The sequence below is a fragment of the Stegostoma tigrinum genome, chromosome 33 (assembly GCF_030684315.1).
Source record: "Stegostoma tigrinum isolate sSteTig4 chromosome 33, sSteTig4.hap1, whole genome shotgun sequence".
Taxonomy (NCBI): domain Eukaryota; kingdom Metazoa; phylum Chordata; class Chondrichthyes; order Orectolobiformes; family Stegostomatidae; genus Stegostoma; species Stegostoma tigrinum.
Window position 1 is genome coordinate 25,919,089 of NC_081386.1, and position 72,089 is coordinate 25,991,177.

General features: G+C 41.9%; 2 protein-coding genes across 6 annotated transcripts in view; one reads left to right on the plus strand and one right to left on the minus strand.

The window, feature by feature from the left end:
- Positions 1 to 9,409: 9,409 nt before the first annotated feature.
- On the plus strand, positions 9,410 to 29,251 carry LOC125467281 (hyaluronan and proteoglycan link protein 3-like). The gene is made up of 5 exons (XM_048562919.2): positions 9,410 to 9,655; positions 19,634 to 19,763; positions 21,498 to 21,863; positions 23,994 to 24,296; positions 25,623 to 29,251. The coding sequence occupies exons 2-5, from the start codon at positions 19,658 to 19,660 to the stop codon at positions 25,907 to 25,909; spliced, it is 1,062 nt and encodes a 353-aa protein (XP_048418876.1). The 5' UTR covers positions 9,410 to 9,655; positions 19,634 to 19,657; the 3' UTR covers positions 25,910 to 29,251.
- Positions 29,252 to 48,399: 19,148 nt separating this feature from the next.
- The window catches only part of LOC125467257 (aggrecan core protein-like), a 99,654-nt gene continuing 75,964 nt past the window's right edge, over positions 48,400 to 72,089 (minus strand). For 3 of the 5 annotated variants that reach the window (XM_048562852.2, XM_048562850.2, XM_048562848.2), the window contains 6 exons: positions 66,212 to 66,325; positions 62,469 to 62,627; positions 59,401 to 59,483; positions 57,401 to 57,545; positions 55,100 to 55,282; positions 48,400 to 51,817 (listed from right to left, as the gene is read on the minus strand). In XM_048562852.2, coding sequence (XP_048418809.1) covers positions 51,729 to 51,817; positions 55,100 to 55,282; positions 57,401 to 57,545; positions 59,401 to 59,483; positions 62,469 to 62,627; positions 66,212 to 66,325 — 773 coding nt within the window. In that variant the 3' untranslated portion in view covers positions 48,400 to 51,728. The remainder of the gene's footprint in view (positions 51,818 to 55,099; positions 55,283 to 57,400; positions 57,546 to 59,400; positions 59,484 to 62,468; positions 62,628 to 66,211; positions 66,326 to 72,089) is intronic. The other 2 variants (XM_048562849.2, XM_048562851.2) reach the window with 1 other exon arrangement.

Genomic DNA, 72,089 nt, shown 5'->3' on the forward strand with positions numbered 1-72,089 from the left:
TGTGTGTGATAATCACTCACTGTGTGCTATAATCTCTCACTGTGTGTGATAATCACTCACTCTGTGCGATAATCTCTCACTGTGTGTGATAATCACTCACTCTGTGCTATAATCTCTCACTGTGTGTGATAATCACTCACTCTGTGCTATAATCTCTCACTGTGTGAGATAATCTCTCACTCTGTGCTATAATCTCTCACTGTGTGTGATAATCACTCACTCTGTGCTATAATCTCTCACTGTGTGTGATAATCACTCACTCTGTGCTATAATCTCTCACTGTGTGTGATAATCACTCACTCTGTGCTATAATCTCTCACTGTGTGTGATAATCACTCACTCTGTGCTATAATCTCTCACTGTGTGTGATAATCACTCACTCTGTGCTATAATCTCTCACTGTGTGTGATAATCTCTCACTCTGTGCTATAATCTCTCACTGTGTGTGATAATCACTCACTGTGTGCTATAATCTCTCACTGTGTGTGATAATCACTCACTCTGTGCGATAATCTCTCACTGTGTGTGATAATCTCTCACTCTGTGCTATAATCTCTCACTGTGTGTGATAATCACTCACTGTGTGCTATAATCTCTCACTGTGTGTGATAATCACTCACTCTGTGCGATAATCTCTCACTGTGTGTGATAATCACTCACTCTGTGCTATAATCTCTCACTGTGTGTGATAATCACTCACTCTGTGCTATAATCTCTCACTGTGTGAGATAATCTCTCACTCTGTGCTATAATCTCTCACTGTGTGTGATAATCACTCACTCTGTGCTATAATCTCTCACTGTGTGTGATAATCACTCACTCTGTGCTATAATCTCTCACTGTGTGTGATAATCACTCACTCTGTGCTATAATCTCTCACTGTGTGTGATAATCACTCACTGTGTGCTATAATCTCTCACTGTGTGTGATAATCACTCACTCTGTGCTATAATCTCTCACTGTGTGTGATAATCACTCACTCTGTGCTATAATCTCTCACTGTGTGTGATAATCACTCACTCTGTGCTATAATCTCTCACTGTGTGTGATAATCACTCACTCTGTGCTATAATCTCTCACTGTGTGTGATAATCACTCACTCTGTGCTATAATCTCTCACTGTGTGTGATAATCACTCACTCTGTGCTATAATCTCTCACTGTGTGTGATAATCACTCACTCTGTGCTATAATCTCTCACTGTGTGTGATAATCTCTCACTCTGTGCTATAATCTCTCACTGTGTGTGATAATCACTCACTCTGTGCTATAATCTCTCACTGTGTGAGATAATCTCTCACTCTGTGCTATAATCTCTCACTGTGTGTGATAATCACTCACTCTGTGCTATAATCTCTCACTGTGTGTGATAATCACTCACTCTGTGCTATAATCTCTCACTGTGTGTGATAATCACTCACTCTGTGCTATAATCTCTCACTGTGTGTGATAATCTCTCACTCTGTGCTATAATCTCTCACTGTGTGTGATAATCACTCACTCTGTGCTATAATCTCTCACTGTGTGTGATAATCACTCACTGTGTGCTATAATCTCTCACTGTGTGTGATAATCACTCACTCTGTGCTATAATCTCTCACTGTGTGAGATAATCTCTCACTCTGTGCTATAATCTCTCACTGTGTGTGATAATCACTCACTCTGTGCTATAATCTCTCACTGTGAGCAATAATCTCGCACTGTGTGAGATAATCTCTCACTGTGTGCGATACTCACTCACTGTTTGTGATAATCTCTCACTGCGTGCGATAGTCACACTGCGTGGTCTAATCTGTCGCTGTGAGCGATATCACTCACTGTGTGGTCTCATCTCTCACGGTGTGTGATAATCACTCACTTTGTGGTCTAATCTTTCACTGTGTGTGATAATCACTCATTGCGTGTGATAATCTCTCACTGTGTGCGATAATCTCTCACTGTGTGTGATAATCTCTCACTGTGTGCGATAATCTCTCACTGTGTGCCATAATCTCTCACGGTGTGTGATAATCACTCACTTTGTGGTCTAATCTTTCACTGTGTCTGATAATCTCTCACTGTGTGTGATAATCACTCACTGTGTGGGATATTCTCTCACTGTGTGGGATAATCACTCACTGTGCGATAATCACTCACTGTGTGGGATAATCACTCACTGTGTGTGATAATCTCTCACTGTGCGGGGTAATCACTCACTGTGTGGGTTGATCTCTCACTGTGTGGGTTGATCTCTCACTGTGCGGGATAATATCTGACTGTGTGGTTAATCTCTCACTGTGGGGGGGTTAATCTGTCACTGTGTGGGTTAATCCCACACTGCTGGTTCCCATTCACTGGGTTGCTGCTGCTCCTAAAGCAAAATAAAGTTTTTAATGTTTCCCATTTTATTCATCTTTAGTGGTTTGCATGAAACTTGGCCTTGATCCATCTTCTAGAGCAAAACGTAGGGTATGTTGACCCTCAGATCCTGGTTGTTCATGTACACTCATATGCTGCTGTAACTGGAAACACACACACACATGCTTTGAATCCACAGTTACAGGCTTATATAAACATAGTTACACTCTCGCTCTCTCTCACACACACGTATTGTTTAACTGCACACTCATCTGGTTTGTTACAGAGGGGTTCAGTCTGCCTCCCTCAGTATTTCAGGAGAACCATGTTTGTTTTCAATGTCAGTCGACATGAATACTGAGTCATGGCTATCCCGAACCAAGTCCTAATCACATCTACAGACATTCAGAAGGAATCATCAGTTCACTGACCTTGGAGGTGCCACTGAATAGGAGGGAACTATAAATAGATTGGAGAGAAATGACAAAGATGTTCTCCTGGAATCTCAAAGTTAAATAATGCAGAGTAAAAATAGTTATTCAATAACAAGGCCATTGTCTCATCAAATATTCTCAGGCCAGTTAAAGCACTGAGTAAAGACTCTCTCTGCACTGTTCAGTCAAACACAGCCCAGGTCAAACTAAGCATGTGTTCAATACAGGGACATCCTGCTTTGCCTTTTGAAACACTGCAGATGGTTAGCTTCAGAGTGTACTCCCTACAATCTCTCTTCCTCTTCTCCCCGTCTTTCCCTACTTTTGTTGCAGTTGCCTCAAAGAGTTATGCTTGTAAATTGTTGTTTTAATTACGAACATGGGTGATCGGGTGGTGGTAAAAATATCCAGAGGTGTTGACAGCATTTCTGGACAGCTAGAGAACAGAACTCCTTATTGTGGAACCTTTCATCAAGAACTTTGAGAGCAATATAGCAGAGGTAAAATAGAGGCAGTCTTAATCTTTAGCTTAACTCATTGACGGTCCATTATCCTTGATGTGACTTGCTGCCTGTCTGTTATCCTCAATGAAACTTACTGACTCTGTTACTTGAAGAAATTTCCTCTGATCAGATAATGAAGACTTATACATCTCATGCATGTTTTCTTGTTGAATCTCTTCTGTGAAGCTGCTGTTTTCAAGACTGACCTAGAGAATAGTGAATGAGCTCAGCATGTGACTCAGAGTGATGGCCAATATCTCTAAGCTGTTTTAAATGGAACTTAGTCCTTTATCGGGCCATATGGGAAGGTGAAGCTAGCTCCTACCTAATTTACTACCTTACAGAGCCAGTTACAGTCATAGTTTGTGGATTAAAACTAAGACGGCTTAGGCAGCTATAGGTGTCATGTTATGGGGCAGCAATAAAAGTCTCACAATTGTTAATGTTCCAGGGCTGATCCTAAGTCTTTTCTTGCTTTGCTGTTTCCAATCAATTAGTTACAAATTGTAAAATCTCTCAAAGAAATCTTACCTGGAAAGTGGAGAACAACCTGTTCGTTGTGAGACAGACTCCAGCAGAAATGTTATGATTATACGTTGTGTTCTGCAAGTCACCTATGAAAGCACTGCCAGGGTCTAAACGTTCACTCCTCATGCAATTCTGAGTAAGGGTCAAGAAGGAATCAGAAAATAGATTTGACTGTAAATTATTTCTTTTGGAATAATTATATAAATCAGCAATCCAACATTTAGGATCCAGATGTTCAAAAACTGAACTGAGGGAAGGTTTCTCTGATTATCTTGTCCAGTCTGAGACAAAAAAAAATTCTTGACTCTTGGATGCTGATCAGGAGCAGAAATCTGAGCTGATTTCTAAGCACCCCGCTATTCGAGGTGTGAGGGTTACTTGTGGCAACATTATCACACCTCAGCTGAGAAAAGTTAACTAAGATCAAATCTGAGGTTTTATTTGGGATTTGCACATCACATCAGGGCAGTACACAGATACATGCAGCAATGGGCTGAAAAGCAGAATACTGTGGAGGCTGGAAAACTCTGATAGAAACACAAAATGCTGGAAAAACTCAGCAAGGTCTGGCAGGATCTACGGAGAGAGATATGTTTCATCGATAAGCTTTCATCAGACTTGTGGAAAGGTGGAAGTGTAATTGGTTTTGAGCGAATGGTGAGTGAAAAGGAGAGGTCTGTGATCGGGTGGTAGAGAAATGAATGAAAGTTTCATAATCATTAACATAATAAATAGTTAAGTTGGTCATAGAGTCACAGAGTCACAGAGATATACAGAACAGAAACAGAACCTTCGGTCCAACTCATCTATGCAGGCGAGATATCCTAAAGTAATCTAGTCCTATTTGCCAGCATTTGGACCATATCCCTTTAAACCCTTCCTATTGAAATTCCTATTTCAAATGATGTACTTATACCAGCCTCCACCACTTCCTCTGGCAGCTTATTCCATACATGCTCCACCCTCTGCAGGAAAAAGTTGTCTCTTAGGTCCCTTTTAAATTTTTCCCCTCTCGCCCTAAATCTACGCCCTTAGAAAAGACCTTGGCTATTTACCCTATCCATGCCCCTCATGATTTTATAAACCTCTGTAAAGTCACCCTTCAGCCTTCGATGCTCCAGGGAAAATAGCACCAGCCTATTCAGCCTCTCCATATAGCCCAAACCCTTCACCCCTGGCAACATCCTCGAAAATCTTTTCTGAACCCTTTCAAGTTACACAACATTCTTGCTATAGCAGAGAGACCAGAATTGAATGCAGTATTCCAAAAGTGGCCTCATGAATGTCCTGTACAGCTGCAACATGAACTCCCAACTCCAATACTCAATGCACTGGCCAATAAAGGCAAGCACACAAATGCCTTCTTCACTGTCCTGTCTATCTGCAATTCCATTTTCAAGGAGCTATGAACCTGCAGTCCAAGGTCTTTCTGTTCAACATCACTCTCCAGGACGTTACTATTAAGTGTATAAGTCCTGCCCTGATTTGCCTTTTGCAAAATGCAGCACCTCACATTTATCTAAATTAAACTCCATCTACCACTCCTTGGCCTGTTGGCCTATCTGACCAAGGTACTTCTTCACTGTCCATTACCCCTCCAATTTTGCTGTCATCTACAAACTTACTAACCATATCTCCTATGTTCACATCCTGAACATTTATATAAATGACAAGAAACAGTGGACCAGCATCAATCCTTGCGGCACACCACTGGTCACAGGCCTCCAGTCTGAAAAGCAACATTCTACCACATTCTACCTCTCAGCCCAATAGCTAGTTCTCCCTGTATTCCATGTGACCTAACCTTGCTAACTAGGCTGTCATGAGGAACCTTGTCAAACAACCTTGTGACTGAATTTGATTGATAATTAATAAGTGGGTAGAATTGGGGCTTGTGTGGTACAATGGAAGTGTTGCGCCCTCTGGGCCAAGAGGCCTGGGTTCAAGTTGCATATTCCAGAGGTGTGTAATAACATGTCTGAACAAGTTGATACAGAAAATATCTGTTTGACTGAGTAGATAGAAATAGGAAAGCAAGAGGTTCCTGTGGTACAGTGGTAAAGTCCCTACCTCTTGGTCAGTAGGTCTGGGTGAGGTCCTAGCTGCTCCAGAGGTTGTTTCATTACTTTGTGAACAAGTTAATTAAAAATGCCTAAACAGGAAAGCAAATAGTCCTTGGGTACGATAGGCTGAACAGTTAATAAATTCAGAAGGCCAGAAAATGAGTTCTGAAAGTGGAAGTGGAAGTGAATATTGCCAAAGAAAAGCCGTGAATTTGTGAAAGAAATTCTGATCAAAGGAGGAGGAGATCTTCTAGCAATGATCGAGGACTAGATTGGAGGATGAATGCAGGTCATAATTTGACAACCACAAGGACTATGGAATAGGGTGGGCACACAACAAGAACAGGAAGACCTTAAATAGACACGTTAGAAGTTGGTAAAGAATGCAAAACAAAGGGCTGGACTGCTGGAAGGAATTTGATGTATACACTGAAAAACCAGAGAGAGAACAGTTGTTAGATCCACCAGTGACAAATGGAATATGAGCCTGAGAAACAGCATTTCATCTTTCAACTTTAGAATCTTCCAAACTCAACATTGATTCAACAATTGCAGACTATTTAAGGCAGCACAGTGGCTCAGTGGTTAGCACCGCAGCCTCACAGTGCCAGGGATCCTGTGGTTCAATTCCTGCCTCAGGCAACTGTCTGTGTGGAGTTTACACATTCTCCCCGTGTCTGCGTGGGTTTTCTCCCACAGTCCAAAGATGTGTAGCCTAGGTGGACTGGCAGTGCTAAATTGCCTATAGTGTTCAGGGATGTGTGGGTTATAGGGGGATGTTTCAAGGGGCGGTGTGGACTTGTTGGGCCGAAGGGCCTGTTTCCACACTGTGGGGAATCTTATTTTATCTCTGCCTCCATTTTGTTGCCCTTCCCTTGTTCCTGTGGTTTGTTCTGTAACTATTGTTTTCGGACAGCATCACTACCGCTTTCGATTCTTTTCATATCCCATCTCTATTCTCTTTTGCTCTGGAATAGTGACTTCTGCTTTGCAATTAAGGGCAGTCACTCTCACCTCACTCATCTCTGGAATTCATCTGTTTGGTCCTTGTTTGGACCAAGGCTGGAATGAGGTTAGAGATTCAGCGACCTTGTAGCGACCAAAGTGAACCTCACTGAGGAGGCTGCTGTGGAGCAGATGCTGCTTGATAGCACTGCTGGACACTCCTTAGCGATGACTGAGAAAAGCTGTGGGGTGCTAACTGATCAGTTTGGATTTGTCCTGCTTTCTGCCTACAGAACATACCTGGGTAACTTTGTACATTGTTGGGTGGATGTCAGTGTTATAATTTCCGGAATTTTTCCCAGTTCTAATGGAAGGTCAGTGACTTGGAAAGCTGCCTGTCTCTCTGCCAGACCTGCTGAGTATTTCCAGCATTTTCTGCTTATATCTGCAATGTGGACCAGGGGCTTTGAGTGCCATTGTTGGGGTATAAATTACTTTTGAGTGGGTAGATTGCTAGAGTAGGACAGTGTAAACTGAGCAAGTGTGATAAAGGTGTGGTGGGGGGATGAAAGGGTGGGATTATTTGTTTTGGGTGATCAGCTTGACCTGTGTAGAGTTGAGTTCCAGATGGAAATGATAGGCTGAACAATGCAACTGGGTGGTTTCTGGAATCTTGGAATGCTGTCTGGGCCAATGTGCAGAGGTGTGGGGGTGGTGAGGGTCTCAGTCTGGGGGTGTGTGTACTGAGGGTGAGGGGTCACTGTGGGACAGGGTGTGGAAGTGAGGGGTCACTGTGGGACAGGGTGTAGGAGTGAGGAGTCACTGTGGCACAAAGTTTGTAGGGTGAGGGTCACTGTGGGGCAGCGTGTGGGGTGAGGATCACTGTGGGGCAGAGTATGTGGGGTAAGGGAAACTGTGGGGAGAGGGTGTGGGGATGAGGGGTCAGTGTGGGACAGGGAGTGGGGGTGAGGGGTCACTGTGGGACAAGGAGTGGGTTGAGGGTCACTGTGGCACAGGGAATGGGGCTGAGGGTCACTGTGGGACAGTGTATGTGGGGGTGAGGGTCACTGTGGGACAGAGAATGGGATGAGGATCACTGTGGGACAGGGAGTGGGGGTGAGGGGTCACTGTGGGACAAGGAGTGGGGTGAGGGTCACTGTGGGACAGGGTGTAGGAGTGAGGGGTCACTGTGGCACAAAGTTTGTAGGGTGAGGGTCACTGTGGGGCAGCGTGTGGGGTGAGGGTCACTGTGGGGCAGAGTATGTGGGGTAAGGGAAACTGTGGGGAGAGGGTGTGGGGATGAGGGGTCAGTGTGGGACAGGGAGTGGGGGTGAGGGGTCACTGTGGGACAAGGAGTGGGTTGAGGGTCACTGTGGCACAGGGAATGGGGCTGAGGGTCACTGTGGGACAGTGTATGTGGGGGTGAGGGTCACTGTGGGACAGAGAATGGGATGAGGATCACTGTGGGACAGGGAGTGGGGGTGAGGGGTCACTGTGGGACAAGGAGTGGGGTGAGGGTCACTGTGGGACAGGGTGTGGGGATGTGGGTCACTGTGGGACAGGGAGTGGGCATGTGGGTCATTGTGGGACAGGGATTGGGGGGAGGATCACTGTGGGACAGGGAGTGGGTGTGAGGGGTCACTGTGGGACAGGGAATGGGGGTCATGGTCACTGTGGGACAGAATGTGGGGGGAGGGTCACTGTGGGACAGGGAATGGGTGTGAGGAGTCACTGTGGGACAGGGCGTGGGGGTAAGGGTCACTGGGGGGGCAGGATGTGGGGGGAGGGTCACTGTGGGACAGGGAGTGGGGGTAAGGGTCACTGGGGGGTAGGATGCGGGGGTGACGGTCACTGTAGGACGGAGCGTGGGGATGAGGGTCACTGTCGGACAGCATGTCAGGGTGAGGGTGCTGTGGGACATGGGGATGGCTGGGCTGGTGGGTTTGGGTGTCTGCCTGTGACAGTCTCTGGGTTTTATTGGGGAGGTGTCGTTGGTTCAAACAATGCACTCGCCTGCGGGACGTTTTGGGGGAATGTTGACTTTGGTGAATCGAGAGAGGCTATAATTTAATTTGCTTTTTTTAAACTGGGTGCGCTGATTATGAATCCGCGGGCTGCAAAATGAGCAAGATGAGAAACGACCAGATTGAATGAAAAAATGCGGTTTGTGTTCATTAAAGACAGAAAAAATAAATGAAATATAAATAGAGCCAAGTAGATGTATGGATAATTGCAGACAGAAAGCAACATAGAGAGCTTAAGTGAACAGCTCCCCTGTTTATTGATCTAATGCCAAACATTTTCCATACAAAGACCTTTTTTTTAAAAACAGAAAGAGCCTTGACTGCTCTTAAAATACACCAGGCTTTAGTTCCCGGTTCATTTCAGGCTCAGGTAGATTTTTGATGACTTGGAGGTGTTGAGGACTGCAGATTACTGTTGAATAGTCTGAATTCCATCGACCCTCACTCTCTTAGTACAGACTAACCCCCTACAGAGGACATGCAGACGTGCCTCATTCAATAGCAGCTCTCCTTTTACAAAAACATACCGTAAGGGGTGTGACGGCCTGTGTCCGGCTGGTCTGTAGGGGCTGGTGGGCTGCTTTAAGGACGAAGCGTCATTGAACTGGCTGCTGACGTTCTCTATCTGCACCCCCCACACAGCCCCGGGTTTTCTTATATAGTACAGTTATTAAGTGCCAAAGATTTATTACAGGCTTGTGATAGAAAGAGACAGCAGCGTCTAGCAACAGGGTAAACGTTATCTTGCAGGAAGTTAACCTGAAGCGAAGGGAAATTATTCCACTTTGTAAGCAACAAGAATCTCTGGATTTAAAGAGACAGGTTTGTGCGATATTGCAATGTATTTTTTTAAAAAGTGTAATGGTTCATGTTAATATGAATTCAGTTCTGTTCGGATTTTAAGGGGGGGGGGAGAAATTTGCAAATTTTCTTTCAAAGTTTGCTCCACAAATAAATGCAATATTTGTGTGGGGAGGGGGCTGAAATAATTATCCTTTTGTTGAGAAGATGAGAGAGGGTTGAGAAGAGAAACAGGGAATCTACGTGAGTTGGGATGGGTTTGGAGGGGGCCGGATGTGTGGGTGGGTGGTGTGAGACATTAAACAAGGAGCCAGGTCACAATTATAATGTGTTACCTGTACAAAAATACCAGCTGCAACCTCATTGTTTATAATGTGTAAACGAACAGGAAAATTAAAATATTTTCCAGTTGCTATTAAAAAAAACCCTTAAATTTACAAAAGAAATGTTCTTCTGGTAACATTCGTTATCGCGTCTTTGTCAAATAAGAAACAAAGAAGAAAATATATTTTTACACATTTCTGACAACCAAAACGATGCAGGGCAATGTGGATGCAGCACATTTTATTGCAATATTTCAATCCATTGCATTTTTCTTTTTGTTGGAAAAAAAGCGGATTTCTTTCTATTTCTTTTATTGTTTCTGTGAGAATTTATTATGATCTTGAAGTTGAAATGTAGATTCAACCATACTATCGACAAAATGCCCGTGTAATGGTTGGTTTGCGGTGCGGTCGAGAGTTTCGTGCGGAAGTGGAGTTCTGATGTTTTTGAAACTCGGGAAAATTTCCAAACTTTTTCCGAAGAAGTTTTGAGAAGGAAAAGGCTGCCTGTAGCGCACTCTGCTGGTCGTGTCTGTGGTCTGCAGCTGCATGGATGGCAGGCGCCTCTGAGACAACTGAGAGAGCAGGGATTGATCCAAGAAATAAAACCTCACAACACATTGGTTACCGCACCAAAAATTAGACACGCCCTCCAGATGCACTAAGGTGCAAGTTATTTTAATGCTTTTTTTTTGTCAGGGCTGGGGTTATTTTCGCTGGTTTAATTTTGATGCATATTTTGCTGTTTTCTCCCAACTGCAGTATTTGTGTTTGGTTCTGAACTTTTCAGTCAAATAAAGCTAAGAATCAGTGTAAATATTTTCACTGATATACTATGTTTGGTTGAAGTACAGATTGACAGCAGTTAGTATGATGATCACTTGAAGTAATTTTCTCATATTTGGAACAAGAAAATAAATAATAATTATTGCTTGAAAATAAACAGGCAAATTGTTGTGAAATAGCTTAATGTTTCACATAACTAAGCTAATACATAAAATGTAGAATAGTGTCTAGTGTAAATAAATACTAATTTCAAAATGTTATAACCCTGAGGTTATTGCTTTAATCTGAAAGCTGTTAGATTAATCTCTTTAGCATTTAGAGTTGTTCTGTGAGCTTGAGGTGTTTAAGGCTATAGTGACACTGAGGAGCTTCACAATCTCATGATAATGGCCTTAAGGGCCAAGCACACAGTCCACCCTTAGAGATAGTTATTGATGCTGGAGTCAGAGATAACAGTGTGGAGCTGGAGGAGCACAGCAGGCCAGGCAGCATCAGAGGAGCAGGAAAGCTGACGTTTAGAAAGCTGACCCAAGAAGCGTCCTGACCCGAAAAGTCAGCTTTCCTGCTCCTCTGATGCTGCTGGGCCTGCTGTGTTCATTCAGTTCCACACTGTGTCAATACATTCCAGCCTGACGTTCTGGTGAGGTGCTGAGGAAGCTCTACACTATCAGGGGTGATGCACTGTTAGGTTGAGGTGCAGCCTGCCCTGCTCACTGGGGATATTAAAGACACCTGGCCTTGTCAACATTTCTCCTTCAACTAATGCTGCAAGAAGTACAGATTATCTGGCCATTGATTCATGCAATCTTTGTGGGATCTTACTCTGCACAAAGGATGGTTTCCTACTTAACCTTGGTATCTGCCTGAGCTGCAGAATGCTTTCAGATTGGCCCATTGAGCTCAGATAGATCTGTTGCACTGTCCCAGTTGGACTTCCAAATGTTTCTCCTTCATCTGACAATCCAGTTTTCTTTTGAAACCACTGATGTTTTTGTTTGCATGCTCCTCATGGGCAGCAAACGCCAGGTCATTCCCACTCACTGCATAAAATAATTTCTCTTCATGCCCCACCTTCTAGCCTGACATCTTAAATCTGTGTTCCCTGGCCCTTGTACTTAAACCTTAAATTATGTTCTCTAGTCCCTGTGCTAAAACCTTTAAATCTGTGCTCCCTAGTCCCTTTACCTACACCTTAAACCTTAAACCTGAAATCTGTGTCCCCTCATCTTGCAGCAAAACCTGAAATCTGTGTCCCCTCGTCCTTGCAGCGAAACCTGAAATCTCTGTTCTCTAGTTCTTGCACCATGAAATATGGCATTAGCCTTTCCCTGGCTGCCTTATCTAACACTCATAATCTTGTATGCCTCAACTGAATCTCCGCTCATTCTCCCTCATTGAAAAGAAAACAGCTCCGAATTCACCATCTTAACTTTCATCCCTGGAACTGTTCTTTTAAATTAGCCTCTTATCAGCTGTCATGTGGCCAGAAATCAGCTGAGTTGGTGGTCCTGGTGACACAAAGGGATTGAGGGGAATAAAATACAGCAGCAATTGTTGCTCTCTGTTGTCACTTGCAGTGTTCTCTGCGGTGGGAGCAGACTCTGGGTGGCTCATTCATAGTACACCAGGCTGCATCCCTCCCTTGGTTGACAGGACTTGGGGTTCAGAGTCCAATCTGGAAAGATTTCTTGGCAAACAAAGATCAAAGTTTTCAGAAATGCAGATTTCAGCTCACGACATTTCCCAGGATGTTTCTTCTGGGCACACTTACACCTTCGCTATCTGTTTCAGAATGGGGATGGGGGCTACGGTGTAAATTCTACATTTAGCTGTCCCAAAGAATCGAGCTGTTAAGGTGGGACCCGCTTGAGGCACAGTGGTGAAGACAAGAACCTTCAAAAGGACACCAAAGCTGCTGACTCACAGTTACTGGGGAGGAAATTGGTGAAGCCACTTGTGAAATATCATCTGCAGAACAATATTCAAACACTCACCTTTTGCATTCAGAATGGAATTCAATTTATTCAGTGACCGAGAAACTTTGCAACAGTGTCCCAAAGATCTTCCCATCCCTTCCAAGAAATAAAGCTTTTGCAGTTATTGAGATGTCATGGAAAGTGCTGCCCCCTGGAGGTGCTGGAAGCAGAGACAGTGAATGGTTCCAAAATGAAATTGGTACTTGAGCAAAGTGGAGCGAATGGGCAGTAGCGTGTGAGTTGGTTTGAATGGGCTAGATGACCTCCAGATGCCATGATGAGCAAAGTGGTGGCCTGGTGATATTATTGATAGACTATTCATCCAGAAACTCCGGTGGCACATGTGGAATTTGAATTCATTTAAAAAAAAAAATTCCTGAATGAAAAATCTAATGGTGATCGTGTAACCATGGCCGAAAAACTGATCTGGTTCATTAATGTCCTTTTTAAAGAAGACAATCTGCCACCTTGATTAGTCCGCCCTATAATGTGACTCCAGACCCACAGCAATGTGCGCGACTTGTAAATGCTCTAAGGGCAATTAGTGATAGGCAATAAACACTAACCCAGCCAGTAACACCCACATCCCATTACCAGATTTTAAAAAAATGACTCCAACTCCATATGAGAGTGTCAATGGGCTAACACTGTCATACTGTAGGACCTTAAAGTGTTTAATCATTTGCGGCATGTGGGCATCTCTGGCTGCACCAGCGTTTATTGTCCATCCCCAGATGCCCTTGAGGAGGTGGTGGGGAAGCACCTTCTTGAACCGCTGCAGTCCATCTGCTATGGGTTGACCCACAATGCCCTTAGGGAGGGAATTCTGGGATTTTGACCCATCGACGATGCCTGAGCTGGTTATTGCTGAGCAGGTGTTGATTGCTGGCGCTGTTGGTGATACTTTCCATCACTTTACTGACGATGGAAAGTAGACTGATGGGGCGGTAATTGGCCGGGTTGGATTTGTCCTGTTTTTGTTTTATGTACAGCACTGTGGAATATGCTACGTCAGTCAGTCACTGTGCTTTTTAGTGGAGAAACTTTGTTTTTCAGTGCAGTAGACACAGCGCCAGCTTTGAGTGTTGACATCACCTTTGAGCAAGTCCAGCTACTGAGACCAAGCACACAATCTGAGCTGACTTTCCAGTGCAGCCCTGAGGGAGCACTGTGCTGCGGAGAGTTCTCAACTTTTGGATGAAACGTTAAATTCTCATGTCTCTGTCCTCATAAACTATAGTTTGTGTTTACTTCCAACAACTTTTCTTTTCACCCCTCCCACTTCCTAAAAGCAAAAGGGGTGGTTATGGGCACCCATATGGGCCCAAGCTATGCCTGCATCTTTGTAGGGTACGTAGAACAATCCCTCTTCCTCTGTTACACCAGCACCATCCCTCACCTCTTCCTCCGCTACATCGATGCATGTATTGGCGCTGCCTTGTGCTCTCATGAGGAGCTTGAACAGTTCATCAACTTTACTAACACTTTTCACCCCCAACCCTCAAATTCACCTGGACCATATCTGATACCTCCCTCCGCTTCCTGGGCCTCTCCGTCTCCATCTCTGGTAACCATCTCAGCACCGATATCTATTTCAAAACCACCACCTCTCATCGCTACATTGGCTACACCTCCTCTCACCCAACCTCCTGCAAGAATGTAATCTCCTACTCCCAATTTCTCCATCTCTGCTGCATCTGCTCCCAAGATGGAGTGGTCCACTCCCGACCATCTCAGATGTTCTCCTATTTCAAGGACTGCAACTTCCCCTCTTCGGTGATCAAAATTGCCCTCAAATACATCTTTTGCATTTCCCGCACTTCTGCCCTCACACCCCCCCCCCCAACAAAAATAAAGACCGAATTCCCCTGGTCCTCACATACCACTGCATCCAACATATTGTTCTCTGCCACTTCCACCACCTACAATCTGACCCCACAATCAAAGAGATACTTCCCTTCCCACCCCTATCTGACTTTCGTAGGGACCGCTCACTCTGTGACTTCCTTGTCCGCTCCACACTCCCCACCAACCCTACCACACCAGACACCTTTCCCTGCAACTGCAGGAGATTCTGCATCTGGCCCTTCACCTCTCCCCTCATCTCCATCCAAGGCTAAAGACAAACTTTCTATATCTGTTAGGGGTTCACCTGCACATCCTCCAACCTGGCCTGCAGCATTCACTGCTCCCAATTTGGCCTCCCCTACATTCTGTGAGACCAAACATAGACTCGGTGACAGATTTGCAGAGCACCTGTGCTCTGTACATGACAAAACAACAACACCTTTCAAAAGTTGCAATCTATTTTAATTCCCCCCCACCCACTCCTTGGGTGACATGTCCATCCTGGGCCTCCTCCAGTGTCACAATGACAACACCCGCAAACAGGAGGAGCAGCTCCTCATATTCCACCTTGGGAGCCTATAGTCCGACTGCCTCAACACAGAATTCACCAGTTTCAAAATCTCGGCCTCATCCCACGTCCAACCTCCCTTCTCATTCCCACCTCCTTGACCAGACACTACCTGTCCAGCTTCTCACCTACCTCTCTGCCCTAACCTTCCCACCAACCAATCCCCACCATCCCCTCCCTGCATCCAACCTATCCCCATCGCACCAGCCCCACCCCTCTTCCCTCCATCTGTTCACAGCTCCCTTCCCAACCCTGACTCCAGTATCTGCAGTTGTTGCTCTCTGTCTAGTTTGTGTTTCTCTTGCTGACTTCTGCTGCCATCTGCTGTCAGAGCCTAGACATGAAGCCTTCAGGTCAAAAAGACTGTGGAATTGAATTGTTTCTAGCTCAGGAGATTGGGACTGGAGACTTGTCAGTTCAAAATATTAAAACATTAATGAATTTCTTATTAGACTATTTAAAGCCAGGACCTCTTCTTGCCATATTTGGCAAGGCATTAAGTGATTTACACTTGGGAATATGTTAGCGTAGTTCATGCTCACCTCTGACTCATTTTGAGAACTAAAAGCTGAAATGGACAAGATATTTTTAGTTCTGAAATGATTAATTTTCTGGTTGTCTGTCACTAGTGATTGTGATGTTACAGCTGAGTATCGGCAATACAAATGATCACCAGTTGCAATTATCAACAACAGCAAGTTACATTTATATAGCTCCTTTAACACAATGGAACATTCCAAAGTGCTTCACGGGAACATTGTAAAAGAAGGTGTGATACTGATCTACACAGGGGGTTTTAGGTCAGTTGACCAAAACTCAGTCAAAGAAGCTGTTTTTTAGGATTGTCTAATGGAGGAAAATGCGGTAGGGATGTTTAGGAAGGATATTTCAGAGCAACCAAGGCACAGCCACCAAGGTGGAACAATAATTTTAAAAAGTAAAATAAAAGCAAAATGTTGCCATTGCTGGAGATCGGAAAGAAAAGCAGGTCTGACAGCATCTGAGCAGAGAGGAAAAATAAATAAACTTTGAATCAAATGTAATTTCTTGAGATTTCCAAAGAAGTGTTCTATTGGACTCAAGCTGTTAACTCTGTTTCCCTCTGCACAGATGCCACCAAGCATGCTGAGTTCTACCAGTATTTTCTATTTTTATTTCAATTATATGGGCAGCATGGTGGCTCAGTGGTTACGAGTGCTGCCTCACAGTGCTAGGGACCTGGGTTCGATTCCACCCTCCAGTGGCTGCCTGTGTGGAGTTTGCACATTCTCCCCGTGTCTGCGTCGGTTTCCTCCGGGTGCTCCAGTTTCCTCCCACAGTCCAAAGATGTGCAGGTTAGAGTGGATTGGCGGTGGGGAAATGCAGCGTTACGGGGATAGGGCCAGGCCTTTGGTTTGGGCATGATGTTCTTTAGAGGGTTGGAGTGGACTTGATGGGCCATATGCCCTGCTTCCATGCTGTAGGGCTTCTAGGAGCACAGATGAGGAGTACATATCCCTTAGATCATTGTGAGGTTTGAGATTACAGAGGTGGGAAGGCAAGGCTGTAGAGAGTTGAATGGCAGGATGAGAATTTTAAAATGAAAATGCATCTGGAATGTGTGGGTCAGTGAGCACAGCAGTGATTTGCTGCCGGCAGTGGAGATAGATGTGAGTACATATTTAGAGTGTAACGTGTAGGAGATCGACAGGAATGCATTGCAGGAGTCAAATCCTAGGTTTGTGGAGTTGTGTGAATGAGGGGCCCAGCAACACGTGAGCAACTTCAACCTAGCAACTGCTAACAATCTCCGCATTGAAAGAATATCTCAAGGAGCTTCTGTCAACCAGAAACAGAGAAACATCAGCATTGGGACCATGAAGGAACTATTAGATGAAGTGATTGAGAGCTCAGTAAAAAGGAGGATTGGGATATTGCTGTATCTGACTCCTTGTGTATGAACATTGCTAGCCTCACGTTGAGAGAGCGAGCAGGAAAATAGCTTCTCCCTGCCATGAAGGTGGACAGCTAATAAACATTTTCAAGGCAGCAGTTGGGGTGAGTTGATGACCTTCGAGAAGTTTTGGCCATGAAGCACAATGAACATGGCTTCTTGTGACTGCCCACTCTTTAGGTTACAATGTGTGTAAATGGGACCCACAATATTGGAAGAAGTAGTCCCCCTCCAGCCATGGGGACGTTCTGACTGGCATCCCTGTTTGCATGATGCCCATGCAGGTGACTCCATTTTGGTTTTCTCTCACAGGCGCTCTGATTGGCTCAGCTACACTGAGAGCCTGTGCTTACTTGGACAGTCAGCACACAGAGATGTGGTAAGGAGCCCCCTTCTGGGCAGATTGCTCTGCCAGTCATGTAGCCAGTGAATGTTGGCAAGAGACCTGCAACTGATGCAGGTGGTCAAACTCAGCCCCTGGTGTCAGCATTATAACAGCATAGACGGGTCAGCAGGTAACCCCACTCTTTCTGGTTCAAAAGTACACTTTCTTTGTAACAAATCTTTATATGCAAACATAGTCACTAAAGCACTTTGGTTCTGTACAGTAGCATATGGAGAAACAAACTAACATTGGAGTTAGTCTTTATCTAATAAACAAATCAAAGGCATTTCTTAGTTCTACAAGATTATGTTTACATGTATTTGAGACACAGGGAGGGTGACAGTAACTGAATGGACTGCCATTGTAGTTTGGCTGAAAGACCGTAGGCAATAATCTTTCTCCACTGTGCCTCGGCAGCAGCTGCTCCAATGTTAGTGCATCCCTCAGCACATAGTCCTGGACCTTGGAATGTGCCAGTCTGCAACACCTAGTCAAGGTCAGTCCTTACTCTGGAAGACAAATACATTTTGAGCAGCCAAAGGGTGTCTTTCACTGAGTTGATGGTCCTCCAGGCACAGTTGACATTTGTCTCAGTGTGCATCCCAGGAACATCCGGTAAAGCGCAGAGTCCCAATTCACAGCTGCTCAGGATGAACCTTGATTAAAAGCTACTGCATCTTTCTCCAGACTTCCTCTGCAAAGGTGTGGAGATGTTGGTGTTGGACGGGGGTGGACAAAGTCAGAAGTCACACAACACCATAGTCATAGTCCAACAGGATTATTTGAAATCACAAGCTTTCGGAGCGCTGTTCGTTCATCAGGTGATGGAAGGGCTGTAACCTGGTGTAGTGTGACTTCTGACTTTGTTCTTTGCAAAGGCACATTCTAGAAGGAGATGTATGACAGTGTCTATCCCCTCGTGGGTAGCCCCATGTCCTGTGTATAGTACTGACCACGCCAGAATTGAAAACCCAAGCCGCAGTACTGAGGAACAACCACGATGCCTCTTACGGTCCAGTAGCCTGTTCATGCTTGCTATTTAGACATGCACACCATTCAATGGCCAGGAACATCTATTTACAGTGATGAAATAGGTTTGTTGCTTTTAGCACAGGTTTTATAGAATTTTTATGTCAACTTTTTTTGAATTCAGAATCCTGATGATTATTTCTGGATTCTGGACACCAATAGCCGTAATTCCCGAGCTTGGCCACTGCGTGGAGCAAGCGAGGCCATCCCATCTCGTGGACTCCAGCGCCACTTAGTGGCTGGAGCTCGTTACTACAAGAACCCAACAGCGCCACCACGTGGCCCAGCGCTGGTCAATACCGCAATGTCAAATTTCTGAGATAATGGGAACTGCAGATGCTGGAGAATCCGAGATAACAAAGTGTGGAGCTGGATGAACACATGGAGCTGGATGAACACAGCAGGCCAAGCAGCATCTTAGGAGCACAAAAGCAGACGCTTCAGGCCTAGACCCTTCATCAGAGAGGGGAATGGGGAGACGGTTCTGGAATAAATAGGGAGAGAGGGGTAGGCGGAGCAAAGATGGAGAGAAAAGAAGATAGGTGGGGAGGGGATAGGTCAGTCCGCGGAGGACAGACAGGTCAAGGAGGTGGGATGAAGTTAGTAGGTGGGAAATGGAGGTGTGGCTTAAGGTGGGAGGAGGGGATAGGTGAGAGAAAGAACAGGTTAGGGAGGCAGGGACGAGCTGGGCTGGCTTTGGGATGCAGTGGGGGAAGGGGAGATTTTGAAGCTGGTGAAGTCCACATTGATACCATTGGGCAGCAGGGTTCCCAAGCGGAATATGAGTTGCTGTTCCTGCAACCTTCGGGTGGCATCATTGTGGCACTGCAGGAAGCCCATGATGGATATGTTGTCTAAGGGATAGGAGGGGGAGTTAAAATGGTTCACGACTGAGAGGTGCAGTTGTTTATTGCGAAATGAGTGGAGGTGTTCTGCAAAGCGGTCCCCAAGCCTCCGCTTGGTTTCCTCAATGTAGAGGACGCCACACCAGGTACAATGGATGCAGTATACCACATTGGCAGATATTTCAGATCTTCGGTCCGCCTCCCCCTCTCTCCCTATTTATTCCAGTTCCCTCTCCCCATCCCCCACTCTGATGAAGGGTCTGGGCCCAAAAGCACTAACTGCTTTTGCTTTTCTTTCTTTTGTAGGGCTTGTGGGTACAAGCTGCAATAATGTTTGCTCAAAGTGTGGTCCTCCTGCATCTGGCTTGTCTGCCCCTGTGCCTTGCGCAGAATGGTGCATTCTACATTAACGGCAATGGAAATGGCAATGGGAATGGTGAGCATTAAGTGTTTCCATTACGTCCCATCTTATCCTTCCGACTTCTCCATTTCAGCCCAGTGACTGTTGCCCCGTCATGTTGCTGGTTCCAGTGTATTGGGAACCCTTCCTGATACTACTCAAAAGGGCTGGTTCAGCACCTCCTGTCCTGGTTGCTATTTATCCTACTTTCTGTTGTGTTCTTTTGAACAAAGTTGTGTCATTTGTGATTAATTGCAGCTTGTGCACACGATCAGTTTCCAAAAAAAATCCCCAGCATTTATACAGAGATAGTAAGAACTGCCGATGGTGGAGTTGGAAATAACACCGAGTGGAGCTGGAGGAACACAGCTGAAGAAGGGTCCCGACCCGAAACGTCAGCTTTCCTGCCCCACTGATGCTGCCTGGCCTGCTGTGTTCCTCCAGCTCCACACTGTATTACCCCCATCATTTATACAGCATTTTTTTTCTCTTCTATCTGGAAGTGTATTCATGCACGACTGACTGGATTTGGTTTTTCTACCACCACGACATCTGTGTAACTTTTTTACCTTTTATGCAGCAACACTAAATCATCAATGATTCCACCTAATAATCAACTTGCATGCAAAGCTCTCTTGGTCCCTTTTTGGTACCTCCAAAATCTCGGAGCTTTACAGCCATGAAGTACGTTTTTTTTTAAGCATAGTCACTACAAAATTTTTAAAAATTTTAACGTTTTTATCCTAATCAACCAGTTCAGCAAGGTTATTACACGCCTTTGAAGCAGGTGGGACTTGAACCTAGGCCTTGTGGTCTGGGGCTAATACCTCTGCGCTACAAAAGGACTCTGGTCACTTTATACTGTAACGAAATTTGACAACCAATTTGTTTACAACAAGCTCCCACAAATCTCAATGTGATAATTTGCAGATCATCTGTTTTAATATTTGTTGATGAAGACACATTCAGCTAGTTTCTGTTTCAACGAGCTAGCAGGAAGCACATATGAAAGTATCAACCGATGACAGCCATTTTTAACTCATTAAACCCATTCCTTCCACAACCTATCAGAGACTTTATTCCACCTTCTGATACCCAGTCAGCTTACATAAAGATATTTTAAATTCATCTGTTCTGGCAATACATTCCTGGCCCAGATGTAGGGATACTATCTCTGTGTCACAAGTCTCTTTTATTATATCTGTTTAACTATTACATGCCTACCTATTATTCTTCAGCATGTTGGGTGGATAGACATTTCCATAGTCTAAGTGGCCAGGGAGGACCCTTTGATGTCCCTCCTCCCCTTTCCCTCCTAAAGATGGAGACTCATTGCTGAGGATCTCCTTGCACAGGCTCGAACCAGTGAAGCCCATTGTTGAACTGGCTCTTTTCCATGTAGAGGCCTAGACATTGGGGGGTTAGCTGGGGAATTCACCTTTTTTCTTCAATGTTCCTGCTAAACTGCACAGGAGCGCAGTCACTCTGAGGACCTGCACACACCAGCTGGCGTGCCGACGTCATTCCCATCATTGATTTCCCATCAACAGAACTGAGCCGTCATTCTTTCGCTATTTGAACAACTCAGGAGCAGCAATCCTGACTGATGGCGTCCCTCCCTTTCTCAACCAACCCAACATGGACTGGGCCAGCAAGACTCAACCTTTCTGTCTCTCTCATGATTCACTGCTCCAGCATTCTCTCTCTTGTTTTAAAATCTAGCTCAAGATGTTAGCATTAAACTGTTTTTCGCTTTTGTTTCCGTTTCAGATTACAACAGCATCAAGCTTCATATTGAAACCCAGAAGGACAGACTCTTTGCCTACCGAGGGGAGAATGTGACCCTGACTTGTCATTACCATTATGAACCAGCAGTGAACGTGACCCGAAAGGTCAGGGTTAAATGGTCCAAACTCAACATGGATTTCTCCAAAGAGAGCGATGTTATTGTGGCAATTGGACTGCGCCATCGCAGTTTTGGGGAGTTCAGGGGTCGTGTGTACCTGCAGCAGAATGATGAGCGTGAGGTGTCGCTGGTCATCACTGATGTCAGGCTGGAGGATTATGGGAAGTACAAATGTGAAGTGATTGACGGGCTGGAGGATGAAAGCAGCATTGTTGAGCTGGAGTTAAGAGGTAATCTCTGGAGCAGACATCTCGCAATGTAAAACGGGGATCTCAGTGAACTGCACAGCCTGTTATATTGCTAGTCATCCATTTATGGAAGGAGGACTCATTCTGTCCTTCACAACTACTTATTGCATTTCATAGTTCAATATAAACTCCAGTCTCCGCTCTCCTTCCTGACTGCCTCCACTTACAGGTGCAAAACCAGTCCTTTGTTTCACAAAATAAACTGAATTACAACTGACCATGTTCTTTGGGGAAGACAACAACTAACCCTAGCCTGGTCTTCCCTACTTTTAACTCCAGTTTGATAAAAATGTGATTGACTCTTAACTGCTCTCTGGACAATTAGGGATGGACAATAAATACTGGTCTAGCCAATGATGTCCATGACCTGTGAATGAACAAAACAATTTCCCGCTAGGGGATTGTAAGACCAAAAGAGCAGAAGTATGCCATTCAGCCCATCAGATCTGCTGTGCTATTCAATGAGACATGGCTGAACTGATAATTGTCTACTCCACCTTCCAGTCTTATCTTCATACTCCTTGATTCCTTCAATGATTAGAATTCTGTCCATCTCAGTCTCAAAATAATTAGCCTCCTGGCCTGAACAGCCCTCTGTGGTAAAGAATTCCAGATTCACTACCCCCTAAGAAAAAAGAAATCCTCCTTATCTCTGTCTTTACCGGACAACACCTTACTCTGAGATGGCGTGAGGTATTAACCACATTAACCAAAAGAGCTTTAATCAAAATCTCATGGGACTTCTGTCCCTGTGGTATCCCAAAGTGCTTCAAGGGCACCACTAGGAAAACCTCAAATTCATTAGTGGTGTTTTGGGGCGGCACGGTGGCTCAGTGGTTAGCACTGCAGCGTCACAGCGCCAGGGACCCGGGTTCGATTCCAACCTCAGGCGACTGTCTGTCTGTGCGGAGTTTGCACATTCTCCCTGTGTCTGTGTGGGTTTCCACCGGGTGCTCTGGTTTCCTCCCACAGTCCAAAGATGTGCAGGCTAGGTGGATTCGTCATGCTAAATTGCCTATAGTGTTCAGGGGTGGGTGGGTTATAGAGGATGGGTCTGGGTGGGATGCTCCAAGGGGCAGTGTGCACTCTTTGGGCCGAAGGGCCTGTTTCCACACTGTAGAGAATCTAATCTAATCTCTAATGAGCATCAACTGTTCTGTCTTGCTTCTGGAGTATCTTGTGCTTCAAATACTTACTTTCAAATCTGTTCAGGGATGTTATCATGGCACCTTTTTGGAGGTAGGTGACACATGAACCTGGGTCTTCTGGCTCAGAGGTTAGGACACTAACTCTGCACTACAATAGCCCCTGCTATCTCACGGCTCATTCGTAAAGGAACTGTCATGTAGAACATTGTCACAGTCCATTAGCAGCTGAATTTGGGAAGAGAGTCACCTGAGAATTGACCTTTCAACTGATGCCTGTGGCTGATTTCGGAGTAACCCTGCCAAAACATCTCCTCGGTCAAAGAAGAGTAGAAGTCTGGAACTCTCTCCCCAGAAGATCTGAGGGAGTTTCCACCAAAAATGTCAAAGTCAAGGTTGATAGGGTTTGTTCTTTGGCAGGAATATAATGCCTGTGAGAGCAAGGTGGGTAAATGGAGTTATATTCACATCAGTGGTGTTTTCATTGAATAGCTTAGTCAGATTGAGGGGCTGAAAGGCCAACACAGTTTCTACATTGGTAAAAACCTCTATTCGGGACAGGAGACCATTGAGGAGGGAACAGGTTTAGTGCATAAACCGTGCATGCATCAGGAGATGGACATGTCTGAGAAATTAATTGATCAAAGGGGCATTTCACCAGTAAATGGGATGTGACAGCTTCTGACGTGCGTACACGTGGGCTGAGGAAGCTGTCAGGACAGGGTACCTGAGCTGATTCTTCAGCTCCTTTCATTATAGGAAGGAGCTGAAACCAATTGTAGTAGCACCAACTGAGCGAGAGCAGAACAGTCCAGACTGAATGCTAGCTTGATAGCGCAGTTACCCTCTGAGCCACAGGTAGCTAGCTTTTCAATTGAAATTCCAGGGTGCTATGCTATGGAAGTCATCACCTTTTATGAGCGCCCGCTTTGCAGATACTTACTCTTGCTCACACCTTGTCTTCTAGGTGTGGTCTTCCCTTACCAACCACGCCATGGACGGTACCAGCTGAACTTCCACCATGCCAAGCAAGCCTGTGAGGAGCAGGATGCCATGATCGCCTCCTTTGAGCAGTTGTTCCAGGCCTGGGAGGAGGGGTTAGATTGGTGCAACGCTGGCTGGCTGATGGATGGCTCGGTGCAGTACCCCATCACAATGCCACGTGGCCCGTGCGGTGGCAAGCACAACTCTGCGGGTGTCCGCAATTACGGCCAGCGGCACAAAAACCTCTACCGATATGATGTGTTTTGTTTCGCCTCGACTTTGAAAGGTATGCATGGCAGAGAGTTTACAGCACACTTTAACGGGGCGGGGGGGTGTGGGTAGATGCAGAGACCCACCCAAGTAAGAAACGGAGCTTCAAGCTGTACAAGGGCAGAGAGAGTGCTCCCTGGTGGAAGAATAAGGTGTTGCACTTATGATCCTGTCCACATTGGATCGCCAATCGCAAAGGTACCCCCATGAAAGTTGGCGTGGAGCACAGATCCTTCCTGTAGGAAAGAAGGGCAGGCTGGAGGCTGATTCTCTCCTCCAGCATCAGCCACTTGCTGTGGCTTCTGCTTGTATTGACGTGGCCCAACATATGGGTCCCAGTTTATGGGTTATCTCCCAGTTGCATCAATGAAAGATGGCTTTTGTAAAGACTTGCAAAATCCGTTTGAAATAGAATAGACATGTTGGCAGCTATAATTTCAAATAGTTTCCTATCCAAAATGTTTAATTCATGTTTTGTGGACAGTCAGAATGAGGGAGATTTGCTGAGTGAATACCTCAGGAAGACTGTGCTCAGTATTCATTCTGGGGTATCCGGTTGGAAAGTCAATTCCATCTTCACCCAACATCCACAAGATTGGGTTTTCAAGGGTCACCAGAAAGCAGGTGACTTTGTGGGTTTACTTTTCGTTTCCTCTCTGTAACCTCCCCCCCCCCCAAAAAAAAAAGCTTTGACAGCAGTTGCCTTACCCCATCAGCACAGGGCAGGACCATTCAGGACTTTCCAATTTGAGATCCTCAATAAACACTCAGTCATTTGGGAGAAACACAAGTGACATATAGGAATGAGACCGATGATGGACCAGTGGGGTTATGTGGAAATGTGTCTAGTCGTTGGCACCTTTTGGACTCTTGGGTCATGAGTTCAGGGACTTGAGTGCAGGACTTAGGGTGAGACTGATGGAGAGCAGTGCCTCATAGATGCCACCTTCCAGAAGACACGTAAGACTACCTTCATTCTAAGATGAACTTTAAAAAAAACTTCAATGCCAGTGTGAAGAACAGCAGAGATGTTTGCTCTGGAGTCCTTACCCATATTTATCCTTCAAGCGATATTGTTAAATCCAGGGAACCAGTCACTGCGAGATCATGCTGTGCACAGATTAGCAATATTGATTCCTACATTGCAGTAGTTTGATAGCATGTTTGATTGTCCTGAGCTTGTGAAAGAAGTAAGTGTTTCTTTGTCATGTGTGTCTCTGGGACTGAAATCACTGTTGGGAGCACTTTTCATGTGGTATAACAGACGGTTCCTAGTTGGATTGCTTGCTTCGTGTCCCCTGACTCCATCCTCTTTGACCAACCTCCTTCTGTCCTTTTCCAGGTAAACTGTACTTTTTACGCCGTCCGCTGAAGTTCACCTTTGACGAAGCTGTGAAAGCCTGCCACGCCGATGGCGGCGAGATTGCTAAAGTGGGCCAGCTCTATGCCGCCTGGAAGTTCTTCAAGTTTGACCGCTGTGAGGCTGGCTGGGTCGCTGATGGCAGCGTTCGCTACCCCATCACCTTCCCACGGCCTAAGTGTGGCCCACCAGAGCCAGGGGTTCGCTCTTTTGGCTTCCCGAGGAAGGAGAATGCAAAGTTTGGTGTCTACTGCTTTAAGCTGAGCTAAACGCCAGGGTGTGTGGCTGTGTTGATCACAGGAGGACCTACACTTCAGTTGCCTTCATGGATTATAGCGGCGGTACTCATCTTTTAAAGGTGAAATCAGATTATTTAAGGAAAACCATTAGATTACTTTATGATCCTCAAATCTAATTGGAGAATCCTTTGCTAATTTGCATCAATTTGAAATTTCCCACATACATTTTGTTTTTGATTTCCATACCTCATTGACTTATATTCATTTCAGGAGGACCTTGGATGAAGAAAGTATTAAACGTGGCCTGTAAGAATTCACTAAGGCAGCTTTCGATAATTAAAATGGCTCGTTATATGCTAATATTCCATGCTGTCAATTTTGCATTCAGAATCTCTCTTTCCCCTGACTTCCACATGCTTCCCTCAACGCTCCTTCCTTTTTGTTTCTGCGCTGTTCTGTCTTCATTTAAGAGCCCAGAATAGTTCAAGCAGTGATCTCAGTCATTGCAACCAGGGGTCAAGTCAACTTATTTGGAGGCAGAAGACTTAAAGCAGCATTGTGAGGTACCCCTAGAACCATGAGTTTGGGGTTTAACAAATGAACCCAAGGTATCACCTCTGGAATATTTAAATTGAAATGTTATAATGCAGCGCATCATACTTTGTAAAGCATGACATTATATTAACAAACTGAGTTCAATCATTGATGCTTGGGGATGGCACGGTGTCTCAGTGGTTATCGCCTCAGCCTCACAACACCAGGGTCCTGGGCTCGATTCCACTCTCGGGTGACTGTCTGTATGGAGTTTGCACATTCTTCCTGTGTCTGTGTGGGTTTCTTCCAGGTGCTTTAATTCTTTTTCTCTTTCTTCCCCCCACCACAGTCCCAAAGCTGTGCGGGTTAGGGTGGACTGGCCATGCTGAATTGCTCCATAATGTCTGGGGATGTGCAAGCTACGTGGATTAGCCATGGGAAAATGCAAGGTTACAGGGATAGCGTAGGCATGCTGGGTCTAGGTGGGATGCTCTTTGGAGGGTCAATGTGCACTTGATAGGCTGAATGGCCTGCTTCCATACTGTAATGATTCTATGATTAACAACCAGTTTACATAATCATTGCGGTCCAGTGTTCAGCTCTGTAATATGACACAGCTCACCATGTTGGAAAAAGTGCTGTACACTAGATCCTGTCATTATGTGGCTAAGTTAGGTGAAGCAGCATCCCAAAACAAAATTGTATATTGCAAGATACAATTTGAAGAGCAAATTTTTTATCAGTAAGTTGACATTGATTTTGCATATTTTGGAATTAGGGTTGGTAAAACTTAAGCGTTTTGTGATAGACCAGAGATCAGAGAAGAAAGCCAAACAGAAATGGCTGAATGATATGTGAACCTCCTCCAACAGGAACTCCCCATATTGAGGAAGTTAAATTGCCTCATCCTAAAGTGGTCACAAGGACCAGACTCAGAGCATCTTCTTTTTTGCCCAACTTCACACAATTGCACCTGTGTCCTGAGAAAATTGATGCCACTCCATTTTGTACAGGAAACAAAGATGAGTAGTCACACATTTCCTCAGGAATAAAGTTGCACATCTCGAAAGCATAAGAACGTAAGAATTAGGAGCTGGAGTAGACAATTCAGCCCCTTGAGCCTGCTCTGCCATTTGATACAATCATGGCTGATCTTACTTTGGCCTTGACTCAACTCTCTATCCTACTCCCATAACCCTTCAAACCATTACTAATTAAAAATCTGCCTGTTTCCTTTTTAACCCAAGTTAGACCGCTGAGGATCAGCACCCTCACAATGAAGTGACACAATAAGGGCTGGGCCAGGGAAGACCCTCTTACAGAAGTGTGGATGGGTAAATTACAATCAGTAATGTACTGTTTATCTTGTGCTGCATCCTGCCAGATATGTCTTCTCCAGTCTGTCACTAATTTTTAACTGGGTCAGCTTAAGCTTTGGAATGACATGGGCCTGCAAGCTTTTACAACTTCAGAATAATTTCGAGTGGAGTCACCAGTGAATCTTAGGTTTACACCTGAGTTGTGACAGAATTTCTCTCCATGACCCCCATGCCCACTGAAGGTGCTGGTTGTCTGTAATGGGACAGTTCTACCAGCAGCCCAGTAGCGTCCATGTGGTGAACTGTTCGACCTTAGCAACACATTTGAACGCAACCTTGTCCTTATCCAATGTCCAGAGCAGTCACAAGGCAGACTTAAAGGCATGAATGCTGGCTAGTTCTTCCCTCAGGTTCAAGGGCACTGAGGTTTAGGGTACCATTCCCCACCCCTACTCTGTCTGCACAACAGACCAGCGTTTGAACCTCATGCCTTTTTTTATCTGTGATAATGGGAACTGCAGATGCTGGAGAATCCAAAATAACAGTGTGGAGCTGGATGAACACAGCAGGCCCAGCAACATCTTAGGAGCACAAAAGCTGACGTTTTGGGCCTAGACCCTTCCGAAGCTGCTTGGCCTGCTGTGTTCATCCAGCTCCACGCTTCGTTATTTTGCCTTTTTTAATCGGTGTTGTGAGTAGAGTCTAGTGCATTTTTTCTCACTGAGCCATCAGCAGAACTGAGGCTGGGTTATTGTTCCAGGTTCTGAAAAGTCTTGGGAGTCTACTGACCAGTTTAAATTCAATGAATGCAATTTATTTCACACTTGCTGTCTTAAAAGAGAATATCTGATTTTATCTTTAAAATTTGAGTACTCTGACCAACTGAGAAACCAATGATTATGTACTGTTTGCCCAGGAAGCAAAGGAGACCTTTTTAATGGTTAGAGTTTGATGTTTAATAAGACTGCGGATATCTGCAGCAACCTGCCACATTGCAGGAGAGAGGGAGATGGAGGAATTATGCTAATTTGCATTTTTAAAGGTTTTATGGATATGTTACAATGTTGTATTAGTTTGAAGAGGATGTCACTGTCACTCAGATTTTGGTTTAGATTGTGTAGGACACAATTGTGTAGTGCAGTTTTACATTACTGCTCTTTTTCACTGGAACCTCACATCCATGCACTTTCCAGCTGATTCATCTGCTCCTGATCCACTCTCCATTCCAAATCCATAGATTCTGAGACCAATTGTATTGCTCCTATCTGACAGAAATTGGGAAGCAGGAGTCTGCTAATTTAGCACAGGGGAGCAGCCTGTTTGGAGAATTAATTTTTCTACACCTACAATACCTGAACAAAGTTATCTGCAGACTGGGTTATGTACATTTGTATAAAAAATGGCCTGAAAATGCTTTAAACCTAAAGGTATAGACCCTGCATGTGGTATTTATTCAATTCAGAATGTTTATTCCAAACCAAATTTTCATTTAAAAGATAAATAAATGCTATAACAGAAAGGGATTGTGTTTGATGATATACATTGCTTGTGTCATAACATTTGATTTAAGTTTCTTTCTGATGCCTGGGGAGCCTTGGAGCAAAATAAGTTAAACTAACAAGGGTTGGGTCATTTGATTAACCCTGTATATGCCACAACATTCAAGATATAATCACAGACTGGTTGATACTAAAATTTTGACATCTCAAAAAATGAGTGGTGCACATATCTTGACTTTCAACTTACGACTGTGTCATCACTTTGCTGGTGGTGGGCTCGTAAATGAAATCGGCTTAAGCAGTCCTAACCCAGGACCTTATGGTTAGGGGCATGAACTATAAACTGCTGGTTATTACACACAAATTGGCTGTAAGCTAAGTGATCTCAGTCACTCGGGGAAGCCTCAAAAATGGCTTCTCACAATCAGAAAGCTGAAATTGACTCTCTGGTGAGAATTTTATTAATGCCCCACCATTACTAAGGCGGAGTGCCATTGCCTAAACCTTGCGTGCCTACAATATCCAGGGACAGTAACTGTTAAAGATTTCTTCCTGAATAAAATATAACTTTACTTCTGTTGTGCTTATTCCTCCACTTTATACTTGACAGATGTAGAACTAGTGGGCAGGCTAATGAGGCCCTTTGAAATTTTACCATCAGGATGAGTGTGGGGCTCATGTGGCCTTCTTGGTAATCATCCCTTGGCATCCGAATTTTCTCTTGGCAGAGATGTAGTATTAGCATATTGAATGACCATCCATTTAAATGGGGTTCTGCCTGACTGGGAGCAGATTGAATGTGTCTCTGATACGTAAGCAACGGGTAGGTGTCAGATGCATTTGAGCCATTTGGTACTTTGTCATATTTAACAAGCCCCTTGATCCAAAGGAAATATTTTATGTGCTTTTACTATAAAGGTCTGATAACTCTGTTCACTTTATGTTTTCAAACATGCAAACAATTGGGGGAGACACATTTAAACACAACATTTCTGTTAAGGGCTGGAATCCCAAGGTAGTGTATGGCTCTAGGGCCACTCTAAGGAATAAGGGGTTTTAGAGTGCTGGGACATAGCCCGTACTTTTGATTTCAGTAGTAGGGTGTGGATGATTTCCCTTTTTCACTTGATCTACAACTGAGAAACCATTACTCTAAATAGCATCCCATGTTTGTTTTTGTTGAAGGAGTCTGTAGAGAATAAGCAGCACTGATGCTCACTCTGGTGGCTTTTCCAAACAGACTGACTGTGAATAGAGATCCAGGGTACATGGAGCAGCAACCAACACAGATGGGATGAAGGGCAAGTGGTCAGTAAAATGGTTGGCAAATGTATTGTGTGCCCTAGTGTGAATTTGTGCCCAGGCTGCATCTTTTGAATACAAGTGTCTGCCGAGAAACCAAAATATCTTCAGACATAGCTAAAGCACCTATCCGTTAGATTTCTGAGCACTATCTGGAAGAAAGGCAAGTTTTGGATTTCAATTTAAGTCAGATTGAGCAAGAGAGGTCGCAATGCACTAAATAAAAAGGGATAAGTTCATTTTCAATTCACTAGCTGGTGGGAGATCTTTCCTTCCCAATATTCTTTGCCTCAGTACAGAAACACACAGTAGTCTATTTAGTCAAAGACTGGAAAATAGTCAATTAAAGGCAGGATGGCTCCCTCAAGCTAATGTTATGTATTATTTAGATTCTTAACTGTTTACTCTTCTGTTGACCTAAGAAGTTTGTATATTGTAATCAAAGACGTTTTTTATTGTTTAGACTATGAATACACGTTGATGACTTGTTCGTTACCAACATTTATTACTACTCTCATGAGAAGATTTTTCATAATTATGTAACCGAAAGACTCTTGACTGATTATCTTTGAGAGGCAAACTTTGATATTGGATAAACATGCTTTTGCTGTTGACTTTAGCCTATATTTACAATAAAATATGTCTAGACTGTATACACTTACAAAAGTACAGCCAAAGTCAAATCACAACTGTGAGTCAATGCAAGTATGTTCTGTTTATTTGATGCAGAATGCATGCCTTAATGGCTTCAACTTTAGACAAACTTGAATTTATTTTAAGAGTAACAGTTTCTTTTAACTTTTTATCTGGATGTGGGAACTAGTTCCTATATTGATATTGATTCCTAAAAGTTTGTAGCTGATTATCTTTCCAAAAAATACCACCATGATATTTGCAGTTAAGCTTGTGTTTGCTATATACTCCATGTCCTCTTAAACACATTGCTGGCAAGTTTTCTTTGTGAAAATGATCCTTTTGAATGAATGAAATGTCAACTTAACAGAACCTTTCAAATAAATAAATTGTAATATTCAAAAATAAGTTGAGTCTGTTTATACCAAAGAGAGGAGATTGGTTAAAAATCAAGTTTAATTACATGTGTGGACCAGATCCTATTACACAGAGGTTAAACGTATGACTGGGTAGAAGAGAATTAAATTAAAATGAAACATTGGGCTGAATAATTTGTTTATGACAGTGAATCTCAATTGTATCTGTGACACTTAAATAGACCAAACATTCACTACTTTTTTCTTGTAGGAGTACAGCAATGCTTAAAAGGTTACTACACCAGAGGGATAAACTCTTTTAATGAGACTTTTATAAACTAAGTGACCCAGTATGAAAAGCATTCACCACCAATAAACTGTACAAGGTTGTGTAAGTTTTAAGTTTCATTTTTTTTCTTAGTTTCCAGTCAATTTAAAATCCTTGACATTTAGTCTCTGCATAATCCAGATTATTTAAGTCATAATGAATAACCTGAATGTTGAAATACTAAACTTCTGGGCTGCTGAAGAGATGCAATATCTGGATGAGTATTAGTACAGGGAGGTTAGTCAATTGGGGAAGGTCTCTGCTGGCTCCAGGTGCCTTCAGTGAATAAGTTTTTAGTTTTGAGTGAATGCAGGCTATTTAGTTAAAGGGAAATTTGCCTCCCACACAGACAAACACATATGTGTTTAACTTGTTGAAGTGTGATCCTGATGAATCCTGATTGACACCTCTTAAATCGTCACAGTTTTACTTAAACCCAAAGTGTGGAACATTTTACAAGCTTGTAGCATTGTACAAGGGTATTATGGCACACACAAGTATTGGGTTTGGGGAGGATCCATTTTAAGTGTTAACTATGATTGCATAACTTTGAGCTTTTAAGCTTTTCCTTCAAACTGCGTAGTCTATTGAAAACATCTTCTCCGTGAGCTCCCACAAGCCAAAAGGACAATGTCTAATTTATTGTCCCATCTAACTTCTTTTTTTATTTGGGATCCATTAGTCTAGAGCAAGGGTCTATCACAAAAAGGCTGTTGCTGAAATACTTTAACAAAACACACTCATGAGTTTGATTTGATTTATGTGATTTTATTTATTTATCGTCATGTGCATTTTGTTACAAAATCCAATGAAAAATGGTGTACAGTGTCGCCACTGTCCAGGACCTGTTAAAGCACAAGAATAATGCACCATGACAGAATAGAATGGAATAAAAATTAGGGGAATAAATAAAGTTCAATTTTACAGTCCTTGGAGTTAAGATACATTAGTCCTTCTATCAGATACCTTCGGGATAGTTAAGCAAGTCTTGGATGCAGGGTAGTTTGATTTTTGGAGTAGGATAATCAGCACAATAGCGCAGGCTGAAGGGCCTGTACTGTGCTGCACTGTTCTATGTTTTAAGTGCTGAGCCATGGGCCTGGAGCAGCCAGCCACAAGTCCCTGTGCCGTGGAGCCAAATAAGAGTTGCCATTCCCCGGCACCATCTCAGCACTACTGCCACCATCGTAACCACCGCCGATGCTGCTGGGTCACACACCGGCCAAAACTTGCCTCTGAAGCCACCTCCGCAAGCCTCCTTTGGGGCCTGAACCTGCCTCTGTTGCTGCCTCCGTGAGTCTGTGCTGGGCGCAGATGCTGCGGGGTGACCTGGCGCACCTCTGCTGCAATAGCTGGGCTCACCTCGTCGATACTGAAGCTGCCAGGAGCCCATACTCGCTTCCGAGTCCACGCTGAGCCCACCCTGCCTTGCTGATGCTGTTACCATGACTGGGCTTTTCACAGGACGTAAGTGAAAGGAAGAAAAAAAACGAGAGAAAAGAAATAAAGGAAAGTGGACAAAGCAGATGAGCCCTACTCCACTGCCGTCTTGGATCTAAGATTCTCAGAGAAATCACAGTTAATGTTTCGGGTCCAGCGACCCTTCTTCAGATCCTTCTTTAAAACAAGCAGTACAGTGGCTCCAAGATAATAAAATGTGAGGCTGGATGAACACAGCAGGCCAAGTAGCATCTCAGGAGCACAAAAGCTGACGTTTCGGGCCTAGACCCTTCATCAGAGAGGGGCATGGGGTGAGGGTTCTGGAATAAATAGGGAGAGAGGGGGAGGTGGACCGAAGATGGAGAGAAAAGAAGATAGGTGGAGAGAGTATATGTGGGGAGGTAGGGAGGGGATTGGTCAGTCCAGGGAAGACGGACAGGTCAAGGAGGTGGGATGAGGTTAGTAGGTAGATGAGGGTGCGGCTTGGGATGGGAGGAAGGGATGGGTGAGAGGAAGAACAGTTTAGAGAGGCAGAGACAGGTTGGACTGGTTTTGGGATGCAGTGGATGGAGGGGAAGAGCTGGGCTGGTTGTGTGGTGCAGTGGGGGGAGGGGCGAACTGGGCTGGTTTAGGGATGCAGTTGGGGAAGGGGAGATTTTGAAACTGGTGAAGTCCACATTGATACCATTAGGCTGCAGGGTTCCCAGGCGGAATATGAGTTGCTGTTCCTACAACCTTCGGGTGGCATCATTGTGGCACTGCAGGAGGCCCATGATGGACATGTCATCTAAAGAATGGGAGGGGGAGTGGAAATGGTTTGCGACTGGGAGGTGCAGTTGTTTGTTGCGAACTGAGCGGAGGTGTTCTGCAAAGCGGTCTCCAAGCCTCCGCTTGGTTTCCCCAATGTAGAGGAAGCCACACCGGGTACAGTGGATGCAGTATACCACATTGGCAGATGTGCAGGTGAACCTCTGCTTAATGTGGAATGTACAGTGGCTCAGTGGTTAGCGCTGCTGCCTCACACTGCCAGAGACCTGGGTTCAATTCCACCCTCTGGTGACTGTCTGCATGTTCTCCCCATGTCTGTGTTGGTTTTCTCTGGGTGCTCTGGTTTTCTCACACAGCCCAAAGATGTGCAGGGTAGGTGGAGTGGCCATGCCAAATTGCCTTAGTGTCCAGGAGTGTGTAAGTTAGTTGGATTAGACATGTGGAATTGCCAGGTTACAGGGGAATGGGTCTAAGTGGAATGCTCTCCAGAGTGGTGGTGTGGGCTGAATGGCCTGATTCCACACTGTAGAGATTCTATGATAAGCTTTTTGCTTCCCACTTCAGATTTTTAAAACAGTGTTTGTCATGGAGTCACATAACAAGCTGTTTGTTACATGACAATATTTTATTTCTATACTGTTACAGAGAAGGGTCACAGGCAATTTAAAAACAAAAAATCGCCCTGTGTCATTTGAAAATCCATGAGTGGAATTTACCACTACCTTGGGCAATGTGGGCACTGGTGACAAACTTAGGGGAAAAATGCAGATCCTGAATATTTGAGAAAATGTTCTGATCTTACCCTTGGGGGTTTAAATGTCAAGTTCTGAATCTTGTTAATGAGACACCACTGTCTTATTCCCATGCATTCTCATCTTATTATTAGCTAAATGCACAACTTTACTCTCGTTTCCACACCTAATGCCTATGTCTGAAAGTCTTTGGGAACAAATTCTTCGAGGGACTGGGGCTACTGACACAGCCAGCTAAGGGCTGTTCTGATTGAAGTCCAGAGAATTGGTCATGATCAGTCAGGCACTTAGTCCTGCCCGAATCCAGCCACCAACATTATTTCATTGCGGCCCTGGTGAGATGCTTGTGCAGTGGCAGAGTTAGTTGAGTGGTGATGCTTCTGGCGGCACAGTGGCTCAGTTGTTCGCTCTGCTGCCTCACACCACCAGGGACCCAGATTCAATTCCAGCCTTGGGTGACTGTCTGGAGTTTGCGTGTTCGCCCCGTGTCTGTGTGGCTTTCCTCCGGGTGCTCTGGTTTCCTCCAACAGCCCAAAGATGTGCTGGTTAGGTAGATTGGCCATGCTAAAGTGCCCTGTAGTGTCCAGTGATGTGTGGGCTAGTTGGATTAACCATGGGAAATGCAGTGTTATGGGGATAGAGTGGGGGCATAGGTCTGGGTGGAATGCTCTTTGGAGAGTCAATATGGGCTGAATGGCCTGCTTCTGCACTGTAGAGATTCCATGAATGAGAGATAGCACATTGAAGATGGCGGCACTTACCTTTGTGGAGTGCAGGAGGTCATTGATCATCTTCTTGCACTGTACTTTTCACCCGGGACACTGTGCTAACCCGGGCTGTTATCTCATTTCAGCCTGGCTAAGTCTGGTGATGTGGCTTTCTTTGCTGGCCAGCAGGAAAAAGAATGGCTGTCCTCTCCACTGCCCCACTCACTTGCACCTCAAGTGGTCTGATTGCTTCCCTTTATATTCGTTCACATCACAAGTACCACAAAGACTGGTTCTTGTCGAGACAGATATCTTGAAGTTTATTACCAATAATCATTATTCACACTGCTATATGAAGTCAGACTTATACACAATCTGGATTGTATGCTAATTGATGTTAAATGTGCATCATGTAACTGTACCACTGTAGGTGGTTAAGTACACTAATTACACTCGGCACTGATTCCCTTCCACTGTGACTACTGAAGGTGAGTTGAGGACTTTCATACTGGACTGTCACATAACATGATGCAATTTAATTGTCTAAAAATCATAGAATTGTTCCAGTGCAGATAGAGGCTATTCAGCCCATCAGGTCTGCACCAATCCTCTGAAAAGATTCCCATCTGGACTAACCTCACATTTACCATGGCTAATCCACCTAACCTGCACATCCTTGGACTATGGGAGGAAATCAGAACACCCAGCAGGAACTCGCGCAAACACAGAGAACATGCAAACATCACACGAATAGTTACTCAAAGTTAGAATCAAACCCAGGTCCCTAGCTCGGTGAGGCAATGGTACTAACCACTGTGCTGCCTTGTATGTTGCCTGTTTGAGATTTATGCAATCATACAATAGTAAAGCTCTCACCCATGTTTGATAGACTGTTTGTGAATGATATATCTCAGAAGTAATGGACCAAATTCAACAAAACGGTGCACATTGGTAATGGCCCAAGGAAGAATGGATTAGTTGTTTTGGTGAAGGTGTACATCAGTTTTTGGAATTTTTTGCAGGATCCATTAACATTGAGGTACTGGACAACTTGGTATTCCCTTCTAGGGTGACATGGTGGCTTAGGGGTTAGCACTGTTGCCTCACAGCACTAGGAAGCTGGGTTCAATTCCAGCCTCAGGTCAATGGCTGTGTGAAGTTGCACATTCTGCCTGTTTCATCTGGTTCTGGATTCATCTGGTTTCATCCCACAATCCAAAGAGGTGCAGGTTGGGTAGATTGCCCAGAAGTATACAGGGATAGGCTGGCTATGTGGATTAGCCATGGTTAAATATAGGAGTGTGTCTGGGAGGGATGCTCTTTGGACAGTGGATGCAGGTTCAATAGGCCAAATGGCCTCTTCCTTCGCTGTAAGGATACTGTATTGTGGTTTATTTTTCATATTATTTTAACATTTTGTGACCATCTCAGCCATTGTGGTGGAAGCACAACAAATATCAGTTGTAAGCAGAGCTTTCCAAGCAGGTTTTGGATGTGGAATGACCTGTAGCCCCCTCAGTGAGCTGGAAGCTCTTGATAAAAACATTTATTTCTGCACCTTTAATGTTCTAAGCATCAACCAGGCAGCGAAAGGATTTACAGAAGAGTTTTGCATTTCGGATGTTTTGTCCAGATATGATGAAAGACAATCTCCTGCTCTTCAATGAGGACATAGACCCACATTTTGTTAACAGTATAGCGTGACCTGCTGATCTCTGATTACAATGTCATAGATTTAGAGCTCATTAGCTGTTTGGCATTTGAGCTCACTATTAATAGCTTAATTTGATGTCAGTAAAGCTTATCTGGTTCACTAATTTCCTTTAGGGATGAAAATCTGCCATCCTTACCTGGTCTGGCTTACATTTGACTCCAGAACCACAGCAATGTGGTTGACTGTTATCTGCCCTCTGGGCAATTAGGGATTGGCAATAAATGTGGGCCTAGCCAGCGATGCCTTCATTTGTGAATGAATTTTAAAATTAAGTATGGGTAAAATAAAACATCCTGTTCCTTGACACTTCTCACAGACTAAGGCTTCCATTGCTCATATATATGGAACAACTAAGTAAGGAGTGATCATTTTGCCCATCTCTCTGCCATTGTTACTTTAATCTACGTGGGTAAATTATGGGACATTTTTGGAAGTTGTGCCTACCATGTTGCTCTGCTGAATAAAGAAATGTGAAAATTAACAGCTGTATCCAATCGAAACAAAATGTTCAACTTCTTTTTCATTCACCAATAGTGATCTCTGTAGCTTTGTCAGTTCCTTTTAACTTTCTTTTGCTCCTTTTGAATGTTGACCAAGTTGACAGTGCATGAAAATGAAAGACTTTGATGCCACAAGATGGGGATGGTGAAGACACTCACATCATCAACATAACTAAAATTATACAGGGCAATAGTCAGACCACATCAAAAATACTGTGAACAGCTTTGGACCCCTTATCTAAGGAAAGATATAGTGGCATTGGATAAAATCCAGACGAGGTTCACTCAGTTGTTTCCAGGAAAGGAGGGATTCCTTTTTGAGCAGAGGTTGAGTGAGTTGGTTTCATAATCATTAGCGTTTAGAAGAATGCCAGCTGACCTTTATAGAGAGGATTTTACATGGTAGATCTGGGGAGATTGTTTCACCTTGTGGGAGATTCTACGACCTGAGAGAACAATCCCTGGGAAAGGGGTTGCCCATTGAAAACAAAGATAAGGAGGAATCTTTTCTCTCAGAAGATAATGAATCTAAAGATTTCTTTGCAGAAAACTGTTGAGGCTCAGTCATTAAGTATATGTAAAGCTGAGGGAGCCAATCATTTTAATCATTGAGGGAATAAAGGGTTATGGGGTTGTAGCAGGCAAGTGGAGAAGAGGATTATTAAGTTAGCCATGATCACATTGAATAGTGGAGTAGGCTTGGGCAGAATGGCCTACATCTGCTCCTATGTCTTATGATCTTGCCTCCGATCCTACCCAACCTGAAACATCAACTTTCCTGCTCCTCCGATGCTGCCTGGCCTGCTGCACTCCTCTAGCTCCACGCTGTGTTATCCCTGACTCCAGCGTCAGCAGTTGTTACTATCTCTTAGAGCAGTAAGGTTGTCGTTTTTGACTGGCACAGTCTGGATGGGTCAAAGGGCTTTATTCGATTCTGTACATCTCTCTGAATGTATTATGTTTTCAACAACTTTACTAACTAGGAACTGATATCTAGAGTGGTTTATTTAATAGGATTGAATGCAATGGAAAATGGTTTTCACTAAAGACAGGCATTCATTTGACAGTATTGGCCTGATTCGAGCTGAGCATTTGTTGGACTTGTGAAGTATCATATTTCCTTTCAGCATCTTGAACTGATTTTTTTGATTAGTGGAATATGAACTTGATACTGAATTTAGTTTTCTGTTTGCTATTGAGGTCAAGAGATATATAAGGGCATCGGATACATGGAAACAGCATCACCAGAAAATTTCTCTCCTAGCCACTCATCATCCTGACTTGGAAATGTATTGCGTTCCTTTGTGTCTCTGGGTACAAATCCTGGAACTTCCTCACGAATAGCATTATGGGTCTACCCACTGTTCAATGGACTGCTCTGGTTCAAAGACGTAGCTCACCACCATTTTCTCAAGGGTAACTCGGAATAAGCTATAAAAGTTGGCCTAGTCAACAACACCCAAGCCTGATGAATGAATTAAGAGCAAAGTGACTGAAGCACTGTAGGAACTGCTGATGCTGGAGTCAGAGATAACTCAGTGTAGAGCTGAAGAAATTTCTGAAGCAGGGTCCCAACCTGAAACATCAGCTTTCCTGCTCCTCTGATGCTGCCTGGCCTACTATGTTCTCCAGCTCCACACTGCGTTATGACTGAAGCACTGTACCCATTTGTGGTCACCATCTTATAGGAAAGATATAATTAAGCTGTAGAGAATTCATAAGAGATTTACCAGGATGTTGCTGGGTATGGAGGGTTTGAGATATAGGTAGAGGCCGGATAAGCTGGGACTTCTTTCACTGGAGCATAGGAGGTTACGAGGTGACCTTGTAGAGGTTTAAAAATAATGAGGGGCATAAATAAGGTGAATGTCAGGTGTGTTTTCCCTAGGGTGCAGGATTTCAAGATTAGGGGGCATATTTTTAAGATGAGAGGAAAAAGATTTTAAAAAGACATAAGGGACACTTTTTTCCGCAGAGAGTGGATTGTGTATGGAATGAACTTGCAGGGGAAGTGGTAGATGTGGGTACAGTTACAATGTTAAAAAGGCATTTAGATAAATACATGAGAGGGATATGGGCTGAGTGGCACTAGTTTAGTTTGGGATTATGATTGGATCACGGGGTTTGTTTGCATGTTGAATGACTCTATGACTGCTTCAGCCATTCAGATTTGGCTCAATTTAAATTTTTCTCATTCCTAGAAAGTTCTACTCTAAATAAAATGTCTATCTTCCCCACAGGCTTCTTTCACCTCTTCACAATGTTAATGTGGAACATTTGGACATGTCCCTTGTTGCATGAGGTATAACTGAATTATTGTCTGCCAGATGATGTTTGCACACTGTATTTTGCTCCTCCCTACTAGCAAATTCCAGTGAATCTCAATTTACCTACTCATCAGCAGTATCCATGAAACACACTCCTGTGTTAGAATAACAGGCAGCCTTTGGCCTCAAGATTAAGTACCTTGTGAATTTTTTTTTGATGCTTAAACCTCAGTTGTCTTTATTACTTGTTCACCGTGACATTGAGTAAATATTGACATTGTGGAGATAGAGTAACACATGGTAGAATGTAGAAAGCCTGCTTGACTTTTCACTTGATGACTTGAATGGAAATAAAATTTAGTAAAGATGATAAAGCGATTGCTGAGTCACTGTCAACAGCTTTAAACTATCAATGAATCAAAGATGTGTCTCGAGTTCAGATGGTTGCTGCTATGATTCTTAACCTGGGGAAATAGGAATTCCAGCTCTAACCAATGATCAGGAAGCAACACAGGCCCTCACTTCAAATACTCATTCCCCTTAGATGCAGTCTTTCATTTGAATGAAATACTTAGCCAACTGGCACCACCTAATATATCTCAACCATTCAGTTATAGTACAAAAAGGTGAGGGGTAACGATAAACATTGTGTTTAGTGATGTATACATTGCCCTTGATGCCATTGTGTTCTGATCATAGGTGGCCTGGCAATTAGGTATTACCAATTTTCAAAGACCACTACAGAGTGATATTGTCTCTTGAAATGTAATGTATCTGTATATCAGTGATAGCGTGGAAGTTCTTATAGTTCGAATGAGTACAACAGGTCTCAAATAACTTATTTTTGTACCTGACACCCACTAATTTTTATTTTTACTGATATTGGTTTTGTTATAATAGACAAAGGTACACTTCAAAATATCTATTGAGGCAGGCTGAAAGAAAAGTAACACCATTTTTCTGTGAACAGTAACCTCTGGGTTGATAAAGAATCTTTGGCAAAACAAACAGTACAATATGTCAACTGCAGCATTTACAAGTAAGTCCCAGGATTCAGTGTATGAAGGTGATTATAGATTACACTTACGGCATACATTATACAAGCAAACTAGTGTGCGATACATATACAGCACAATAAAGCAAGACTCACAATAAGGAAGCTATAACAATAAATGCTATATTCAAACATATGATTTTCCTGTGTCTTGCTTGCACTGAATACAATGCTGCAGCTTTTATAAATCTATGTCAACCACAAAAACACTGAATTTTACAAACAAAGGATGAATTTGAAAAAACATTTTTATATACTTTAAAAATTTTGAGCACGTTATCTACATATTTAACACAATGAAGCCCATTACTTCACACTGACTTACTATAATGTTAGAATGTGTGGATCTCAGAATCCAACCATTCAATTCTTTACAAAGAATGTAATTGTGAATGTGTTCATTCAGTTAATATTATTTTTATCACATTGGGACAGTAATTCCCCCATATCATATACTCTGTGATATACCATAAACTGTGGATAATCAAGTAAACAGACCAAAAACCCCAGTAATGCTGAATTCATTGTGTTATCCATTTAAATGCAATAGATGTGGCTAAACTTAATGGCTGAATGGATAGAGTCTTTAATGTGTATTGAATCACATGAACACCAGGCCTCCTCTCTTTTCAGTTATACTATGTCAAGCTGGGCGTGAGTGAAATAACATCTAATTCACCTTAATCATCCAGGGCTGTGGAAGGAACAATGAGAAAACACCAAGGTTTCTCATTCCCAAGAGCTCAATAACCTTTAGTGAAAAGTGTTTTGTTTAACTGTTGTGTGAGGCTGGAGTGGCCTGCAATGAGTGTTTGTTGGATTGACTGATGACATTACTGTTCACACATCTTTTGGACTTACTTGAGAGGAGTAGCAGAGTATTTCTGAAGCAGTATCACATCATATTGAAGCTGATGTCCTCAGGAATTGAAAGGTATCACAGGAAAGGAAATACTGAGAAGGACACTTAGCAGATCCTTACTTATCAGACTGGTGACCCTACTGAGGTATTTCTAACCAGGGATACAGAAAAGACTAGCCAGGAATCTTTTACATTATGGGAACGGGGAAAACAATGAGTTCTCCACTGTTGTTTAGGTCCCAATATTAACGTATAATCCAAGCAATACACAGTCACTATAAAAACACATACAGTGATGAGAAGATTTTACAATACTCTGATGAGGTCTGTAGGAAAGCTCAGCCAATTATTTAGAATGTTGAAAAATGAATTTATGTTTAGTAGAGAATGTAGAATGGGTCATAAACCATGTAGAGGTAAAAATGGTATATATTCAACCAAAATATTTAATGCACTTCTGTAAATATAAATCTAGGGAGAATTGGACAATTATTACCACTTCCAAAAATAGCAAGAGGTTGGAAGAAATTTTTTTTCCTGTTGTCATGGATGTGGCTCAGACTTATGGAATGATTAATAGGGCAAAGAACTCTTTAAAAAGGAGCTGAGAAAATATCTGTGAAGAAGAAACGAGGTTCTGGTAATGAATTGAGATTGCAAAAACCTTTAGGAATTCTTGCTAGGACAGGGTTGAATGGGTAAGTGTTGTCTCAAGATTTGTAGGCCAGTGTACAATAGGGGGACGTGAAGATGGATGAATGAACATTCTGGAGTTTGGCTTGATTATTTATGGGATCTGAGAGTATTCATACAAAACCATCCTTTGGGAGATTAATTATCTAGTAATGTAGATTGTACATGGGCTGTGGAAAGTGCGTGCTTGAGTGAATGAATAGTATTCCTTTATTCCATTAGGTTTCTTATGCTTTTCCAGAGAGTTACACTAGTTCTCCAACAGTGATTGCTCAGTAGGATAGAACATTTTACCCCCATTGTTTCTTCTTTGTAGGTGCTTCTTAATTTGGCTCTATAAGTTATAACATCTCTTGAACATGACGTGGAGGCACCAGTTTTGGACTGGGCTGGACAAAGTCAGAAACCACTTGATACCAGGTTATAGTCCAACAGGTTTATTTGGAATCACACAAACGTTTGGAGCGCTGCTCCTTCATTCGCTGCAGTCTACACCTGATGAAGGGGTTGCGCTCTGAAAGCTTGTGAGATTCCAAACAAACCTGCTGGACTTTAACTTGGTGTCGAGTGACTTCTGACTTCACCCCTCAAACTGCACAGGTCAACGCAATTCCCAAACAAATGCCCTCTTTGAACACAACTCCTGTTTCTGTTTCCTTTCAACTCCGCTGTGCAACAGAGTCGTCTCCAGACAAAGTGAAATGCGATCAATCTGAAACATTAGTTCTGCTTTTCTCTCCACAGACCTGCCTGGCCTGCGTAGTGTTTCCAGCACTGTGTGAATTTTATTTCAGAATCCTATTTTTTCACAGTGGACTCACTCCTTCAAGATAATGAAATGATTCCCTCAGTTGCTGGGGAACAAATTAGTTATACAGATGCACTGTCATCCAGGCTAAGTCTTTAAAACAGTCCAAGTATGGTTCCCCCTTGGCACCTAAAGTTTATTCAAGCAAATCACAGGCAAATTGGAGTTAAGTGAGCAGTCATTTTAATTTCCAAGACTGAAGTGTTGTTGGATAATGCGACATTTTAAATTTAGGGTTATTCAAATTCCTTTGGAATTACTTTCGCCTCTACTGATTTCTAGCCAGAGACATGATTCGCTGGAAGAGTGAAAGGCTTAGTCAAATTGCTCTGAATTCTTGAGAAGTTTTATTTTAAGCTAGTTTGGTAGAATAATCTTGCAGGCTACATCTAAAAACCTGGAATATAGGAATGTCAATGTCATGCACACAGCAACTGTCCTGATGACTATATGCCCACCTACAGAGTACATATTACTACCTTGATGATAAATTAGCCATTCTCATAATATTGAATGGCAAGGTCAAACTGACAGTGATAATGATATTTATCTGGCATGAAATTTTGATTTAATATCACTCGGAAAAAAATGTAGGAAAGTCACATAAGCCTCTCTCTCAAGGTGAGAGTTGTCAGTGGATTATTGCGCTATGTGGTTAAATGCAAGAACTTGTAGAGGCCAAACAGAAGTCTAAATGCTCTCTCAAATGCAGAGTGGCATTGAGATACAGAGAAAAAGCTAAACACATAAAATATGATTCTCGGAGTGTTATCTCAAATTTTTTAGCATCGTTCAGAAACGTATAAGGATTACCTGCATCCTTAGAAAGATTTGAATTGGATGATTCAAACAATGCTGTATTTATAATAACCAAGAGGGGAAAATGGTTTTATTTAAATATGATACAGCAAAGCTGAGGTCTATAATAAAAACTGGAGTGCTAATATCCAACCTTACTCAGTAACTGTGCATACTAACACGTACCATTTGTAGAAATTTACCTGGCCTCTGAAGTTCGTAACAGTAATGGAGAACAGAGATTACCGCAATCATGGATTATTTGCTGTTAGCTTCAAAAGTGTTATCAACCAAATTTCCCTTACACTATATGACTGTGAGAAACTGGATTTTCTTGCATTTATGGTACCCAGCTCTCTTATTCCAACAACAATGCAGGGACAAACGATTGATCCTGTTGGATTAGTGAACCCAGTTTTGGTAATATGAACATAATGAGCCAGTTCCAAGTTCTCATTTCCATACAGCCCAACCTGCTGATGGAGTTTGGAACTCCAAACCTGAAAGTAAAACTGGGACATGGATGAATTGCTCTCCCAGAACTGTTGAGCAGGCTAAAGTCAAAAAGTGCCTTCAGTCGAGGGAGTACCACTACATTGGAAAGATACCAACGTCCTGAATGGATTAGCAATATAACATATAGGATGCCAAGTCGACAGCTGGAAGTGGCAATGGGGCAAACTTGGAACTGGATCCTTTATCTTATCTTACTCCGGTGTGAACAAAAGATAATTTGCCATCAAAGAGGTGAATGTGTTACCGGATATCATTAACACATCATTGGATCTATTGATACAAATATTATCTCAAGTGAACTTGCTATGCTTATAGTGAATGTAACATTCTCCATTTCTCCATGACAAGACCTTTGTCTGCTATCTCTATAAACCCAGTGACATCAGGAATGATTTGTAAGGCATCATTAATTACCAGGGTTTTACTGGAATAATCTCAGAATTGTTACATTACAGGAGGCCATTCAGCCTGTATCATTTCTATTCCTTAGTGCCAATCTCGTGCCTTTTCTCCATATCCCTGCACACCATTACCATCCAAATAACACCCAGTCCCTTCTTGAATGCCTCAATTAAACTGCCTCCACCACATTTCCAGGCAATACATTCCAGATCCTAATAATTCACTGTGTGAAAACAGCTTTCTCACATCACTTTCACTATGTTTGCACAATAACTTTTGCAGGTTGACTTTACGGAAGAACATATTTTACAGCACGTATTAGATAAGAAGTATTTTCAGGAACAGGTTAAGGTAACCTCTTGTAGATCTAATTTCTCATAAATCAGCCCAATCTGCCCACTTTCTAACTATATCTCCCAAGTGTTGTCTTCGGGAACGCAACTCAACACTCTGTGTTGTATTTAACTGATCTCCCCTGGTGACTAATTCAAATAGATTAAAGGAAGAATCATAAATCAGGGGTGTCCATTATGGGTTTCTTTTGCTGCGTTGTTTAGATGCACACAATGGAACTCTGGTATACTAATGAACTACTAATTTGAAAATAAAGCATCAATGACTAGTTTCTCCAAAGACCTTGACTGATTAAAATTCAAACAAGACAAACTAGTTAGACAGTGAATAAAACACACACAGGTCTTTTTTTTAAAATGGCAAGTTGTAGCCTATTATTTGGACACATCTAGCATTAAGCTATCTCCTTTGACTTGAGTGAGGTTTGTTAACAAACTTCATACGCTTCCTGGCTTTGCATTTGTGTTAAATGGCAAGGTAGAATAGAAATAATATTAACATGCTACCTCTGGCCAAGGGCTAGAGATACAGAGAAGCACAAGGCAAGGCAATGCGTTCCAAGGTAGGCATGCTATGAGCATCCAGGTAGGCTCAGAGTGTGTAAAGAGCCTAAATATTCAGCCTGGTCCAGCCGATGAGCTCGGTGCATCTCTCTGAGCATGCAGTGTCATTGCCATAGCATCACAATGAGAGTTGCTACCCAAAGTGCAGTATCGAAATACAGATGTGTCCTTTAAGTGGATTGGAGGTGTGCCATGAGGGTTCATAGAGAGTGACACAGATTGGATGCCAATATCCATGTACATGGGGTGCACGTGGCCAGTGTATTATGGAGTGTGCCTTGAGATTTTGATGTTAAGTGTCGAAAATGGAGGTCTTTCAGAGCAAGTAGTCAACTGAAAGTGCCAGGTACTTGCTCTGACTTCCATTTTGATAGTATTCTTTATGTCTAGCTCATTGGGTGTGTTTGGTAAGATAGGATGCTGAATACTAATGAGGCCAATGGTGACATTAATAAAGCTTTTAACAAATTATAGTCTGCCTTAATTGCCAACTCACCATTGCCCAGCAAGAAATATGTCCTGCCTTTACTGTTCAGACCCCTATAAAGATTTTGTCCCTGTTTTTGAACCATCTTTTTGATGAGAAATTAAATTTGAGGCCCTGTCAGTTTTCAAATTCAAACATAAAAGATCTATTTCCTTTCATTTTAAACAAGTGACTTTTCATCATGTTTAAACCATCATTGCAGTGGAGTTGTGTCCATTAGCAATGCTAAGGATTGCAGTGCTAAAGATCAGCAACAATTCTACTATTTCAAGAAACTCAGACAACATGTTAACACAGTTATTCTTGATGCACCTCAGAATATAACTAATGCGATATTTTTGTACTGCAGTTTCCTGACAGCACTGTGTTCACAGGCAGCAAAGATGATACAAATCAACATTGAAATATCAGAAATTTTGTGTTGGGACAGTTGAAATTTCAGCTCCAATTGCTTAGCACACAAAGCAATGTCTTGTCGATGTTTGGATGAACATATGTCCAAATGATATAGGCCTATGACTGGATTTAGTGTTAGGTTAGGCAAGTTCAGGGTGAATGACTCCCTGCCTTCACCACTGAGAAAGCTTGTGGATCAAGCCCCAATTAGCTTCTTAAATGCTGTACAGTGAGCTTCTCATCCAATAAACAGACGTGTGGCTGAAATCCTGCCTTGTCATAGGCCGATCAAAAGTCTGCACTGTTAGATGGAGAGGAATGCTGCTGGAGCAAAAATGGAAATTGCTGGGAAACTCAGCAGATCTGAGAGTGTCTGTGGAGAGAAAAGAAGACATTTTGAGCCCTGTATGACTATGTGACAGGTCTGAAACATTCACTCTGTTCTTCTCTGCACAGATGCTGCCAGGCCTGCTGAGTTTCTCCGGCAGTTTCCGTGTTGGTTTCAGATTCCCAGCATCCACACTTCTTTGTTTTCTATCAGTGTTGCTTGAAGCCCCAAGTTTCAAAGCATTGGTAAGGCAAGCAAATATGGGAATATTATGATAAGATGGACTTTAGGCAAGACCGGCCTTGATCTTACTGAATGGCCCAGTCCTGTTATTTCTTAAGATATTCTCTAACTTCTTTAAATTTCAGTTTTTGGAATGGGTTTCAGTCATTGTGCTTCAATCACTGGTTGAGAAAAATGGTGGGTTGTTTTGAAAGCCAAATATGTTGATGACCTACAAATTATGAAGATTTATTTGTTTTGAATGCATGTTCACGTTTGCAAAATATGAAATTCAATGAGGATATAAAGAACCCAAAATAATTCAATGAGATTTATCATCAGACACAGTTAATTCTTTTTGTACTGACCAATATGTTCCATGACTCAGGTCCAAGGTAGTTTATAGAATTCAAAAAGGAGCCATCAGTTTCACAAGCTTTAAATTAACAAATGATGCAGATTTTAAAAAAATAAAATCCTATATGGTTGTGTTCTCAGTGTTCTTATCTCTGTCTGGTTAAAATCATTTACTTAAACACACGAGACTCAATAGAAACAAATTTTCACTGCTTTGAAATGCAGCAAACAAAATAGTGCAAATGCAGTCACCATAGTCCCAGAGGACTCATGAGAGAGAGAGAAACGACGGAAGGCTTTTAACCCGAGGATCACCATGCCTCTGGCAAGGGCAGAGACTCAGAAGGCAGGACCTTTGTGGTGACCTTAGGTGGTGTGGGAATTGAATCTGTGCTATTGATGTCTCTCTGCTCGCAAACCAGCTGTCCAGCCAACTAAGCAACATCTGAATGAATTGTGTTGATACACACAAACACACAACGCTCAAAACATATGCATTCTCTCTCTCTCTCTCTCTCTCTCTCTCCAAACAAGCTCTAAAAACTTTGTAAAGTCACAAGGTTGGTTAAGAATGGGTGTAACATGGGATACAGTTTATTGTATACAATTAATTTATGCAGAAATAGATTGGTTTCCTCATCTTAATACATAGCTGTGCATGAATTAACACCTACACTTCTGGACTTACGTTTCTTTTAAAAAATAATTACAAAATGGCAAAACACATACAGAGTTTAGTACAAATCCTCTCACACAAGGTGTACAATCAGTTCCTCTTACCAGCAAATACAATGTTCCAACTACAAAGACTTAAAAGCGCTCAATCCTTACTTGCTTAGAGTTTACAGAAACAATTTATAATAATCTGCACTTACCCATTTCTCTCACATCACTTGTCTAAGAAAAGGTCTAATTCATTCTGAAAGCAATTTTTATTGATTGTTGAAATGCAGCTCCCTCCTTACCACAAAATTTAAAGTATTAAATAGATGGATGGAACCCGTAGCACAGTATTCGATTAGGATTTTATTCAAACTTAAAACATCGACCTGACCCAAATTATTGGCCTTGAAATAGTTGAGCAAGGGCTAATGTTTAGTAACTTCAATGATTCCTACTCAAAAACTTGCAAATGTATATCATAGAATGATGATTGACGTAGAATGCTGTTTTAAGTGGACCTTATAAAGATGAAATAATTGCCAACAGGAAATGTCTCTCTGTTTTGAATGCAATCCAGGCTATATCTTTACTGTACGTGGTGACAGCCTAAACAAGGAGTCAGATGTACTGCACATTAGTATTCCCAGTGAGGCCTGAGGAATGTGGTGCCAGTTTCAATGTCCAGCAGAATAGACTTGACTACATCTCTGTGATGGTTTTATTGCTTTCTTTTCTCCAGTGTTTGAGGTGATGTCTGAGACTTCACAAGTTGGAGCTGAACTGAGACTGAAGCAGAGTCTCAGAATCACTCATATTAGTGATAGAAAGTCTACTAAAAGCTGTAGGCAATTATCAGGAATGGAAAAGGATTTGGAGAATTTTATTTTAAAACCTGAAGTGCCAATGCAGATGCGTTAGTCTTAAAAATATTCTGGAAAGCAAAACTACAGAGCAATAAGTGCCCATCACCCTGCGATTATAATAATGTATTATTTTCTTTTTCAGTCTTCTCCATGTTATTTCTTGCTCTCCCCTCCTGAAGGCATTAACATTATCAGAAATGGGCAGTGACTAGTCTACAGTCTCTTCACGGCCCTTTATTTTGCATCAAATTTTAATTTGAGCTTTTCTATACCAGGGAGGAGAGAATTCCTGCTGTGTGCCAAGTTGATCCAGCAACTGCTCACAGCACTATGGGGCTTACAAAGAAGAAGTCATCTTGAGGTCTTAGTATAATATGAAGCAAGATATATTTTTCACCAATGACTTGGTCAGATTGCGTTACAAGTTGGCTGTCAGCACAAAGGGCTTGCAATCTACAACAATGTAAGGAAGTTGTAACATAAATCTGGGATAGAAGTCCAATTTCACTGGAGTGAGACCCTTTGGGCTGGGGAAACACTCTCTTTAACTCTGTGCTTTGCACTGACAATGCAGATGTAGCATCAATCTTGTAAGCAAAAGGTTAGATATGGTTAAACTGTTTCAAATTGGCATTGAGTTTACTGTGTGAAGGAAGCTATGCTTTTACTGTAGGCCATAGACTTATATTAAGGTCCACTTATTTTGTATCCTTGAGTGATGATTAGAAAAATGAACACCAGTGTCGTGATTTGCAATCCTATCTTTTTGATTTGAGGTATTCCATGCCAGTATCAAGCACTCAACCATCAGGTATATAAACAGCCTGTGGCTCCTACACTGCCACAGGATGGTCACCTTAGCTCAGAGCTGTGTCACTGATTGCATTAGTCTGGTTCTCACAGTAGCTCTCTTATAACCTCTTATAGGTTGGAAAACTACATCATGTTCTGGCATTACTGGGCTCATGATGACATGAATTAGTTAGGTTGGGGCTTCTTCCCAAACACATTTTGTTCCAGGCATCTGAAGTTGGCAAGGGCATTGAGCCATTTATTGCATTAATCTGGGTTGGGATTCAAAAATGGATGAAAGAAATAAGAGGGAAATGTCTCACTAAACAGCAAAAACAATAAATCTTCTATACCTTAGAGGAAAGATTAAACTTTTAAAACAAAACAGGGAAACCCACAGTTTCACAGCTGCAAATAGAGGATATTTCCCTTTAAAACAAAAGAAATTCTCTGCGAGTTTAAAATTCTTAAGTAAATTACATTGCATGACTTAGGAAAAGAATGTCACATCTATCACTGGTTTCCATAAATTTTAAAATAAGTTTACATTTTCCAGTCCTCACTGTATATTTAACTAAAATTTAACAAAAGCAAAGCTTCCTTTCTTGTAACTTGTCTGCTACCTGTGTACACAGTTTATCTCTCAACCATTCACAGTTTCATTAAATTGAACACATACTCTCATGCACGTGTGCGCGTAAACAGTCACACATACACACACACACACACACACACACACAAACACACACACACACACACACACACACACACACACACACACACACACACACACACACAAACACATTCAATTATCTGAAATAGTCTTAAAGACCTCACGTTTTTTTTACTCAGGATAAAATATAACAGTTCGTATTTTATCTTCAAATTGCAAGGAGATATTTTGTCAAAGTAATTTTTCCCTCCCACACACTTCTATTTTTGGAAAAAAATATCAAATCCATTTTTTTTACTCGTTTTCGAGTTCAACAGTTATACAACTCAGGATTGTCATGCAACAGAAGCCCTCATTTTGGAGGTGGCTGTTGCATTTATGAATGGTTTAGCACTCCAATTTCTACTATGCACCTCAACAAATAAAAGACATCCAATAAACCATGCACTGCACGGTCTCAGTTGAATATATAGCATCAGGACTATTATTCTGTTGCTTTTGTGTTCACAGAAAGCAAACACTATTTTATTTTCCCCTCAGTTTTAAAAGAATCTGTGCATGTATTGTATTAGTAAATAATTCTGCTTTGTAATATAGATTCCAAAATTGTTTTAATGCTGCTGCATACTTTCTGATACTGTCTAAATTGATCTAATATTTCTTATGACGTACAGTTGTCTGAAAATAAAATCTTCGGGTCTTCTCCCAAAGGCGCAGTGATGGCCCGAAGAGTTCATCCTAAGTGATAACGCTTGACTTCAAATCGAGGTAAAAAAAGGACATTGGATCTAGCGCTGCTTTGGTGCTTTATATATTGGCTGGGAAAACAATTCTTTTAGCTGATAAAATTATTCTTAATATAAATGTTCTGGAATAGAATTATATCCATTTACTTTCACTTAAGGGTCAGAGCTGTATGAAGCACTTGATTCAGGATGCGGCCTACTTGTGTCAACTCTTGTCTGAGGCCTGCGGTTATATGTGGCAGCTGTAGAAGAAAATAGAAAATCAGTATTGTAAGGGCTTATTCACTTCAAACAAATGCTGCACTGACATATGGATACGTTTTGTATGCTTGGAATTACAGAACAGATGCAAGGAATTTCCACAAGGACTGCAATTCACCTAAAAGCAGTGCCAAAAAGAGTCAAGGAATTTTAATCACAAGCATGTCCGAAGCAAATGAATTTTCCGCGATCTTCTAAAACAGCATGGTGGGAGCTGTCCTATAAAACTTGTCACTCTGCCAGATTGAATTAATCACTATTGAAGATTCTGCTAATTGCATCCATTTTTGGGCCTTCAAGAAATTACGTTGTCTTTCCCTCCTATCTACGAGGTTATAAATAGGTATATTCTTAAAACTTCTGGATATCTTTCTAATTTAATGAGGAATTGATTGCCACAGTGGTTCATGCAGGCTTGAGGCAATGGTACTAGTTCCCTCTGTTGCTAATTTGCCCCACATGTGAAATTCAATGTTTAGGGCCTTCATGTCACTCTTACGGGAATCCTTGGTCCTCAGTCTCTCGAAACTCAACTGTAGGAATCTGTAAGTTGGCAACGGATGCCATTGTTCAATCAGCACTCAAACAAGAACTGACAATTGGCACCCAGGTAGTGGCACTTGTGGCAGAACCTGTCTCCGCCAGGTTGAATCTGCAGCCAGCGGCAAACATGCACTATATAAAGCTATCATTGGCAAAGGAGATATCCTTGAGCAATGCTTGCCCGTATAAAGTGAGCACAACACTGTGTAGAAGGCCTGGTTCTATAAAAATTGTTAGTGTATATCAGCACAGCTGGTAATATAAAGTTTTAGAATACTTTTCAATTATTTAAAATTGGGTTACTTACTGTTAGGCTGTGATTAAAAAACACTTTGTGATAATTGCACAAACGAAAACAGAAATTGCTGAAAAAGCTCAGCAGGTCTGGCAGAACTGAGGAAGGATCCTTAACCCGAAATGTTAACTCTGATCTCTCTCCACGGATGCTGCCAGACCTGTTGAGCTTTTCCAGCAATTTCTGTTTCTGTTTCTGATTCACAGCATCTGAAGTTCTTCTGTTTTTTTTTGCGATAAATCCATGTTCAGCTAGTATTTACAAAGCTATATCAGGTTACCAGTCTGAAATGTGCAAAGCAGGATATTTTAAAAATTAAAACTTTATTTTTAGATATTCATTTTTGAAATGATGCCTATTTGCGCTGATTGCATGTTGGTGATCTGCAAATTAGCTTGAGCAGAACCTTGTGAGAAAGAAGTACTTCTCAAAACTCTCGCTATCTGGGGGTACTTTGTATCCAGGTTGTTGCTTTCTTCCAAAACAGAAATACTTGGCTGTTGTGTTTTGGATTATTCACCTAGCCAACTCTATTTTTGGCGCTTTGTTTCACACAACAGCCTTAGTTATCAACATTGCTGGAATTATTTCCATTTGCACTGACATCTAGATAAAGTATCATATTACACACAGACCAACAAATTATTTATTTTTAGGTTGTTTCAGGCAACTGATTACATTCCACGCCGCCACAACTTCTTTAAACTGGCAGAGTAATATTTTTTGAAAAGTATTATTTTGGGTGAAACAACCAGTTCATAGCCAAATATTTATGCAGCAGATGTTGCAATTTGTTAACTTCTCATTTAGCAGGGAATGATAAGTTCAAATTATGAGCTAAAATTATATTATATTTATTTTTAACATGATGGATCTTTAAGTCTAAACACAATTACCAAGACTTGGTCATCTGTTTAATTGAAAAAGCTGCAAAGCAGATGGCATGCTTGTTCTTGCATTGATTGAGAAATCTCCTTCCTTACAGAAATTCAGCAAAATCAGCTGACTAACTGTTATTGAGAGGTTTTGAGTTAAATTGTAATGCATTTTTTATGATATATCTTGTTTTTAACCTCTTACATACTGTCACAGAATTAGCAAGACCAAATTCGAATGAAATATATTTGATTTATCCTTAATTCATTCACAGGTTGAGGGTGTCACTGGCTACACAGCATTTATTGCTCATTCTTAATTTCTCCGAAGACAGTTAAGAGTGAGCCACATTTCTATGGGTCTGGAGTCATATGTAGGCCAGACCAGGTAATGATGGCAGTTTCCTTCCCTAAAAGGCATTAGTGAGCCAGATGGTTAGTTTTCCCCTGACAATCAACAATGGATTTATGGCGTTAGACTCTTAATTCCATATATTTGTTGAATTCAAATTCCACCATCTGCCATGGCTGGGATTTGAACCCTGGTCCCCAGAATATTATCTGGGTCGATGGATCAACAATCCAGTGATAATACCACTAGGTCATTGCCTCCCTGTTGCTACAGTTATCACCTTAACATCAGAAAAAAGTAATAACCTTGTAAAAGAGAACTACTTGGCTGTAAACAGATGATTTATAATATTAATTATTTTTGAATAATGGAATTTTTTTCTCTCCATCCCTGATGAGGCTTTAATCAATGGCACAGCCTGAATCTGGCTGCTCCTCCAACTTCACTGAAGTAAGGTTGATGGTATTGTACTTGTGATTAAATTGCTGCAGAGTCTTGCTTGCTTCATTTTTGGAATGGAAGGATTCCTCAGATATATTCCCATGATTATTCACCTTATTCCAACAATTAAATAGCTTTGAAGACCTACAACACTGCAAGTACAAATCCAATCTATAGCAAAGGACAAGCCAGATTTGTGAACCTCAGTGATTTTATAATAACTACTGAAATATATACCCATCCATCACCTAATGATCAATAGAAGTGGAATACAGCCATCACTTTCTCTCCTTGTTGATTAAGGTGGTTCTCAGGATCATTGAGTCAGGTCAGATGAAGAAGATTCTTCAGTCCAGTGAAATCAAAATACTGTGGATGCTGGAAGTCTGAAACAGACACATAAAAAGCTGGAGAAAGTCAGCAGGTCTGGTAGCATCTGTGGAGAGAGAAACAGAGCTGACATTTCGAACCTTGAAGAACAGTCATACTGGCTTTGAGTTGTTAACTCTGTTTCTCTATCCGCAGATAGTAAGGCCTGTTGCATCTCTCCATCAATTCTCTGTGCTTATTTCAGACTTTCAGTCCATTTTGCCTCATCATTCACAAATACCAACTCTGCAATCTTTGCATCTTTGTAGGCTGAATTTGACATGTTTCTTGTAATGGAGCAACAAAAAAAAAATTGAAGGTAGGGTGTTTGGAAAGAGATAAAAAAAACACAATTGAAATCCAAAGACCAGAGTGAATGTCTACTTACTGTCTATGCACATTATTCTTGGCTGCTCCCACTGCCCATCTGGCTTACATTTGATGTTGGGAAAATGACGCTGTAAGTAGCCGTGTTTACACTGATAACGCACCAAGGAGTTAATTTCAAAACGTTCTCTCTTTTTCCCAAAAGCTTTGGCATGTTCTACTATCGGTGGCTGACCACAAGCAACTGAAGGAAAGGAATAAAAGTAAATTCTTGTTTAGAGCACAAGTGCTTCATACATCGGTGGAATTTGTGTGTCACTCCCACTTCTGGGACAACTCTTGTACATTACTGAGGGAATGCTACATCGCCTTTTATTTATTCAAGTTGTAGGTATCACTAGAAAAGGTGGTGGTGAACTGCCTCCTTGACCTGTTGCAGTCCATGGGGTGTAAGGCTGTTAGGAATGGAGCTCCAGGAATTTGACCCAGTGACAGTGATGGAACCACAACATAGTTTCATGTCAGGATGGTGTGTGACGTGGAGGGGATTTTGAAGATGGTGATGTTCCCATGCAACTAGTTCCCCTGTCCATCTAGCTGCAGTCCATGTGCTGTAGGTAGACTCACAATGTCCTTAGGGAGAGAATACTAGAATTTTGAACCAGTGAATGTGAGGGAACGGTGATATATTTCCAAGTCAGGATGGTGAGTGGCTTACAGGGGCTTTTGCTGGTGGTGATATTCTCGTATCTGCTGCCTTTATCCTAGATGGAAGTGGTTGTGGGTTTGGAAGGTGCTGTCTGATGATGTCTAATGAATTTCTGGTGAGCATCTTGTACATAGCATTAAGTATTGATGTTGGAGAGAATTTCATCATGTGCCTGAATTGTGCCTTATAGATGATGGATAAGGTTTGGGGAGTCAGGGCATCATGTAATCAAGGGAAAATATCCCCACTTTTGATTTTATGATAGTGGGAATGTTATTGATGAAGCAAATGAAGATGGTTTGGCCTAGGACACTACCTTGAGGAACTCCTGCAGAGATGCCCCTGAGCTGAGATTGACCTCCCACAACCATCATTCTTTGTGCAATGTATGACTCCAACCAGCAGAGAGCTTTCCAACTAATTCCCATTGACTCCACTTTTGCATGGGCCCCATGATGCTACATTTGGTCAAATAATGACTTGATGTCAAGGACAGCCTCTCACTTCGCCTCCTCGCATTCAGATCTTTTGTCCATGTTTAGACCAAGGCTGTAATAAGTTCAGGAGCCAAGTAGATGCATTGAACCAACTGAATGGTAAAGATGTCATACTCCATTTAGAGAAGAGCAAGAAGCTGTCCTGGTGTGCAGACAAACATTCCTCCCTCGATTAACAACACATTGTAATCAGGTGATCAATCTGTCACTGTTGATTTTGGAATCTTGCTGTGCAAAAAATGATCGTGCTAATCTAGTTTTGTTTTAAAATAATTTAGTACATGTGATATGCTCCGTTTGTGGGATAATGTGCCAGAGAAGTAAAAAATGTTTTGATAAGACTGCCGTATTAACAGTGTCTTTAAATTATGCGTAATAAATTTAATTAATATAGACCAGACAGTGATCTAACTCCTGTCCTTACATCCTCCAGCTCAAGGCTTTGTCTTTGTGATGTTGCATGCTTTTATCAGCAAATCTTTGGGGTGGCACAGTGTCTCAGTAGCTCAGTGGTTAGCTAGTTAGCACTACTACTTCAATACTCCTGGGACTGAGGTTCAATTCCACCTTTGAGTGACTGTCTGTGTGGAGTTTGCATATTCCCCATGTCAGTGTGGGTTTCCTCCCACAGTCTAAAGGTTAGATGAATTGGCCATGCTAAATTGTATGTACTATACAAGCTACGTAGATTAGACATGGGAAATACAGAGTTGCAGGGATTGGGTGGGGAACTGAATCTGTGTCAAATGCCCTTCAGAAGGTTGATGTGGACTTGATGGGCCAAATGGCCTGCTTTCACACTGCTTTTCAGCATATTCAACAGGTCTTTGATCAACAAGGGAGTCAAGTGTTATGGGTTTGGGCAGATAAGTGAAGTTGAAGCCACAATCAGATCAGCCTGGATCTTAACAAATATTGCAACAATGTGAAAGGCTGATTGGCCATCTCTTGCTTCAAATTCTTGTGGATTAATTCTACAACAAGTTTAACCACATGACCAACTAGGTCCCTTTAAATATAAAGACCAATTAGAATCTGTTTGTTTGCTATACACACTTTTAGCTTAATGTCTATTAATGGGATGCACCATGAAAGGTTTGTTTTACTAGAGTGCCTTGGAATAGAGATGGCATTGCACAGGAGTATCCCAGCTTACCTGTCCCCTTCTTGCAAGTGTAAGGCAGGTGGTAATTACATGGGACATCATTCCACTGGCCGTTTTCATGCCATATCATGACAACACAATCTTCGCCCGTGCTGAAGAAACTGTCTGGTTGATTGGGTCGCCAATTCTCGTATAACTAGGAGAAAGGCAAAATATGTCCCATCTTGAAGATGATTGATCCCACACCACCTTGTCTGACCCTCAGTACAAGCGATTTTTAAAAATCTACCAATGTTGGAAATCTGAATTAAAAAGATGACATGCTGGAAATACAGGCTGCTATTCCAGCATCAACATTGTAATAACATTTCTTACGCAGTCTATCCCTTCCAGGAACACCAGCTTGATTATCAGCGTAGATGGCCTTAAAGAAACCTCTCTCTGTCTCCTTCAGTGATGGTACTTTTGGGGAGCAACTGTATGCATCCTGGTTTGCCTCCTAAATAGAAGGGGGAGTACGATTTCTAAATAACTCTAAGGTCACTCCAGCACTAATCTCAAGAAAATAAACTACAGGCAGGGAAATGACAGGCTGGTTTGAAGCTGCAATTCCTTCTGTGAATATTCCTGGGAAACACGTTATTTACTGATACGACAGACCATGACAGCAGTCAATGATCCAGTGACAGCAATAATCCACAGAAATGTAGGGGAGAAAAAGACCTTGGCTAATCACCCTATCCATGCCCCTCATGATTTATAAATCTCTATAAAGTCACCCCTCAGCCTCCAATGCTACTGGGAAAATAGCCCCAGCCTATTCAGACTTTCCCTGTAGCTCGAACCCTCCAACCCCGGCAACAGCCTTGTAAATCTTTTCTGCACCCATTCAAGTTTCTCAACATCTTTCCTATAGCAAGGAGACCAGAACTGCACACAGTATTTCAAAAGTGGCCGAAACAATGCCCTGTACAGCTGCAACATGACCTCCCAACTCCTAGACTCAATGCACTGACAAATAAAAGCAAGTGTACCAAACACCTTCTTCACTACACTGTCTACCTGTGACTCCACCTTTAAGGAACTATGAATCTGCACTTCAAGGTCTCTTTGTTTGGAAACACCTCCCAAGGACCTTACCATTAAGTGTATATGTGCTGCCCTGGATTTGCCTTACAACACCTCACATTTATCTAAATTAATCTCCATCTGCTAGCCCTTAGCACATTGGCCCAACTGATCAAATTCACATTGTATTCTGAGATAACCTTCTTCACTGTCCACTAAACCATCAACTTTGATATCATTTGAAAACTACTCATCATTCCTCCTATATATACATCCAAACCATCTATATAAATGATAAAAAGAAGTGGGCCCAGCACCAATCCTTGCAGCATAATACAACAACTTTTTCATAGGGATTTGTTCTCTTCAGAGAGCAGCAGAGTCAGGGTTAAACAATGCTTTTGAGGCAGAGGTAGTTGGATTCTTCATTGACAAGGGAGACAAATTTTCTTGGATTAAAGCAGACATTTGGTTTAAGGTCACAATCAGACAACTGTGATCTTACTAAATTATGGGCTAGGCCAAAGTAACAAATGTCTTAACTGCACCTAATTCATTTACCTGGATGCAGCATTTAGAACAGAAACTCTCCTCATGCAATTTCCTGCACTGTAAGTTGCTCACTCGATGTATGATTGCAAAGCTCTATATTTCAATAGGAATATCAGTTGACTATGTCCTCTGCAAACCATGGTTCCAATGCTGACGCCAAAAGGAATAGTAGAGAATGAGAAAAATGGTTTGATCTCCTTGTGGACAGGCTCCTAACTGATCTTTCATGGAATTCACCACTAAGTGCATATATGAACGGATTATTTATCCCAAGCAAATTCTTTTTATTTATTCCCCACTTATTTTGTGCACAGGACTTTGTATCCTTCTGTGCTGATTTACTTCAGATGCGTTATGTTTGTTTCTGAAAAGACCAGTAATCGCTGTAAACAGAAAGAGATATAGACAGGAAATTTGGGGCTAAAACTCACCAGAGGACTCTCATCAGACCAATGGAAATCACCTTCTATTGCCTTGTCATTGAGTCCAATCCATTGATAATCCTGAGCGTGATCTGCACAAAGATAGCAATAATATCAATTTCAGAGTTTGACAGGAGAGTAATTATGAATTCATTTTCATTGTCAACTGAAGTGATCATTCAGTGATAGTTCATGACAGTTTTAGAGGCAGATTTTAACTCTTACATAGCCATAACTGGAAAATCTAAGAGCTCTAAATTACATTACATTACTGTAGTGTTTGCCTATTTCCCTACACCTTGAAACAAAGGAAGAGAGTGGGGGTGCTGTTTGAAAATTTGATTGTGGCTTAGAAATAGCAGAGCCTCAGCAGTGACCAGTGAAGATGGCAGAGACTCTAGGAAAGCTTGCAATGTGTGTGGCATGTAAAATGTGGGAGGTCTTGGAATCCACAAGATATTCAGGACAGTCACATCCACATGAAGTGCCAGAGGGTAACAGTCCTTAACAACATGTGGCTGACTTGGAGTAGCGATGCTCCTCACTAAGCACCGTACAAGGAGGGCAGGAGTTTCTAGACCAGTTGTAGCAGAGGGTGGTCACTCCACAATGTGGTTGGCAGCCAAAGAGGAGTGTAGAGATGCCAGCAGAATGGGTGACCATTCACTGAATGGAGAAGAGACAGCAGGTCCAGGAAACCCAGAACTCCTTTGAGCTGTCTGACAGATGTGAAACTTTAGATGCCTAATTAGTCAGGAAAATGACTGAGTCGAGTTGGATAGCTTGAAAGAAAACTGTAGTATCATAGCGCCTGGGGCTACACTAGGATTAGAGAGAGAGTGAGGCTGGTGTCAGTTTAGAAAGGTGGTAGTAGTGGGTGACTCACTAATTTGAGGGATAGACAGTCTAGTTTGTATCCAGGATCCTGAGTCCTGCTTATTCTATTGCCTCCTGGATGGAAGGGTTCAGGACATAATAGAATGGTTAGATAAACTTCTGCAAAGAAAGGGTGAACCACCAGTGATTGTGGTTCGTGTGGGAACCAACAATATAAGAACGGTTAGCTTGGAGCACTTGCAGGATTATTTTCAGGAGTTAGAGAATAGGTTGCAATGTAGGACCTCTAGGGTAGCAATCTCAGCAATGTTACCTATGTCATGAGCTTCATCATTTAGGCAAAGGCAGATCAGAGAGGTAAATATCTGGCTTGGCGGACGGGTGGCGGGGTTAGGTATGTGGAAGAGATTTGGGACATTGGGATCACTTTTGAGAAATGGGAAAGCTGTTCAGAAGAGATGGATTTCACCTGAGATAAAATGGAACTAACCATTGGCTGAGACAGTAAATAGTGTAGTGGGGGTGGGTTTCAACTTGCATGGGAAGGGGAATGTGTTGACTAATTGGTCTAGTTTTGGAAGTGTCAGAGAGATCAAAAGTAAGAAGGTGGGGAACAAGGAAAAGGAAGTGAGAAAGGCTTGGCTGTTGACTGTGAACAAAGAAATGTTGTCTCCCAATGGTCAAGAAAGAGATGAGGGCAGGGTTAAATTGTAAGGATGTAAAGGAAGGATGAATAGTGAACAAAATTGTAGGACTGGAAGCAGAAATTGCTGTGGGGGATACTAACGGAATATTGACAGAAACACATCTCAAGCCAGAATAGGATTGAATACTTAACATCCTAGCTCTAAGATTTTCTGTAGAAACAGGAAGGGTAAAAAAGGAGAAGGTGTAGAAGCTTTGGTCAAAGTAATATCATAGTTCATGGATGAGTTACAGTTGTTGAATTAAGATCTATGTGTTTGGCAGTGAGAAACTGGAAGAGAGCAGTAACCTTGTTAGGTATTTGTTTTAGACCTCCAAATAGTGGGGAGAAGGTAGAAGATTGTATTTGTAGACAGATTATGGAAACATGCAGGACAAATAGGGTCATGATAGTTGTTGACTTGAATAACCATAGGATAGACCAGGCAAAAGGTAGAATATGGACATGGGAGAGGAGAAGTTCCTGATATGTTTGCAGAACTCTCTGGAACAGTAAATTTCCAGTCCTACCAGGCAGGAGGGAGATGTACTAGTTCTCATCCTAGGAAATAGGCCAATTGGAGAAGGTCAGGTGGGGTAGCATTTTGGAAATAGCCAGCATAATAAAATAATGTTCAATACTGAATTAGAAAAGGATGAAAATCAAGGATTAAGATATCAGACTGGAAAAGGGTAGATTTTAGGGGTCTGAAAGATGAACTGGAGCAGGTTGATTGGAAACCTATGGGGGTAAACATCCAAGTCACCCAATCATTTCAAGTAGGTTATTCTTCCCAGCAGGAAAGTTAACTATCATAATGTCGATAAAATAGGAGACAAAAAGACAATAGTAGAGACAGGAAGGAAATTGAAGAAGGTGAGTTTTTATTTTTCATTCATACCCCGTCCAGGAATAAGAACAGGAGAACCTAACATGACTTTTCTAGTCCAATAGAGGGAATTGAGTATTTTCTTTAACCATTTGTGGCATGCAGGTATCCCTGGCAAGGCCAGAATTAGTTGCCCTGAATGAAATAATTTCCTAGGCTATTGCAAAGAGTAATCAAGGGTTGACTACATTGTTGAGTCTGGAGTAATGTAAAAGCAGGTATGGATAGTAGCTTTCCTTCACTATAAAGGACTATAGTGAACCAGATGGGTTTTTAGCTATGACCATGACTAGCTTACTATTATGCTATATATACACCACATGCTATTAATTGGACCTCCCTTCCACTGTGATTGGATTTGAACCCTTGTTTGTTGAGCATTAGCCTGGGCATCTAAATAATTAGTCCAGTAATATTATGAATATACCACCATCCCCCTAGACTGTTGATGTAATTAAGTAAGCTAGATGAAAAAGAAATTTGAGCTTTCTGAAACAATGTTTCACAATAAAAAAGATGTGAACATTTAATTTGAGGTCAGATGTGACAGTCAGGCCATGAATGCCAATCGATAAAGTTGACTGAAGAGTGCAGCCATCAAAGATGAGATACCTTAAATGGTAAATGATGTAACAAGTAGCTGTTGTTAATGTTTCCAGTACTCACTGTTAACAAACTCTTGTTCCTCTGGGGTGACAATGCTGGCTAGGTGAGCTTTGTGTTTCCTGCACTGGTGCTCTGCAGCTTCCCATGTCTGTCGGTCAACAAAGTGCTTGTAGCAGTGACCCTGGAACTTAACCCAACCAACTTCGCACTTTTCCACATCTACAGTAAAGACATTTGAACCATTAGAAATTGCATTGTAATATTTTGTTTCTGGAGCTCAGCACCTCTCTGGAGAATCACTGTATAGAAATTCATCTCAATATCTCATATTCAGAAATTAAAGATTGTCATTCATTTAATAAGACATGCACGATCTCCAAAGCTCCAAAGCTCAAACCCCATAAGCAGTGAACAATATACAAATTGCTGTGAACAATGATGAGTGTCCTTTTCTACAATATTTCACTTCTGTAGTGTCCATTAACTTAATTGCATTGTGACTGCATGACTTACACTGGGCAATCGTCTTTCTCAATCAAAGCCATGATTTAGGTCCCACTAAGCTGAGGTTTGGTGAATTTTCATTCACTTCCCTGAACTGCAGAAAATGATTGCTTTCCCACCATGGAATTGCTGACTCATAGTGGGAAAAACAGCAACATAAAAGCAATACAGGTGTTCAGTGTTTTACAATGCTGTTTTTTACAGAAGACAATATGTATGTTTTTGTCAAACAAAAATCTAATTAAAGCAGAACATAACCAGCAGATTACTGATAGAAAGTATCAATGATGAAACCTATCTCAAAGTTGTGAGAAAATCAAACATACATAAGGTATTGAAACACTCAGTTAACTTACTACAAATTAACAATTACAGTCTGCAGGCAATTCTGCAAATATTGTTAAGGTTAGAGGCAGAATTTTCACCTTGATGTGGCCACAGTTCAAACATAATTGGGAAGAAGCAATCACCTCGAACTTAGCTTCTCCAGTCCTCCAGTATGAATTGCTATAAGCCGACTATTAAAAATAATTATTAGACTAATGTTTTCTCTGGTTGTAATTACTATTTAGACCATATGGACAGTAATTGTGCATGCTTGTGATGGTATATAGGTCTGAACTGAAAAAATGACTGTAGCTTGATAGCATTAGGATGGACAGAAGGAAATGGATGATATTGAAGTCCCAATGATATATCTGGTCATGGTGACTAGGCATATTGGAGTTGCTGTCACTCACAATTTAATAGTTGAACGGAGACCATGTTGTTAAAATGTAAATGCTGATAAAACAGCGTAGAATTTTTTGCAACGTGGGCATTGGAAGGTAAGCTCCTTATTGTCAAGATCCAAAATCACTGTTTTTTAAACTTATTCAGAAGCAAAATGATAACATTCCAACCTCATTACAATCCAACATTAACTCGCAGCTGGGATTATTCAAAACAGCATTTTGGCTTGTTCGGGTAAAAGCTAGGGAGACAGTACAAAATCTTCTGAAGCAAACCTGACAACTTTGATCCTATCTGCATGAGTGCCCAGGGTCTCAGTATATCCTTTACTCGGAAGGTGAACGTATTAGTTTGATCTGTAAGGGGACAGTTGGCTCAGTTGGCTGGATAGCTAGTACATAGTGTGGGTTCATTTCCGACACTGGCTGAGATTACCAGGAAAGACTGTCCCCGACTTGCGGGTTAAACAACCACCAGTTGTCCCTCTAAGGAGACAGCAGCCTTGTGGCCCTCTAGGTCTAGGGATCTTTATCTAGATTTGTACTGGAGAAGAATGCAGCAGTGCTGGTCCAAAAATGACATTAACAATGGTGACAAGCCATCAGATCACGGTGAAAATTTTGCCAGACAGCTCTGTACAGGATATGAGAAGGAAAAGGAGAAAACTGTTAAACATTTGACTTTTGAGTATTTTGTAAAGATTTGAGGTGATCTGCAATAGTTTGTTCACAACACCGTTCTTTTTTGTTGAAGGTGGCTTCAATTTGAATAGGTGGTGTTGGATGAAGAAGGAAAATTTAAGTCTGAAGACAGCATTACTCTTTTTAGGCTTTATAGTTGTTGCCTTCAAAATATCCCTAACCTTTACTGCATATTATTCAGGTGTCGAACCAGATCTCAGAGCTTCCTAGCCACTGCAGCATTGACTATTGGCTCAGGCCATGGAATTTAGGACAAATAAACATTTAATCCTATGCTATGTGTATAAAAATTCTGAATTGATTTAAAGTGGCATAGTCAGGAAGAAATCTCATCTTACAATTACTACATATTTCCTATGTAGGAAGACAAAATATTTTTAGAATATCAAGGATGACCACAAACATACTGCTGGATACATCTATTACACTGAAATTCGTTGGTTCATTTCTGACGTCCTATCTTTCTTTCCTTTCCTATCCATGTCCAAAATAACTGATTCATGCTATTTTTCTTTTTGTGAGCATTAATAGGCTATTTGACCGAGAGGTCATTACAGCTGAACCCGATCCTGTCCTTACTCATCATTCATCTAAAACATTCTTCAATATAGGGCCTTAGTGATGAGAGCCGAAATGGTGGGAGATTTTTCACTTCTTACCAAGAGGTTACAGAGGCCAAATGCCACACTTACTTGTTACTTGTAGATGAAACTCAGCTTGTCTTTGTGGTGATCTAGTAAATAGTCCATCACTGGAGCCAGCAAGTCTCAGCAAAACCTTAATTCACCCAATTTTCAACTAGCGTTGCAACTCCCTCAAGTTTTATTGAATTTTAGATGAGATGTTACATTTACCACAAACTGAGAGTTTCAAACTTAGAGGACAGTTGATAAACCAATGTCTGGACACTGTAGACAACTTTCATTTACTAACCGTGAACCACCATTCAATGTAGCTGTCATGGGATCACATGATCCACCTTTCGTGATCTGAGACAGCCCTCACAAGTTGAATGAGGAAAGAAACAAAGGAATCCATTCCTTTTAAACAAATAAATGGAATCACACCTATGAAACAGTTATTGTGCCAGACCCGTTCTCCCTGCGTTCGAACTGCTTTGATTACAGGACTGTTTGGATAAATCAGTGATCACAATTACTAATTAAGACTTTTATTTATTTGAAAAGGAGGAGAAATCTGGCTCAGAAACGAAAGTGAAGATCAGACAACAATCTCTCGGAACTAAATAAAGACCATCGGAACAGTGGACGAAATGTCACATGCCATCAGCAGCCTATAAGCAATCTCAGCCATTTTTGACTTAAACAGAGTTGCTAGGACTATTGGAAGATGACTCAATAGCGTTCATTACATGTTCCAAGACCAGCTATGGCTTTGTTGTATAAAAAGGACCAAAGAAGCTTTTGCTGTAGCTGGATCAGCAAAGAACAGCAGCATCTCTATGTCTTTACTGGGTGCATGCCTGTAATTTTTACTGTGTGGAGTCCTGCATTTTACAAGTTTGAACTTTACCAGTGACAATGAATGGAGTGAAGCTTCACTGTTGGGTAGAATAGAGTTTCACTGTGAGCTGGCTCAGTTATTGGGTTGTACTGCTGTCTGATCTGGGTCTTGACGACAGAGTGGATTGCTTCCACTCAACAACTGATCCTGCAAGAGCAGTAAATATTACCACTGTTGTGCACAAACTAGCAGAAAAAGAAAACAGAATCCCTAAGAATAAAAGAAAAGATTAGTTAGGAAAAGAAATACAATGGAAGTCAAACCCAGAACAAGTTGCCCACCCTAAACTGGGCCAGTCTTTGTAAGCTGTTAGTAAAATTAGCTGAAGCCACTTTCTCGTACCAACTTCACAGAGGTCCCCTCCATAGCTGGGTAGGCACAAGCATTTGAAAGAGTCGATGCCATCGAAACAGGTAGCTCCATTCAGACAAGGGCTCGAGTGGCACTCGTCAATGTCTGCAAGAAATCAAGTTCTGCCGTTAGGATTTCAAGCAGGGAATGATATGACAGGGTGGAGAATAAGAGAAAGAGGGTTCCTCTCTGTGCTTATTCTGAAGGCATCCATTTGCTGCTGTGTTTGATTATATAGCTGCAGTTACCTACAGGAAATGTGCTGAGCAAATGAAAGCTAATGCCTTTAACCTGATAGAGGGACCCTCTGAATGGGCTGACTTTCATTTTTAGTTGCAATTCATTTCTTCTATAGATTCCTCAAAATCTTTGTTATCTTATCCTTGGTCTCCCTGCCAGAAGTACATGCTTTATTTTGCTTGGGAAATGGTTGTGGGTAGCGGGTACGGACTCACTCATGACCACCATGCCAAATGGTTCGAAATGGAAAGCCTTGCCCGTGAGCCCAAACATGAGCAAACGGGACCAGTTTCCACTTTGAATTAATTTTTACTCAGCTGGCTTGACCTCGTTTTCTGATGAGATTACCTTCTGCTAATCTGACAACTAATTGCCCATATAATTAATAAGTTAACTTGAATGGAGATTAATTAGAGGAATTTGGTCAAATTAGTTCTATTGTAAGTTGACTGCATTACGTCTCTATTTCAAAATATATTTTAGTTTTTGAACAGTTCAACATAAAAAGATATAGCAGGAAATGGAAGACATGGGGACTGGGCCAAATTGGCAGCTCTGAGAGAGCCAGCACAGTACAGGTTAGACATGGGTACAGTAGGCTAAATAGTCTCCTGTCTTGCTATTTAATTCTGTACTGGGCAGCAGCATCAATATGGAGTGCTACTTTATTGGTTGTAGCTTTGATGGAGATGTAGTCAAATTTCTTTGATCAGGGCTTGAAAATGTACTTTTCCATTAATTGCAGAAGAATATCTCGACAACAGTTTGCTGCTTTTCAATTCTCATCTGAACCGATGAGCAGTTTATCTGAATGGGATTGCCAATGTACAGCAAACTAGTATCATGGGCCAGGAGAGAAGGGAAATATTCAGTCCATCAGTCCAAGGAAAGCTTTTTGCTAGATCTTGTATGATACGAGGTTAAAGATACAGCCTTAAAATCAGGAATACATGGCTCATAAACATCCTTTGAATTTATGTATTCTTAATCTGTTAATGGTTTTGAATTTCAGGTATTTTCTAATCAACCTGACATCAGAACAAAACATATTGAATTACACTGCCCTGGCTAAATTTTATTTAAGCAATTATCATTTCCGGTCTCATATTTTTCTGTTAATTCAGTTCTTTAGTCAATGATGGCTTCCTCACAATTAATGCAAATAATGAATGGAATTTTTTTTCAACTTGTCTTTTTGAAAGGTCTAGTCTTTAGAATGAGAACTTGGAAACTTTGGTCTTTTCAAAGAACTCTGATATCAAATGCTGTAGTTAACTGCCCAAATCCATCACAAAGTGGTATCAGAGATATTTGACATGTGCAGAAGTGACCCATTCCCCACCTCTGCACAAATCGGCCTGATGGGAATGAAGGCAAAAAGTTAAAAGTAGCAGGATGAGGCAAAATGGTGAAAGTAATTGGGTTAATCAAGTGAACAATGAACATGGATCCACTGCCATGTCTAACCTGGGAACTAAATAACTTTTAGATCTTACTGTGTCTAAATGAATCCAGTAGGCATCTCTTCATTAGCACCATAACACATGATTCAAGATGGAGGCCAGCAGAAAAGCATATGAGTGTTCCCCTTTCATTAGTTTCTACTTAAAGCGGACTGTTATTGTTTTGCAAGACAGTTTAGAAATAAAGAAAATTAGGCGAAGAGCATATTTAGCAATCAGAATGGCAATTACATTGCCCACTCTTTAAGGTTGATGTGACAGGGGTGAAATGCAGCAGCTCATTTTAGCCCGTAGCATGGCACCAATTCACTTCACCAACACACTGTAAATTAAATTTCAAGATTGGATACAAAGGCTTTGGAAAAATGCAATTGAGGCAGCTGGTTAGGCAATTGATTGTAACAAGTAAAACAATTACATTTTCGTCTTCAGGAATATCATCACCACAGTGTATTCTTCTTCACAATCTGAATGAGGTGAAGTGTCAAATTGTTCTATCTGCAACACATCTTTGGCTGTGTTACAGGGGGGTTCTATTAACCATATTACATTATGTTGGTGGCATCAATGAATACTATGTTATTGGTTACAATCACAGTCTGACCCTGATTTTTCATCTCAGTCAAAATCTTTGTATCCCATTCTGTAAACCAACTCTTGAGGTGCAAAACGTTAGTCGTAACGAAATGCAAGAAAACTCATTACAAAGCAAGTGACCCCAATTTATCTGAAAACAACCAGGAGGGGGTTACAGCTCCAATTTCCAACACAAATTTGAGAACGAATGCATTTGACCTCGCTTTTCCAAGCTGGATTGCATTAACCTTCATGAAAGAAAGGGTTTGTCAAAAGAATAGAGGCTTGCATTTGGGCACTATCTTTTCAGACCACAGAATATCGCAAAGCCTGTTACAGTCAATTAAGTGCTTTTGATGTGCAGACACAGGAGAAAGCACCACAGGTGACTTGCACACATCACATTGTTACATTGCCTGTGTGTGCCTCGTCAAGATGGAAAATGACGGACAGTCCTTTTATTTTCCCTCCCTGTTTAAAACATAGAATTATGGACTGGTTAAAGCGCAGAGGAAGGCCATTCAATCCATTGTGTCAAAACAGGAAACTGCCATTCATTGGCAGTAGCACCAAACTGTTGGAAGGTTAACAGTTCATGAGTCAATCTTGTTGCTCTTTAGCACCTGTGGGATAACTCAAAGAAATTCCAAAATTATTTACGATCCTGTTATCCATGCCCATGGTAAAGGCCAGCTGACATTAAGGTCCTTAACATTGATCACTCCACAAATATTTCTACTGACGGGTGAATTGTCATATCAGTTTCCAGCAACAATTCTGCAAAATAATTTTAAGGCTGCAAGATTCCATCAATATCCCTGAACATTGGTCGGATTTAACCAAAATAATCCAAATGAAACATTAGATCTGCAGTTAAATATAATGGCTACCAGTGAGCAGTGATACCACAAAAAGTGAAAGAATTCTGGAATAGGATAAAATGTCCTCCATTTGATTGACTTCCATCTGGTATTTCATGGCTGCAAACAACGTGCAAATACAATTGAATAAAAATTGCTGATGTTAGATTTTTCAAACCAGGTTTTAATTTGTTGTTCAACCAGCAGAGAGGTAACCACCATTTTTGCATTCCCACCCTAATTGCTTCCAACATTTTGGGCCCATTGTGTGCTGCTATAAGTATTTTGACCAACCTGTTCAGGCAGGTCATGACACAACTTCAGGTAGGATTTGAACCCAGGCCTGGACATCTAGAGTTCAGGATATAGCACTGTGTCACGAGGCCCACAAACCTATTGTAGCTGATATGTCCAGGTAGTCTCCTATTCATGATAGATCTCCTTGAAAAAATGTAGCTTATTTATACAATCCAAACCGAGAATTAAACCTTTACATCCTTGGATTGCCTCATTGGTGCTCTGTCAGCTAAGCTATCCAGTTCCTAGTGACCCATGCTCATCAGTTACTGGATAATTTGGAAATGTTTTAATGAAGCTTCCAACTCTTCCTGGAAGAAACTGCGCTGTTTAGTTGTAATTCCATTAATTAGAGTAACTTGTAAGGTAACTTTTCTCCCCTCGCCCGCTCCATAATTGGTATCCAAAATTTAATTCTTCGGTAAAAGGGATCCTGTAGAAGTCACAGGAACAAACAGAACTGCAGTGATTGGAGCCAGGTTGACATTGTTGACTATGAGGTTGTTGATTGGGGTTGTTAATCTGGGCCAATCAGGAATGCTTTGAACGACCAATATAACCAGGAGATTAGAATCTCCTCAGATCAGGGGGACTGACTCCAAACTGGCTGGTCACTGCCAGTGTATTGTACATAAGCAAATAAAGAGGGACTTGGTTATGGGATACTGGCTTCTGTGCTGTTATCCCAAGTGACTTAGTTCCATGTCTGGTTTAGGTAGACCCATTCTATAAATACGCCCATGGCAGAATGTGGGTATTAATCTGTGATGACAACACAACTAAAACAGAAATGTCGGCAGCTCTTGATTGCTATTGAACAATGACAGACACAAAAAACAGCCTTTTGTTCATCGGGTCTGTGCCACAGGAGGGCCATTGGTTTCTGGTGTGACTGAATGCTTTCAGGGTGGATGTAGAATGGTGGCGATCAATTAACTCAGGCAACAGATTTGCTGCCACTTATTCAAGATGCTCCATCCTCAATATTTTACTGCACTCACTCCCAACTCATACAAAAGCAATATCTCGGACCCAGTGAGAATATACGATAGCCACTAATACTGTAATACGGATGGTAAAGCAGAACAAAAATTTGCTATGTCTTGCTGCTGCTGATAGAGTGAGCAGCGTACCTCTTGGTCAGCCAAGTTGTTTTTATCCAGTGGTTCCTTTGGCATCTTCTGCAGCCAATGAGACGGTAGGGAGTTGGGCAGGGGATAAAGAGCAACACCAAACTACTCACCAATGCTGCAACATTAACCTTGTGATACGAATGGAGGCTTTCTACAGGATTCTGGAGGCAATAACACTTGAATCCAGTTTGAGGATATGACTAGGAGCTTTAAACTACAAATTAACTCATCCCTCACTCTTTATGTAACATCAAGGGCATCATGGTGATACATTGGTGAATATATATTGATGAAAATATTGTCAGTTTAAATCTATCTGGAAAAAATACCCAGTAGAATCAAGTCTGATGCATTCTTAGACATATCAGGCAAAATTTTCTCTTTGGGAAGTTAAACAGAAATACACAAATGCAAAAGAAAATGATTGGCACATTTATTTTATTATCATTTTTATTTGCTAACGATCTCTTTATTTCTACCTGTCTTGACACCCTCACTCTAAGTTTGCCACACAAAAAGATGCCATGAACCAAACCAAAAAGTTTAGGTATTATGATTAGGGTCTGCTCACTTGTGACCATCTATGAACAGCTCACGAAGGAAACACAGCCCCTCAAGAATTCTCCATTCCATCTACACTTCCAGAGTTTATTGATTCATGAGTCCACTTGTAGTGTTGTATTTTTGGAAAGAAACCCATGTTCTTCAATGACATCACTGTTTTCCCCAAGATAATGGTGGCAGTTTCTGATTTATAAAATAACACAAGAAGAGTGGGTCAATGTTTTTTAGGGCTTTCTTACAGTATTTTTGGATGTTGCTGAGATTGTGTCAGGATTATGTCAGCCGCTGTGTGGGATTCCTAGGCATGTGGTTGTGCTTGACACCCGAGATTCCACAGGAGTACGCCAAAGTTTTCAAAGGAAAACCCACCTCTACTGGGAGACACTACAGAATCTGGAAGTAACTGCCAAGTGTTAAAGATCATGCAATAAACTGGAGTTCCTTGGCATTGAATGATCATGGATGCTACTGTGCCACCATCTTGTGGTTAAGAGAGGAACTGACAGTAATATTCCACTCAAATTGAGGTCAGAACTTTGGAATGTCAATCTATTTGTAAAATAAATATCAGGTTTAGAGGCTTATCCAGCTCTAGGGTGAATACAAAATTCAACTGTTTTCTAAAGAGATTTCTAGGCTGTTGCCACTCTGCTTACTGTGTATAGAAGAAAATCTTGAGTCAATCCTAAATTTGCAGTTCACTCATTCAGAACAGAATGTCTTAGATTGTCTCTGT

Coding starts and splice junctions, on each gene's coding strand:
- LOC125467281 (XM_048562919.2), top strand. CDS start 19,658: ATGTTTGCTCAAAGTGTGGTCCTCCTGCATCTGGCTTGTCTGCCCCTG. Junction 19,764..21,497: donor TGGAAATGGCAATGGGAATG/GTGAGCATTAAG, acceptor TTTCCGTTTCAG/ATTACAACAGCATCAAGCTT. Junction 24,297..25,622: donor TTTCGCCTCGACTTTGAAAG/GTATGCATGGCA, acceptor GTCCTTTTCCAG/GTAAACTGTACTTTTTACGC.